Source organism: Amphiura filiformis, chromosome 1, assembly GCF_039555335.1.
Source record: "Amphiura filiformis chromosome 1, Afil_fr2py, whole genome shotgun sequence".
Lineage (NCBI taxonomy): Eukaryota > Metazoa > Echinodermata > Ophiuroidea > Amphilepidida > Amphiuridae > Amphiura > Amphiura filiformis.
In genome coordinates this window covers 6,128,956-6,201,044 of record NC_092628.1, presented here as the reverse complement: position 1 = coordinate 6,201,044, position 72,089 = coordinate 6,128,956, and the positions used below count along the sequence as shown (strand labels likewise).

Below are 72,089 nucleotides of genomic sequence, written 5' to 3'. Positions count from 1 at the left end.
TCCTAGACTTTAAGCAACTCAAACGAAATAAAGCAACAATCCCAAGGGAGCATATAATCGGCAGCATGGCTGGGCGCTGTTCTGTCAAACCATCACTTGCCAGGACAAGATACGGAAATCAAACACCGTCCCGTTATCTCTATGTTAATGCATCTTACGATGGGGCATCTTTAATTCATTACTCACTTTACTCGGCCACACTACTTTTTTATCCCGTATAGAAGATATCCGATAACCAACATAGAGATAACATTATTTGAACCTACATTCTGAATGTAGCTTTCTGAATAGCAAACATACATAAGTCAGATAGGCGACTTAACCTAACCAATTCATTTTACCCTTACGTAGCCTTTTAACAACATTAGGTACTACTTAGAGGCATCTCTCACACTGATTTTACGCACATTTTCAAAATGTCCAATATGTATGCACTAAATTAACGTAAGGTTGAACATTCCTCTTCGCACAAATACCATGATGTTTCTTATTTAAAACATATTGTATCCTGTCGAGTCAATCTAATTTTAAAGGCAGCGGAAACGGGCAAGAAACATATCGCTGTGACTGTTGACTACTTTTTACACTATTTTCAATTTGTGAATGGTCGATAACATTATAAAATAAATACAAAATCTGTTCATCTGGACTTACTATATAATTTGATATATAAGGTGTCACGTCTCATCCGAGACGTATTATCAGCCTGACAGATCAAGGCACTGAATTTACATGTGACACGGTTGTGACGTTTTTCAATAAATAGGAAAACGAGCAGACTTGTCATATCTTCTTGATTTTCGCGGGAGAAACTGTAAAAGAAGAAAGCACAACGCTCCATGATTGGAAAGCTTTTCTCATTGTATTTTACGAAGGATGTGGTAAGGACAGTCGTTACATTAAAACTGTAATGTAAACAGTAAATGACAACAATTATAAACATCATGTATCTCAAAGTTAATTTTGTTGGAAAAGGAACCATTGCTGACCGGGATCACAGGAATGCATACGATTCCTTTAAGTAAAAAAAAGTTTTATAACTGATAAGAAAGATTCCACATAGGAACACGCTTAATTCCATACGACTTTATTACCTGATAATTGAAAGATTCTTGTAAACAAATCCAATATTTTGGGTTGATGTTACGTACCTCAATGACAGTTTTGTGCTAAGACTTAGCACTTTCTCAAATTGACTGACCAATTTCTGCACCTTGACGGCTGCTTCCGGTTGGAGCTGACGTTGGTGACGCTGTTAGGAGTTGGTCGTAGATGTGCGGTAGAAAGTAGTTCCCCTCGTCTCTGTTGAGTGTTATGGCCCCTCTTTCTTATCCAGATGGCTTCCTTTATATGTCTTCTCTTTCTGTTCTGTTCCGAACAACTCCTAACAGCGCCACCAACGTCAGCCCCAACCGGAAGCAGCCGCCAAGGTGCAGGAATTGGTCAGTCAATTTGAGAAAGTGCTAAGTCTTAGCACGAAACTGTTATTGAGGTACGTAACATCAACCCTAATATTGGATTTGTTTACAAGAATTATCTGTTTTATTGACAATCCTGATGAACGTATTTGCGGGACTTTATTACCTGATCACCCAAAAAAGTAATTTTCATATAAGCAACAGGTGTGTATCAGTAGAGTCGATTATTCTTCTTAATTCTTCGTTACAATTTATCTCATTCAATTTGAAAATTGTACTACAAATAAATCTGATCCTTAATTAAGTATTTTGGTTTATACACCCGTACGATAAAGATAATTTTAGCTGAGTGTAAGTTTGTAATTTGATCAGCGTGTGTAATGACCGGAAGTCCAGATATATTATCCTGGTCCTACAGTGTGTAATCGAGTGTTAAAAGTAGCAAAGAGGACTAAATTGAAGGGAAGCCCTGCATACAAAGCAAACAGACAAATGGAATGGAAGCAAACAAAGACACTTATTGGAACGCTTTGACTGCAGCCTTGAAAGCAGACAAGTTTGAACAAGACAACATTTTAGGTAGCTTATTCAAAAATAATAATTGAATTCACAAATCAAGTCCATGCGGCATCGACCGCCGATCAAAAGACCTAAATAACTGCATGACCTGTATAACTGCGGTGCTTAGGCAAAATGCAAAGACTACAAATTTCAAATTAAGATGAGCAGAATTAGTTGTAATTATATTAGGGTTCAGTTTTAATTTGGATAGCATTATACTTGTAAACAACATTTTTCTGCACATACGAATTGGCAAAGAACACCAATCTTCATCAATTAGGGGGTTTGCAACCCCCGTCCCCCTTCGTAGTCCGTGTTACAAAATATACCTCAGTAGTTCTAGGGTTAAGTATTAATTTACAACAGCTTGTGGGAAGCAATTTATAAAAAAAAACAAGCCCACCATATAAGTACCATTTTGTAAGAGATATATCTAATCTACAGGAGCGAAGCTCATTCTATAGATAACAATGCCAGAATTAGAAGTTGTATTACTAGAATTATGGTTGCCCGGCTATAAAAGCCTGCAGGCCAAGGTGCGTGTAATGTGATCAACGTGGGTAATGACCGGAAGTCGAGATATATTACACTTGGTCCAATACCACTTAATCGTGTGCGGAATTATTGAATGTAGGTGTTTATCCCTGATCGTCGATTTTCAGTAACGTGACGAGCAAGATATATGATAATGAGTTTACCTGGATTAATCTGTAACCCAGTAAAGACTGATTTAATGACCATATAATAAGACCACGTATCATGCTGATATTACTTTTATAATGGCTATAGCTAAAAACTCATGAATCTTTTAATGGCGTTAAAAGATTCCTAATAGTGGTACAAGGATTTAGTATTGCTATTAGTCCATGATGGCCATCTTGATATCAATAATGCACAAAAATAACAATCATTCTTTTCTCATCAAATCAAGACAGTTAAGAAATGGAAATGTGTCTGCTATTAATTTATCCACAGGCACATTTGTATCCACAAAATAATATCGTTATTTTCTGCAACAATGATTTCAATTTAATTCAATAGATTGTAACCTTTTCCGTTAGAACATTTGACAGATTTTGACTATGATTAGGCAGAAGTGTCAGCTCAGATGCATTTTATAGCATGATAATAAAATAAGATGATATGACTCAAAAGACGAGTGGGTTCAACCAAGTGTACACAGGCTTGCCTAAAGCATAATATTATTTATTTTCAGAGCAATTTACATTTACCTGTTACTCTTCGATTCTCCATGAACGATCCATGGGTCTATGGCCAACAATTTCATCGTAAGTGTGAATATAAGCACAATTAAAGAAATACCAAGTTGGAACCTAAACTGAAACGTAAGTTGCACGGTGGTTCTGAGTGCTACAATTTCGGCCAAAATTACTTTTTAGTAATTTTTCTTCTATTGCTTCCCGATATTCTTTGAATAACGCATTACGACTAACACAAAACATGTCATCAATGCGGGCTAAAAAGCAGAAACGGGCGATCTATGGTAATTCAAAGCTCGTGAATAATTAGGTTGACTTATAACAGGTTTGTGTAAAGGAGCTAGTCCTATTGGTTTAAGATATTTATTTTCTTCAAACTTACGTCAAATGCCAAATATTGTCCTTTTTACTCATCTATGTGAGAAAACGATAACATTTTTAACAGCTTAAATGTGAAAAATTAGCAAGCCAATAAGATGTTATTATATACGTGAATTGCATTCTGGTTCGGTATTGCGAAACAACACTGTCATGACTGTGTGACAGATTCCCGTTCGAGTGCATGGTACAACACTGCCCGCAATACGATCAACAGTGTACTTCGGGTATTAAATGATCTTTTATAAATACGCGCAGACAACCACCTCCGCGCTGCCATAACAGCTAGTAGACAGAGAGTCTCGAAGTGACCTACATAGAGGTTGGTCTTTTTTATGCAAAGGTGGACAACATGAGACTACTGTGCAGCAAAATTGTCTATTTTGTTCAACTTTACCAATAAAGACGTCAACAATTAGAAAAGTGGGGGATGCGGCTGTCGATCGGGTTATGGACCTGTAATGTAACGGCCATGCTTGTTACATGGAATATATCTTAGAACTTCGTTTCCATTATGTTTACCACCTGCTTAGATACATGCACCTTTTTCACCTCATTACTTGAGACATTTTTTGTGTGTGAGGGAGAGATTTACCAAATCTGGCACGAATTGATTTGCTTTGATCAGAAGCATTTATTCTATTAATACTTGTCGCTGTTGGATAATTTTTTTATGTTGCTGTTATATACAGTCTGCAGTTTTTGTTTTATCCCTGAATATCCTACAAATGGCAGATATGTCATAATTAGAGCCAGAAGCCAATAGCTGCATCTTTCAGCTCAGATTTCAGACCCCCCCCCCTCCCCATTTGTTAAAATCGGTCAAGAAATAAAGCCACAATAATTCAAAACCCAAGGAAGATGCAAATTTAGGCTTTCAACACAAATGTAAGCCAAGCAACAACAATCAGCTGGTTGTAGGATTTACAGTAATGTGTGTATGGCGACGTGTTATGTGGGTGTGTGGGTCTCCTGTTACTCCAATAGACGCTTTTAGATGAGCAACGCAAAGAAGATAAAGCATCCATCCCAAGGGAGCATTCCATTGTGTGCCCTGTCAACCCTTCATTACAAGAAGATGGAAATCAAACACCGCCCAGGTACCTTCATGTTTATGCAGCTTGTGATGGGTCATATTTAATTAATACCCTCTCACTTATAGACGGACACAATTGGCCACGACCTTTCATCCCATATGGAAGAAGATGTCCAAAATCCAGCATAGAGCTGACTTTTGAACCTACATTGAGCTTCCTGAATAGCAAACACACATAAGTCAGACTGTAAACGTATTTACTGACTTAACATAAACCAATTCGCTTTGTCCTTAAGTAGCCCTTTAACAACATAAGTACTACTGGAACGCCTGCAACGCCTGCAACGCTTCCCTTACAATAATTTTCACCCACTTTCAGAATGTCCATTATATATATATGCACTGATGTAACGTAAAGTTGCAAATCCCTCCTTGCCAATTACAAACACGCGTGATTAGATGGTGACATCAAATAGTAAGCACACATACAACCTTCTCGTTCCCATCCAATATTCTATAATGAAGGCCGAAGCACTCTTTCAAGTCATCTTTGCATCGTTCGGTGAAATTGAATAAGAGGCAAATGCCTTCAAAATCTCTTCACTTCACTCACGGTATTTATCGAGCGCAATCTTGTATGAACGAAAACAACTTTAATGTGTTTGAGATTGAATTGAAAGTGCATACTTCCATCTGTGTCTGCTATAAAGGTGTATCTACTGTTTACGCAGTTACGAATTTCTGCTTTTTGTCATTTTGTTATTACATCTCTTTACATAACGTGAAGCATCTTTTGTGCGTTGTTTGCTACAAAATAAATTTAACTTTAGCTTCTATCAATATTTTGATAAACAGACATCGCTGATCAGAAAATGCTCATATCGCAGTCGGCAACGGATGGCTGGTTCTTTTCGCATTGAAACACTGGTCATACACCTAACGCAGCTTCGACGTATTTTTAGATTATTAAATATAGTGTAGAACCAATGGCCCAGAAAGCAAATTTGGAAAGAAAATAATAACTAAATATTGTTAACCATATAAGAACCTCCTTCAGAAACCACACTATATGGTTCTACTTTGAACTTTGAACTTTAGTTTCTGTGATTAAGCTTCTTTTAAAATCTGCGCATTAATAAAGGTTTCTTGATAGTATGTTTTATATTGGTATATTTCAATTGTTTTGCTTGTTCCATCTTCTACAAAAGTATTCACCACCAAAAAACAATGTTGAAATGTTACATTAACGGATTCAAATATTCATGGTTGTCATTTCAAACATAATGCGTCCTGTCGAGTCAAATCACTCCTTTTGACATATCGTAAAATAATTATTTTCATACCTACATGTATGTGACTTTGTGTATTTGCTATAAATATGAATTCCTGATGCCTTCCGATATTAATGCGACGAACATCATTGGAACATAATAGCAATAGATTTATGTCCTCCGCTCTTATCCAGCAAGCCTCTATGGCTTAGTTGGCTAGAGCATCGTGCTAGTATTACGAAGATCGCCGGTTCGAGTCCGGCCAGATGCACTGTGTTTTTAACGTTTATGTGCTGGCTGCTCTTGATAAAGATTGAAATTTGTTCAATGATGGAAATTGACACCATGTTTCTCTAGGTAAATGTACTTGGAAATGGAACAATTACTAACCGAGATCACAGTAGTTAACATCCACTTGACAAGTGATTCATTTCGGATTGCGATCATGAATTTTGAAGGAAAAAAGTATCCACAGGCTTCAATGGGATTTTTAGAGCTTTCAGTTTGTCACTCATTTTTAGAGTCATTTAGCCTCTTCTAGAAAAAAAAGGCATACAAATAATGTATTTCGTTGATGATAAATATAGAACCAACATTTAGCAACAATTGTTTTTAAAATGATATTGCCAGAATTTGGATTATTACTAGACCATTGGTTGACTCTAGGAAATAGCATGTGATACATGTCAACCTTTTTGACTCCCTTTTGTTTTTTGAATAAAAAAAGAAGGAAGGAAGAAAGAAGTGAGGAGAGAAGTTAGTTTTCCTCCTCGATTTTGAACCACCTCGGAGGACGCAACCAAGCGTCCTGAGTATGACATTTTCCAGGACAACGATCTCGAAATTGGATCACTTGGGATGCTCGGCCTTCTAGTCGCCTTGTAGAGTAGTATATATTTTGTAGTACATGGTACATTGGTGGCTAAGTGACCAAAGCCTTACAGGCCAAGGTGTTTTAATTTGATCAACGTGGATAATGACCGGAAGTCAATATATTATACATGGTCCAATAATTTGTAATCGCTCCAGTAATGCGGTTGTCATTTTGTGATGATACTAATGTTATAGGATGACCAATTACATTATAATCAGTTTACCTTAAAGCATCTGTAATCGAGTAAAAGACCATGTATGGCAATTTGCATTACCATTTAGCCTACAGGCCAAGGCGTTTTTAATTTGATCAACGTGGTTGGTGACCAGAAGTTCAGATATATCACACTTTGTCCAATAATAAATCGTTCTAGTAACACGGGTGTCATTGTGATGATAATAATGCCAATTTTGAAGATTCAGGATGACCAATTACATCTATAAAGACGTTAGCGTAAACCATCTGCAATCGGGTGAATGACATCTCATGGCGCTTTGCATTGCTATTTATCGCAAAGTAGAAGAGCATATGAGGCTATGTCCCTGTACGCTCTGCAAATTCTGCCCGTGGAATTTGTCCATGTTTCAAAGTACAAACTATCCTCATTCTAAATGTGGCCGTAGACTACGAATGAGCCGTAAAGTCGGCAAATCATATTCTGAGTTACAGTGTAAAATATGCGTGATGGTCGTATTCATAGATACCTCAATTCGGTGCGACATGCTTCTTATTTGATAGCTTGAGTCAAACACCGTTTAAACCAATCAATAATCATATTGCTGAAGAGTATAATAGTATTCTACATATTTCAATAGAATTTTTAAATATCTCTATTCTTTGTTTGCTTTGGCTGACTCCTGTTCAAGTGGTGAGTTACAAAGCATTGTATTTTGGCTAGGTATGTATAACCAACAATTAACAATGAGAGGACATTCCTGAACCTCGTTGGCTTGGGGATGATTTGAAATGACCGCCAATTATGACTGTTTGATATTTATTACCAGCAATGTGGAAAAAGAGACACATGTAGAACCGAAAAAGGTACCATTTTGTTGAAGGAGCGAAAGTTCAACAAACCATAACCCCGCTTCTGGATATTTTTTGAAGTCAAATGATATACCATTTTAAAGCTTGATATATATTTTCTAAACACGAAATAAAACAAAAATTGACCGGGCCGACTCATGCTAGGGACGACAATGCCCGAATTGGAAATTATACTAGAATAGTACGGTTGTTGTCCGTTAAAAGCGTGCAGGCCAAGGTGACTGTAATTTGATCATGGTAGTTAATGACCGGATGTCCTGATATATTACACTTGGTCCAATACTACCTAATCACGTGCAAATTGAGTACAGGTGTTTATTCGTAAATGTCGATTTTTCAGTAACATGACCATCAAAAACTATAATAATGAGTCTAAGGGTAGACGTGGTATTGTTGGTCGTAGCAGCCAAAATATCGATTTTCATAATCAATATATTATTGAAAATTAACACTTGGATGTGTTGCAAAAGTTCATTCTACAAATCATATACTTTGAAAACTTGTTTGATTTATTGTTGTTAATGAGTTATGTACGTTTAACAAAAGTGTTGTTGTTTCAGCCCTCTTTACAACATAACTAAAGAGCCACGTGACCTACAAAAGTATATCTGTGGTTATTGAACAGATTCATCAGGATCGGTATAGTAAACTGGAAACAGGGATCTAAAAATCCCTTGGAGGAAAATCAACTGGCAACCTGAGATCAAAGCTGGAACTACTTCTAGCGTCGGTTGTCAGTAGCAGTCACTACCCATCAAGTGTTGATAAAGACAACGGGTGTTGTTGAAATGTACACAAGTAAGTGAACATTCTGGATCAGATACAAAGAACTTTGTTAACCATGTTAACCAGCCTATATCTGTGGTATTTGAATTCTTCTACACACTCGCTATGAAATGATCAATGTAATTTTTGCCAAATCTCACTACCATTCGCAAGATGCTGTGAACTACCAAATCGCAACAGTTTACAATAGATGCTAACCTTAACAATATATAACTGGGTGATTTGGTGACCATGTACTGCACATGGCTTTGCTTCTGTGAAGCTTATCTGTGGTTTACACCACATTATTCTTCTCAGCTTTCTTTATAATGCATTTACTTGTTGAAAACTAGTAACGCAATAGCTTTTTGGTTGAAATTCAAACCATTGGGATGGACAATAAACGTGAATCCAGCTGCAAAATTCCATTATCATTATTCAGGAGTAGGTAACATCATTAAAGTTTTCCTAATAGTAGTACACATGTTTAGTTTCGCTATTGTTTCATGATGGTCACCATGATAACAATAATATAATGGGCAAAAACAACAGCCATTCTTTTCTCAGCAAATTAAATAGAAAGGTGCGCCTGCTTTAAATTGATCTACAAGCGCATTTGTGTCCATAGTGTAACAAGAATTTCATTTTTATTCCATAGATTGTGACCATTTCTTGTTCACCGTTTCTTGACTACGATTAGGCAGGAGTGTCAGCTCAAATGCATTTCATACCACCATAATAAGATAAGGGTATTTGTAAATATTGTAACGTATAAAATCGTATGGAAACGAGTGGAAATGGATGGAAAAGGATGAAAATGAGTAGGAACGGATGGAAATGGGTAAGAATGACAATGAAAATTTGTCAAATTATTCCAACATGGATCCAAATTGATGCAAATGTACTCGAAAAAACGTACAAAATAAATGAAGAAATGTGCAGTTGACAAACCACCGGAGAGTACGTCACCCAAGATATTACATGTATAATAATATTGATATCATAATGGAGTTGGAAACCAGATGCTTCATTCAGAGACACCAAAAGTGTAAACGGTTTTGAGCAAATCATCGATACGCATAGTGATATACGAACAAGTAAACCTGCAAATGTGTGTCTCAATCCCATTAGCTCAGCTGGTAAAGCGCCGGACTTTGGTACAATTTTATGTTTTCAAAAGCGCTCTATAGTAAGCACATACATCGAGTTTTAAGGTATATGGTCTGTAGAATGAGAAACATATAATATATATGATACGCTGATGAGAAGAGTTGTGAGACTCCGTTATGAATATTAAATATAAAAGTAGTTTGTAGTTAACTTGTGATAGTGGAGCTCAACTCTTCAAGCTTGGTTACTTCTTGGATGTAGATGTAGAGTGTGTACGCAAATGGAACCATAGTTGTTCCATGCATTTAAAGAAAAATACCCGACGCGTGTTTCGATCCTCTTCATCATGCTGATACCTAGGCGGGATAACATCAGGAAATGTTCGAGTCATATTCCGATTCATTTCGACCAATTTTCATCCTTTCTGATCCATTTGTATGCCGTTTACATCTATTCCTATCCTTTTCCGTCCATTTCCACCCGTTTTCATACGTTTCGATAATATGACACGAAAGACGTACACATACATGTGTATAGCATACTTTATTTAGTCTGTTTCTCTTCCATTCTGTATGCTCGATCCATGGAACTTATTTAAACGTGAGTTAAAGCCTTAATGTACGATCTTTTTAAATTTTTAGATTTTTCTTTTTTTCTTCCAAAATGATAATATGCAATCATTAAGAAAGTTCCCAATACATTTGGACGCGAAAAACATTAGAAATTTGCAAAGAAACAACATCATAAACTTTACCTCTATCACTCGAAATACCTCGCACTATTTGGATTAGGACGGCGAGTGCGGCCTCAGAGTTAGTCTCATACGCAGCCAGTTTGGTATGTGGAGGGAGCGTAACCAAACTGGCTGCGTAGGAGACTACGATTTGCGAGTCGTTCCTACATAATATCATAATCTAAAAATTATGATAATATGTCGAACCAACAGAAAATCATCCCGTTTTACTACACATAGAGCGAATGTGACAGTTTGCTCATAGATTTAAGTTGAAACGTGTGTAAGTATTACAAATATGCCAAACAATCGGTTTTGAAAAAAATAAAGGTATATTCTGAAAAATGATCGTGAATGTTGATTCATCGTCCCGTTTTATTTTTTCCTTGGCATGTGCTTATCTCACTTCATATACATCGGTCAATGCTATTATCAGATGCTCTCCATTAAAATGACCTCTTGGTATTTACAACTGTTTGAATTGTGTGTTTTATTGGAGACATGATTGATGGGCTTTCTATTCTTACATACCAGACCATTAAACTCGTATCAATCACATTCAGTTGCAAATTTCAGTAACTATCAGTTTTATTTCCTATTCAACACGATGTCGTAGGTAAATGCATGCCTAAATATTCGTTGATGTTGATATCCTTGCAATTTCACTTTTGCGATTATGAAAAAAATGTTTAAGACATATCTTGACCGTAAAGCAAATAATACTTCTACGCTTAACGCTACTCAAATTTGGTACACTCACCGGAGCGCTTTCACTGGGTCAACCGGCGTCTTCAGCGGATATTATTGCTCCTAAGATTGTTGTTGCTAGTGATGACAGGATATGACAGATGAAATGATAGAATTAATAATGACCCCAAACAACCTCTGCATTAACGTGTAAACTGCAAGATACTGCAATTTGACTCTAATCACTTCTAATACACAATATTGGGGTGATTAGACCCCTCCAGCATCCTTGGGTTACTGTGGCTACCCTGACTGGGCCTTCGCCAATGCAAAGAAGACCAAAGAGCGCACACAAAATCCAAATCCGGAAACTGGCACGGTTACGCAGGTAACAATACCAGTGGCGTAGCCAGTGGTGGTGGTGGTGGTGGGGGGAGGGGGGGCAGGGGCCGGTGCCCCCCTGTCATGGCCGTCGGTTCATGTAAGGCCGGAAGGCGTTGGTGAAAAAAACATTGGGTTAACAATAGACTATTTTTACCCAGCGTGACAGAAAAAGGGAGAATTGTAAAAAATGATGAAAAATTGTGAATGAAATTGAATTTTACATAAACAATTTTTTTGCTCTTCACTTTTTCAAACCATGCAAACAAATTTTTAGGTCAACAAATCACACCTTCCGTCGGCAAAAAATATTTCCGTCGGTACATTTAGTTGTGCCCCCTCGGTTCTAAAATCCTGGCTACGCCACTGAACAATACCTTACATAAAGGACCAACAATAGGCTAATAGAGACATTGCGATTTCCAAACGTAGACATCGGACGTACGTTGATCTATTCAAAACCACTCTCCTGTATCGAAGCGAGGTCACGTATTTAGCTATTTTTGAAGATATTCCACGTGCACAATCGACGTAGGTACATCGTTGAAAATTCACAAAAGTTGTCCATTTCCCAATATATTAAAGACAGTCAAAGATAATGAACATATGAAGGAAAGCCTTTTGTTATTATGATCCTTTTGTTTGTAACAAATCATTATAATAAAGGTACAGCGATGTGTTAAAAATGGACTAAATTTAAACGCAATATTCACACGCAGAGATTGCCCATTGAAATGTGTGTGATACTTTGCGTTAAAAAAGATTACATTGCGATTTCCATTTTGGATTCCACCGTAGAATAAAAACGCAGATGCTACGTTGAAATATGCTGATTTTACCTCATGTCTAAGTCCATGCAACGCGCCCAATTTTCAGGACGAAAACGTCTCATTTTGAAAGTAAAGTCATGATGTATGTATGTAGTGATCTGTAATCTACCAAAATATATGTTTTGGGGCAACTATAATATTTGGGGAGCACAAAAAAACAATTAGGTTTAATCAGCATGTAGGTCAAAATTTTAATCAAAATCAAAAGCGGTCTGTTTGAATTTAGGCAGAGTCTCAGCTCACTGTTATTTTTTCAATCACTATGCCCTCTATCGACCTAGGTTAGAAGCTGTTAGATATTGAGCAAATATTATAGTCTTTATTCTGACTTTCTTGTTCTCCATCGTGACGAATGAGCACAATCCAGTCTGGAACAGAGACTAGTCATATTCAACACCGTATTAACGTACGCGAAAACGTACGCGAAAACGTACGTGCCACGTGCTGCGTTTGAAAAATCGCAATGTCTCTAATATGTGTGTAAGTCCTTTATTGTTATGCAACATTGGATCCTCTTGAAATACCCGGACATTATACAGTATGTTTCGGCTATATTTATAAATACGTATTATATAAATACGAACGTGACCGCTTCCGCGCTGCCATAACAGCTTGTAGACAGTAAGTCTCGAATTGACTTTCTATACAGCGGGTGGTCTTCCTCTACATTTGAATGCATAGGCGCGAGGCGGTAAATAACACGAGACTGCTATTTGACCCCGCAAGAAAACATCATTTAAACCGTTCAGTCAGTGTTGCTGATGCCTTATAAGCAGTGAAAGAAGCAAATGTGATTGATAACCCACCACATACCTACCGATGTACGTTGCTCCATCAACTCGTAAAGATTTTAATCTCTGTTAAAGGAGTATTTTGTGATCCTAGCATCCTCTTTTTATGACATTTTTCAGTACATATTTACGAAAAAAGCCTATTCCCAAAATGTCAGTTGATTCCGATTTTGCGTTTGCGAGTTATGCATGATTATGTGTATTACACTGCTCCATAGACAATGCGTTGTAATTTCGTTCTGGTATACCAGAACGAAATTCAAATTTCACGATATCTTTGCAAAACGAATTAATCTGCAAGATATATTTTGTACATAAACATTATGTAGCCAAAGGTTTCCAGTAATATAAAAATCTCACATTTTTTTGAGAAAAGTGGAGGGATGAGGCTGTGGATCACGAAATGCCCTTTTAATTCATACGTGTTAATTTATCGGCTTGTATGAGCATAGATTGTCAGCAGGATGTTGGGAGTTCATAGGGGCATGGGAAACATTATACAACACCAACAGCCATTTGTTTATTGTAACGAATGGTTCCTGTTCTAATTACTTCCGGTCGGATGGTCTGTGGCTAGTAAGGAATCCTGTTTGACCATGCGCAGATAAAACTCCACTCATGCCATTCTGGCTCGTCAAGAAGATATATAATACACCGAATTATACTATGCCTACCAGTTTCACGGTATTACTGATTTGATATAGAATAGTTAATGCACCATGTTTACCATATTCGTATTTATCGTATAATAAAATGTGACCGAAAATATTATGTGTACAAAGTGTGTGAATCACAAGAATAATATCATCTGCGGACTTGATCCCGATTTTGGATATTGTTTGAAAGTATGTTTTCTTTATGAGTTGATGGAGCACCATACATCAGTAAGTATTGGGTGGGTTATCAATGAAATGTTTCTCCGTTGGCTAAATGTGCTTCTTTCACTGCTTATAAGGCATCGGCAACAATGACTGAGCGAGATGAGGTATTCTTGCGGGGCAAATAGATGTGAGCAACGCAATAGGGTGAGGGGGCACGCTATTAAACTCAACAATGTTTTAATGCGCTTTATTGCATTTGTTCCCGGTATTCAGTGCAATCTCACCTATAGTATTGTCTTGATGACTAATCTACATAATGCTATATATCCTTGTGGCACATTACCTTTTACTTTCTTTTTTATTCCTTCGGACCAGAGAAACAACTTTGCTTTTTTTAACTGATCACATTGTCTGACCTTTTAACCTCAATAACTCAATTCAAAATAATTCTGGTAATATTCAATCCGTTTTAATGAGCAATGCCGGACACAAATTATGTGTTATCAATTTTACCAAAAAAACCAACAACAACAACAACAAAAACAAACCCGCAGACTCGTGCCTTGAGGACGTGTCTTCAAGAATCATGTCTTTAAGACGTTAAAAAGTCTTTAGTATTTATACTTTATAATTTACATATTATAATTTATATTTAAAGTAGGGGCATATGTATTCATATTTCTAATGACATAATTGTGTAAAGGGATTGAAACATGCAGGCGAATTATATTCATGGTGAATTGATGGAAAATGAGTTGTGTACTACACCCCCTGTGAATAAATAACTACACACTGGCACTGGTAACACAACTTACGTATATTAATCCAATTACTACATTGAAATTTCAGTGATTCAAGACAAGTGGTTCATTATATATGTTAAGAAATGTGGTACATTCTAGCAGTACATCTTTTCTTATCATAAATAACGTACAGGTTGTATTGAGTCACTGAAATTCCAGTGTAGCATTTGGATTCCTTGCCTCTATAATATACATAACTTTTGTTACCAGTATAATATTATTTTTTGAGAAAACTGCAAAAATAGTCACAAATTTATCAAGGGGTGTAGTACCACTTTAAACAGTTTTTTGTTTTGTTTTGTTATTTTTTTAAAAATCAATTCAACAATCCTCTTTTCGTGCAGCAAAGTAAACAGTACAGTTAATGCCGGCAACGACGATTTCAACTATGTCAGTCCAGTTTAAAATTATATCAAAAAATTACAGAAAGCAACAGATAATGAGGTATGGTTAGAATACGAAAAAGTACACAGAAGATAGTATTTTTCCACTCAACAGTAAAGACAAATGAAGCGGAAGATATGTGTGTAAAATAACACACAGTCATCATGGTCATTTCGGTGGAAAATCCCCTGCATAGCAATAGGACGTAATTTATGTGATAGGTATTTTTCTTAGTAAAGGGTTGTTTTCCATTTCCGTTAAGAATTGTTCAATTTTTAAGCATTCTTGTATAGTCGCATTTCCCTTTAATAACCCGCTACTATAATGATTACCATATTGTACACATGCCTTGTCTTAATGACGTATATATTTGGGGTTACGTCCTTCAATAAGAATTGTATGCCAGTGGCGTACCGTGGCCGCTCCTACCCCGGGGGCTGAAGAAAATTCAATATTGCCGCCCCTCTCCCAACAGCCCGAAAAGGTTGACCAATTTTTTTTCGGTGGTTTGAAAAAGTGAAGAGAGAGTAAAAAAAAAAGGATTTTAGATACATTTTGATGTATAGTACCATTTTTTCAATTTTTTTTTATACTTTTTCAAATTTGTTCGCCCCTGATTTTGCCGCCCTTCTTCTTCCGCCGCCCCATCGTTTTGGCTGCCCCCTGCTTCTACCCCCCAAATACGCGCATGTAACCCCCATAATATTATTCTATTTCAAGTCAAACGATAGCCCTGTGTATCTGCATCCAGTGATACCAGCTACTTACAAAACAGTTAGGCTAAAAATTATTTCGGGAACCAACAAAATTAATACAAATTTAAATGTGTTTGGTAGAGCAAAATAAAAATCACGTGGACTCAACAACACCTCCCCCACCCCTCCCCCTTACATTTGACCGACCACCCTGCCTCATGTTTAATGGGCTAGTCTTATTTCGCTTGGTCGCTAACGATAAACTGATAGGTCGAGTCATTAATTTGAGCGCTTGTTTGATCATTTTAGCTCACAGGGGAAAAAGTGTTCTAATGCAGTAGTTCTAATAATGGGAACTTAATTTTAGTTCATGAGCATTATTTACCCCATGTTTCACCAGTGCTGGGATCATCTCGGTAATATTACGTTGATACTGTTTACATTGTGTAAAGGGCATTCACCGATTTGCAAAACCTTAAATACCATTAAAAACCTCAAAATAATTCGGTTTTTTTTACACTTTTGAAACAACCATAATTGTTCCAATAAATATGTCAAGGACAAAATGCGTTCTACTCAAAGGCTGAGATCCCGGGGTGGGGTACACCCAACATTTTGGCAGGGGTGATCCATACAATCCCCCATGTACCAGGGTTAGATAAATTTAGTATTTTTGCAGATATTGTTTCTTCGTTGTCACAGGCATGAAGCTGTCTGTCCAACCATAGCAAATCGTCACCGCGTTATATATAGAAAAATTACGGAAACGCTTTCTACATGAGTAGTTTTCCCAGTATGCATACCATTATGATCAGCAATAATTATGATCTCAGGTAATTATTTGGTAAAACGAAACACGGTAAAACTTCACATGTAAACATAAGACAAATGTGTACATTAATGTCTACCACTGGAATTACCAATTGGTCTATCTACTCAAACATGGCATGGATGACGTGGAGGGGATATTTTGCAATGATATGGTTAACCATGTCACTGAGAACTCATGCCATATCGTCAACCCCAATTTCTGCAACCATGGAAAATTTGTCAACGCACACTTTATCACCTAGGGGCAACACAAGTAACGACGGCCGCGCTGGAGTATATTTTAGTGGGAGCACAAGTAGTGATTTTCTGGTATCTCAAGAAAGTACCAGTGGTATCCCTGATGCCAATCGTCAGAAGATCCCACTTTATATTGGTGGATTCTTCAGCTTAGGTGGATTATGGGATGGTAGCGGCGTACTTCCTGCAGTGGAAATGGGGTTAGATCATGTCAATAATAGAACAGATATCTTAGAAGAATATGAACTGAAAATGATATGGAATGATACACAGGTGAGATATTTATCATTCTGATTTGAGAGGGTGATTATTACAAGCTTTTATATGTCGCTCTACACGTGACATTATTTCAAATCAAATTTTCAGATCCCTCCCTCAAAGCAGCATCCTTTCAACGCATGTCGTGTCTGTACTTAAATTGTGTGTCGACATCGGAACGGATTAGGATAGTCAAGTAGTGTGGTTTTTGCAGCAGGAGGTCCCTTGTTTGTCTTTTGTTTTTTGTTTTGCTGTTGTTGTTGTAGTTGTTGTTGTTGTTGTTGTTGTTGTTGTTGCAGTTTTTGTTGTTTGTCTATCTATATTAAAGTCTATACACCAGCAAGCTACCACTGGCGGGAAATGGACCCGGGACCCCATGCGCCCAAGGCGAGTACCCTTACTGTCAGGCCACATTCTCCCACTTGACTGATAAAACGATGTGTAATGTTCACCCACGTTGGTTCAACTATCACAGCGCAAATATTAATTGAATATTTCATGGAATATCATAATAAAATGAACAAGCGTACCATTAAAAGTGAAACCTTTACATATATTGTGTCATATGTAAAGAATGTTGGTAGCTACTTCTGCATCACTGGACAGAAGAGATCCATTATAGCTATAACCCGCTTAGTCAAAAATACGTCAGTAAGACAAGGATTTGGGCGAGTCGAAGCCTTTAGATCATATCTTTCCCATTTTAGGTAATTTTGCTTAAATAATACTGTTAATCTTATAGGAAATGAGTGAAGGAAACCACTGGTCACATAATATATTTAACCCAAAACAAAGCTTTCACTATTTCTCCCCTACCTAGAAAAAATCACTCACATGTAAAAAAAACCCAACATTACAATGCGCTTGTTATATATTTTACTTTAATGTAGGTTTTATTTGTCTCAATATTTGATCACAAACACCGGTAGCTCGGACAATCATTTTAAACAGAAGGAATTACACCCTGGCTTGACCCCGCAGTCGGAAGTCAGCCCCAGACCGAATGTATTTAACAACCCAGCCATATGAATCATACCGATACTGTGCTTCTATGCTTATTAGTATTAGTTGTTATATGTGGTGCGATCAAGCAAAATCAGTCGGAACTCGGAAATATTAAATTTTCAGTTTCTTATAGGCTACTAAATAGCATTTACAAAGCTTATTTTGCAGAATAACCCATTGAAATTGGAGAACCAGTTCCAAAGATATTAGCAATTTTAAAAAGTGTTTCCAAAACAACAGGAAACAAAAGGAAATATTCGCTTTGTTTGGCTATATCTCAAAATCAATATTGCCGAGTTCCGACTGATTTTGCTTGATCGCGTCACATATGTTGTATTTATTATCCTTGTTTTCCCAATGTTTTGTCCAAGCTATCACAAGAACGTGACATATATAGGCGTTGCGCAGCCAGAAAGCCCTGAGCACAATTAAAATCCAATTTCAAATCCAAACAACAGGAAACAAAAGGAAATATTTGTTTGGCTATATCTCAAAATCAATATTGCCGAGTTCCAACTGATTTTGCTTGATCGCGTCACATATGTTGTATTTATTATCCTTGTTTTCCCAATGTTTTGTCCAAGCTATCACAAGAACGTGACATATAAAGGCGGCGCGCAGCCAGAAAGCCCTGAGCACAATTAAAATCCAATTTTGGTCAGTTTTGGGACGCTTATAAATATACTTAACACAGTTAGGACGCTGGACAACCGATTGTTATTGTTCTGCAAGGCTCACCCAGTCATTTAATAAGGCAATACAAACGATCGAATTTGGTATTCAAATGAACAAAATTTTGAGTTACACCTTTTCAGTGTAAAATTTTTTCTCGGCCAAATAAAAGCAATAATTTTCATTTTTTCAGTAAATGTCAGGAAAAACTGTAATGCTTGATACTGTATTTTTTTTTCAAATTTTAGTGTTAAACTTAGTCGTGAAATTCAGTCATTTAGTGTAAGATTTTCGATTTTGATAGGCTTCAACTCTGCCCGCGAGCCTTTTTTGGATCAACCTTTTAGCTTTTCAAAGTAATATAGTTCGCTAAAGAAGGAGTTTCCCCACTTTCTAACGCACATCACCGTGAGCGATATATCATAGTTTTGTCAGAATTTCCGTTTTGATTCCATAATTTTTGACTACCAGCTGAAAATTTTTCAAATCCACGCGTGAAATCTTAGGCTAATCATACTGCAGTTACTGTCCGTTTTCCTATACACAATACACAGTGCTCTCACCATTGACGCGTGACCTCTACAAATGATGTATGTTGGGAGAATGGACACTTGCCTAGTTAACATCACTGTGTGAAAATAACCAGCCAATATTTTACTTATTCTCCAAAACTTCTAGCAAATATATTTCTCTAACATGACCTACAGCTAGGTTAGATGTTCAGAAATGGTCGCACTTTTGTAAAATATGAGTGAGGGCAAGGCATAGCTAGCCAACTCCCCGTGTTAATTGAATGGAGATTTGACCGAAAATATTGGTATCGGACCGCTCACTTCTGAAGGATGCCACAAAAACCGGTAAAAGCTACATTTAAATTATTCTAAATAGGTTCTAGAAAATAAAGTTTTGTAACAAGTCCTAAATTTTTAGCTAATTTAGATGTTTGGAGAGGGTCGCACTTTTGTGTTTTAGGAAGGATTTGTAAACGACAGATAACACCAAAAATATAAAGAAATTATTTCCAAACCGTGTTAAGTCAACAATCATTATGTTGCTCATTTTGAAGAATGCTGGTTAACAAAAAGCAGGTCTTTGTCTCATTTCGTGAACAAAAGTACACATACCATTGTTTCCTTTCGTTTCCTTTATAATCGGTTACCCAACTGAAGCTATAAATACCAGCTTTATTGCGATGTCGCACATTGAAAACAGACACTTGTTCACAATCAGAGAAGATCTGATTTAATCAGTTGAGCTGCTTCAATGAGTGTTATCTTGGTTTAATAGCTTTTAATGGGGTTTAATCCTGCAAAGGTCGAGATGAGTTCTACTGTAGACATGACTGCATCATGTACTAGCATTGTGGATCGATATCTCTGGGTGCCCGGCCTGGATACAGTGTTGTCAGAACTTCAATATAGCAAAGAAATTACCTAGTGTTTCAATTGTCATGAAGGTGACTGGGTATAGTGCCTTTTGTTTGTGTTTGTTTGAAATTGCTTAAACCCACCGAAAGTCATAATGAAGCAGCCAAAACAATACAAGGTTAAACATGGAAGTTTATAACAACCTATTATAATGACCTAAAGGAAAAGTCATTTATGGCAACAATGAGCCTTGCATTGTAAGTCCTGGTTAAAATGTGTTAAGTACCCACCCCACCCCCATAGGCCTACATAATATTACATACCGGTACCTTATAATATTTATATAGCACGGCTATAGCTATACATTTAGAAAGTAGGTCCTATAGCGCTAAATTATGACAAATAGGCCTACACAAACCCGAACGCAAGTCTGAAGGGTGTAATGAAAATGCCAACCTGCGATGGGGGGGGGGGTCATTCAAAATTTACCTGGAGATAGGAGGGACAGAAAATTAAAATCCCCTCTAATAACACGCGAATTTTTCTAGGTTTGGACCGTAGATTTTCCCATGGACCTCATCCTAGGTAAATAAACAAACAAACAAACAAACAAACAAACAAACAGACAAAATGGTTTTCATAATCATGGAATCCATAGCCCCTATAAATTGAAATTGCAGGCTATCACGGGAGCAAATTTCCAAAATTCACCTCATTTACCAGAATTGGGGATTTGGGCTACCAAATCGCTGGTCAGGCAATCCTGGTTTTCATTGGAAAAGGGACCTGCTTGACAACAATTGAAATATCGATTATTTCTGCTGGTTGCTCTCCAGATAAAGTACTGAGTTTGACATTTTCGGAGCATGAATGGAAAAATGGTAAAATAAAAACGGAAATTCTGACAAAACTATAATATATAGACCCACACGATGTGCTTTACAGAGGTGGGAAATATCTTTCTTTAGCAAACTATATTAGTTTGAGACGCTAAAAATGAATTCCGTAAAAAGCTCGCGGGCGAACTAAAGGACTATAAAAATCAAAAATATCACACTAAAAGACAAAATATGATGCTTGAATTTTAACACCAGGATTTTTAAAACAAATGTATATCCAAGCACTATGTCTTTAACTGGCATTACTGAAGAAAAAAAAAATATTGCTTTATATTTGACCGAGAAAATAAATTTCATAGCAAAAAAGGTGTATCTCTGAATTGTGCTGATTTTAACATGTATCGATCGACTTTTAGCGCGACTATGCATTTCTAAAGAATTGGTTGTCCTGCGTCCTAACTGAACAGGCAACGGCAAAGGTGGAAACAATCTAAATTATAATGAAAGACAAAGATAAAAAGATTTTATCGCGTCTGATGTCACTGTCAATCAGTTTACACAGGTTAATAGCGGGTAAACGGAAGGCCGGTTTATCTGGTGCCGGTCGGAGAAAAGGAATAGCAGAAAATGGCGAAACAGTACGTACTTTTACAAGACAAAAATCAATTTTTCTAGGCATTGTTGACATGGTGCCTTCGCGAAAGAAAGTTTCCTACTATAAAGACCTATTTTTGAGATGGTTTGTATGTTTAAAGGTGTAATAAAATTAACAACGAGGCGTCCGGATATATCGCCGCGTTCAAGGCATCATTACGACACTTGTAAACAAACCGTGCTCGAGTTTGATTGACAGATGACGTCAGATGCGATAAAATCTTTTTATCTCTGTCTTTCATTATATTAAAGATTAATACAGACATGGCGAGCAGAAAAACGCACTTCTATTAATGTTCATTAATAGTTTGTCGAATTTGGAAACCTTAGTTAACTAACGAACACAAGAAGTCGAGAATGATATAGCTGTTAACTTTTTCAGAACGAGTTATTTTCAATATGATGTAAGAAATGTTATGTTGTAAAATCACATAAGTGAAATTTTGTATATAAAATCGCGAATTGTCCCAGTATTATTTATAATTATATATCTTTGTTTCTACAGTGTCAGTCTAGTATTGCCAACCGTATGTTCATCGATCAACTCTTACACGAGCCTACACAGATTATACTACTAGGACCTCCATGTTCAACCAGTGCGCAGGTCATTGCCAAGAGTGCTCACTTCTTGAACCTCATTACGGTAAGCATGTCCCCCTCTCAAGTAAACAAACTGTATTTGTAAATTAATTACACATACAAGATACTGAATTTCAACTTGCCACATGAAGTCAAAATTATCAAAATGCATTATCAAAACTTGGTGATTTCCCCAAGGTATTTCAGGTATGGGTGTCCCTGATGTATATTTATCTGGTTCGTATTTCATTGTTAACTTATTTTGTTATTCTTTCTTCTACTTTGTAATACTCTATATTAGTTGTCCTATGCTGCCGAATCACTTGCACTTTCAAATAAGGACATATACCCACACTTCTATCGGACCGTTGCTTTGGGTTCATCTTCCAATTTTGCAATTATCCGCTTCATGCAACACATTGGTTGGAGCAGACTGGCTACAATTCAGCAAACAGAAGCGTTTGCTCTAGTAAGTCTATATTCCTTAATGAGATATTGAACAATAAGAACACTGCTAGACAGGTATTCAATAAAATACCGTAAAACCTCGTCTACAAGCATATAGAGTGCTTTTGATGAAAGCTTAATTATCCAGGCCCCATTATGAAATTACATATCCAAGCATATACAAACAAGTATTATTGTAAGACAAATCTATTGTATTGGCATATTTACGCATGTTTCGTATTAATTTAGCTTTCATAAAAATACTGTGTATGCTTGTAGACGAGGTTTTACGGTAATCATCATTAGCAAATTAAGTTGAAAGAAGTGTTTATTAAACTTGATAATCACTGCTGTGCATACACGATATTATAACCCAGCAAACACAAAAACGTTTTAAAAACATTTTAAATAAGTTATATTTTGGCTTTTGGTTTAGGTAAAAACGTTTTAATAACATTAAAATTTCGGGTTATATAAAGGTCACGATAACGTTTTAAAACGTTTTTTATGAAAACACACTACAATAATATTTTTAAATGTTTTCAAAAAATGTTATTGTAAACTAAATTTATTTTTGCAAACATTTTAGCCAAATATTGTGTCAATACTTATATAACATTATGTTAAAATAGTTGAACCCAGCAAACACAGAAATGTTCTTAAAATGTTTTTTTTTAAACCTTTTAATAACATTTAAATGTCGGGTTATATAAAGGTCATGAAAACGTTTTTAAAACGTTATTGAAAATATTTTGGGCAAACATTTTTCGCAAAATATTTTTCAACCCCAAAATAACATTCTGTTTAGAATGTTTTGTATTAAGTTTTCAAGAATGTTTTTGGAATGTTATTAAAACATTTTATACCCTTTATATAACCCGACATTTAAACGTTTTCTTTAAAACATTTTTGTTTGCTAAGCAGTAGATTATCAGAAAATGTTTTTTAAGGTTATGAAAACGTTTTATACTCTTAATATACTCTTTATATAACCCGACATTTAAACGTTTTCTGACAACCTTTTATAACCTTTTGCGAATGATGTCGAAAACGTTTTGTGTTTGCTGGGAAGTTCCCCCTAATGCTTTTTTGAAAGAAATCGACAATTACTTAACGAAATGTAAAATTGTAAAACGTTATGAGTAACCTCATTTGTTTTACAAATCTGGTCATTGCGTTCGGTCACAATGGTTCATTATGTAAAAAAGAGGCAGTTTTAAAAGTTGCACCTGAGTCCATAGGAGTCAAATTTCAAACAATACAGCACATAGCTGTTCTTGTGTTTGTGGTGGAAATAAAACTTAACGTGTAAGATGTTCAGCAGCATACGCAATGTGTCCTCCAACACTGTTAACAAGTGCATTACAAAGTCGGCGTATGCTGCTTATGAAATTCCTGATCCGTTGCTGGTTTCAGCCAGATTTACTATTGACATCTCCAGAAAAACAGACGTGACACGTCGTTGAGGTGCTCTCGGCTGATTTGTCACTTCTCCTGTGACATGAAATTTCGTTTTCAATTTTCGAATCGCATTTTAATAGGCGCAACTTCCATACGACGAGCAATTTCATTCACTGATATATTTTCATCCAGCAAACATATTGCTCGACCGCGAAGGAAATCGGACAAACGTGGCATTAAAATGTGACTTTTCACATGTGATGAATTACTCTCGATATATGGTTTATTCTCACTGGAGGATATACTCTGCCCAATTCAGCCATTTATCACTAAAAAAGAAAAGATTTAAACACCTGCTTTGCTTTAGAAAGTGAAGATAACCAAAGATTAATTTTTTTAAACAAACACATGAATATTCCTGGCCTGCTGTATTGTCTAAAAAACGGTCTCTTTTTTACATAATAACCCATTGTGACTTAACGCAATGACATGTGACCCTATAATTTTGACCATATGTGTAAAGCCAATAAGGCTACCCATACCTTTTTACACATTTGCATTTCGATTTATTTAAAAAAGTATTTAGGGGGAACTTAAGTTGTGGACCCTATATTTTAACTCTGAGAAAAATTCGAACGAAAATGACGTTTCATATTTTGTAATCAAATTGCTCTCTTCTTACCTTTGTAAAATACATTTGTTTTAAATAAACAAAAGTAAAGTAAATAAATAACCTCTGCATGCATCTTTAATTTTGTTTTATGATCCACTTTATCAAATCCAATCAGTCAGTAGAAGACTTGGGATCCAAATTGAAAGGTTCGAACTTAACACTGGTTACATCTGAGACGATATCCACTAATCCATATATACCTGTAGCAAACATCAAGGTAAGAAACATGTGGCACTGTGGTAACTTTCATAAATAAAATTACAAATCACAATCAGCAAAACTACATTATTTTAAAGTGGGCAATTCAGTAAAATATTTTCCAACAAAAATATTAAAAGGAAAAACAATAAACGTTTGAATTACAGAAGCGTGATGCCAAGATCATTTATATGTTCATTTATGAAGACAAAGCTAGGAAGATATTATGCGAGGTAAGTATTGTTTATTATTCAACCCCCAAAGTGTATCGAACAACACTTTTTATTATTTGAATAATAGTCCTATGGTCATAATTTTGTCGTTTAAACGTACTGCTTAGATAGTTTGAATGATAATTGCATCATGCAGTTATTGTTAACTACACGTATGCACACAACACAGGGGCACTCACAATAGGCAATTGAACCCTACTGGTAGCGCTGTATCGTAGCTATTGGGGATGAACTAGTTAGTATCATATATCAAAAAGTATAAAGCTATGATTTTAGTACTTTCTCTCTGTTTCAATTACGTATTAATTCTTTTCCAAATATCTGAATCTTCAACCCGGTACAAGCTTTAATAACGGGGGAACATACATTTTTATTAAAAAGAAATCCTACCATCTATCCAAACTCGCCGTGTTATTCCATTGCACATTTTACTTCACCGGGCAGCCATTTTTTGATCGTATTTTAAAGATTGGCGTCATAAAACCGTCATAGGTACAAATTTAGTACTTTCTGTCAATCAATTATGGCTTATTCTCTACGTGTCAATCTTTAAATAATTGGCATAGTCCTTATAATAACGGTACTCCGCCTTGATGAGTAAATGACAGCAAACAGCTGCAAACCAGTGAAAAATATCCCAAAACTCGGTCAGTGGGGCTCCGTTCGTACATGTCAATAGAGTCATTATCGATTGGATTAGTCGTCCGTAGCGGACAATTCGGTCGCTCATTGGGTCAATATTATCAGGTGGTAATAAATTTGCATTGGACAATAGATTACTACATAATGGTTTAATACTGCATATATCGGTTTAATCTTCAATAAGCGGGTTTATGGCTGGAAAGGTCACGGTGAATTCGGCCTGGACGTAAGTGCACTATGGAATACCTGAGCGCAAGAAGACCGTAAGTCCACTTTGCCCCCCAACATGTATACACTAAAGTTGCGTATAGTTTCTTATAGTTTGATAATAATAATACATGTTCAGGGGCCAAAACCGGATTTTTCACCACCTTTCATGAGGATTTTACCCTGGAACACGTATTACACATTATCAAACCCTAAGAAACTATACATAACTTTAGTGTATACATGTTGAGGGGCAAGTGGACTTACGGTCTTTTTGCTCTCAGGTCTTAATTAGAGCACTGTGTGGTTTCGATCCATGTGAAGTCCTAAATGTGAACTGTGACCAATATGCTATGACCACATGGATACGCTGAGGACGTATAAGTTTTTATCAGTATCACTAATACATTGCATTGATATATGTGATGCGATCAAGCAAATATTAAATTTTCAGTTTCTTAGGATAATCAAAAGCCTTTACAAAGCTGCTTTTTGCGCAAAACCCCATTGAAATTGAACAACCAGTTCCAAAGATATGAGCAATTCATGAGTTTCCAAAACAGCAGGAAACAAAAAGAAATATTGCCTTTGTCTGGCTATATCTCAAAATTAATATTCCTGAGTTCCGACTGATTTTACTTGATCGCATATACAGGGTGTCCCAAAAATAAGAGGCCCCACATGGCGCCCTCTTTTTTTCCTATTTCTGAAAAGTTGATCAAATATATTTTGGTATGTAAAAAAACCTTCAATCGTTAGCTTTAATAAACCAAAACAATTATTTGAATCGGTTCATAACTTTTGAAGATATGTCCTGTTAAAGAAATATACCCGTTTTCACTCTGTCCACGGAGGAGGTTTGGCTACTTCAAAGATTGAAAAGTGCATATATACCATGCATGAATATAAAACATTTCTCGATGATAACTTTATAAAATAACAACTTTATTTAAGGGAATGGGCTTTACCGGTGGGCTTATGGGTTATGGATTTTGTTAAGTGTCATTAATTTGGGCGAAATTGATGTGGGAAGGGACTTCTTTTGCTATACTTGCAATTACTTATGTTTTTCTCGTTTCTTGCTTTCTTTTTATTGACAACATAAGTCATTTCTCTTTTTGGAATAAAAGGTAGCGCTGAAAAGGGCTGTTTAGTTTGTCTTTGGTTCTTTTGAAGTGAGTTTACTGTGCTGCTCTGCCCTCTACCTGGTTGCCTCCGTGACGAATACAGGTTTCAGCTCTAGTTCTCATTGCATTAATTGCGTTGCGTACCATCCTTAAGGCCTTGTGCGAAGATGTTTGAAGCTAGCTGGTGATCCTCGCTTACAGTGAATGCTTTCTCAAGACTAATGCTATTATCTTTCCATGTCATTAACCGTGTGCTTCGTTTAAATCTTTGATGTAGCCAAACCTCATCCGTGGACAGAGTGAAAAACGGGTACATTTCTTAAAGAGGGCATATCTTCAAAAATTGTGAGCCGATTGAAAGAATTGTTTTGGTTTATTAAAGCTAACGATTAAGGGTTTCTTTACATACCAAAATATATTTGATCAACGTTTCAGAAATAGGAGAAAAAGAGGGCGCAATGTGGGGCCTCTTTTTTTTGGGACACCCTGAACATCCTAATCAACTCCAAAGATATTGTGATATAGTTGACTTCATTTAAAGACATGTGTCTTAAATTCAGTGACATCTAAACTTATTGAACATTATCATTTGCGACCAAATTATGTGTCACCTTGAACATCACAGCACCATTTCGAAATTGCAACATGGTTTCAGTTCCGTGCGTTATTGGGAATCTCAACTTATTGCAATAGAAGTTCTCGCACACAACCTAGACAATCATTGGCAGACTGATGTTCAAATATTGGGCTTTCAGAAAGCCTTTCGTGTTATTCGTCATCGGCGATTGCTAATGAGGGGTATTTTTACGGAATACGATGCCCTCTCTTACTGTGGATTGGAAAATGTTTAACACCAAGAACGCACTGCCAGAGAAAAGTCTCAGACAGTGTAATTTCAGACGTAAATTAGGAGTCCTCAAAAGAACTTTTCTAGATCCTCTCATGTTTCTCATTTGTATTAATGACAATACAGATCATATTGAAAGGTTTACAAGAATAAGATTATTTGCAGACGATTGCCTCCCATACAGAGTCATCCAATCACCACGAAAATACATAAATATTACAGAATGATCTCTCTTTGTAATTGGGCCAAAAGATGGCAAATGAAATTATTTAATACCGTCGAATGCAAAACTGTCAGGATTTCAACCAAGAAATCGTGATTTAATGATCAGCTCAGCAAGTCTGTAGGTGTAGAGATCTTTCATAATCTCAAATGGACCTTCCACATCAACAATCTGGGTGCTAACTAGTAGTGGTGGGCGAGCCGATCTAACTCGCCATAATTTTGTTTAAACATGACAATTTTAAAAACAAGTAATGTTGCGCTAAAATTTCGTTTTGATCAGTCTTAACTTTTTAAACCGAACTTCGATTTCAGTCAAACCAAAATTATTATTATGCCATTGTATTCCACAAGTACATTCCTAGACGTGTGGTACAACTTGGTTATTCTATCAATCTATTTACTTTCATATACATATTGTAAGAAATAATTTGTTTACTATGCCCGTATTTGTATATTTCATACAAAAGGCACGCAGGCAGGGCATGGCTACAGCAGAATACGTGTGGATAATGCCTGGCTGGTACACACAACAATGGTGGACAGAAGACAATAACGCAATCAATTGCACCGTGGACGAAATGAACGATGCTGTTAATTCAACAACAATTTTAACAACGCATCAGCTACATCCAGGCCCCAAAGATGGACGAACAATTTCAGAATTTGTAAGTTGATTCAGCACTATCCATTATAATACTTATTGTTGATTTGCCTTATTTGTCGTCACTGGTGTTTCAATGTAAACATTCGTATAAATCAAGAATATACTTAAGAAATATTGTATTCTTCAAAAAATCATTATGTCAAACTGCAGTAAAATAACTTTTTATTAATAGACGCCCAAGCAACTGGAATCCGAACTTCGAGATCGATTTACATGGCCGCAAAATCAGAATTACACAATGACCGATTATGGCCCCAATGGATACGATGCTATATGGGCTATTGCTTTAATGTTGAACAAAAGTGCCCAAGTACTGGCGGAGAAAGTGTTTGAAGATGGTAAAAAACGTCGATTGGAAGATTTCCATTATGAGGATAGTGAACTGTTTTTGGAAACATTTGTTTATAATTTGGACCAAACTGACTTTGACGGAATGACGGTAAGAAACGGGTTAATGTAAATGTTTGCTAAAAAATAAAGAAACAAACAAACAAGCACGATTTGTTATTAAGAACAGTTATTTTTATGTCTGTCCAAGTTAGGTTTCTAAAGCTACTCTATATTTAACAAATTTAAACTAAACAGTTTATTTCCATATTATTCTTTTCTAAAAGAATCAGTTAAATTCTACTAAACTAACCCGTTTATATAAATGTATAACTTCTTTTCTTTTAGGGTCACGTTACTTTCAGAGATGGCGATCGATTGGCGGATACATCAATCGGACAAATGCAAGGTACTCGTTTTATGGTATTATGGATCGCAACGACCCTTGACCGAAAACACCTTTTACCCATAATTACTTCATAACATTTTTTGTGAAAGTTAACTTATACCAACGTTGTTTATGCATTCTGAAGTATATTGCAATCAATAAGACTATGAATCTGTAATTGAAAGTATACTTTGATTGGACAATAATCTTGCATATTAACATGAATACATACAATAATAAGAATGAATACAGCAATTTGCGTCTTACAATGTGCACTTCTCAAAATGACACAATATGGCACTCAAAATGGCAGTCATATTCTTCTTGTTGATTATAAAGTTGTATTTCATTCAATGTTCTTGTGACTTGTGTAATATTATATCCTCTGCATACAAAATCCCTGCACAGATGACAATTTCCAAAACGGCGCTGCTTTCACAAATCACTCACTTTCTCCGAGAATTTGGTTTTGTTCCGCACTGTCCCACTTACATTGACAGAATGTGTTGTTTCGTAAACCAGACTTCAGCATGTCACATCCGAACATGATCCCTTTTATAGGAAAAATGCGCTATTTGGCGTACCCCAGATCTTCTTTCGTTATAGCTGGATTGGTGGCACATTGAACTAACATAAAAACAAATATGCCTGGCTCGCAAGTGCCTTTACTTGGAGGCACATAGAATATGATTATATACATTAACAGATAGCCCACAGCAACACATTCATAAATTCTGCTATGAAATACTTTTTACCTTTAATTAAATTGTCACAACAATCTGGAAAGTCTTCATTCTTATTTCTATTAATAGCTCACTCCTTCATAATCAACATAATGATACAAAATGGGACGTCCTATATTTCCTTTTTGCGTTATTGAAACTGTCTGTGGGATTTTTCTAAGATTTCCCAAATTGTGCAATTTCCAATCTACATTCTGGGGAATTCCCAATCTATAATTGACCTGATGGCGTTGTTATCATGATTACATGAGAGGGAACTCCCACCCTTTGTTAAATAGCTTCAAGTTCAGTAAAAGTTAAATGATCAAATTAAAATACCCACGCCATATCACAATAGTATTGCCTTATTAGGTAATCAACCCTGCTCAACCCTACCTAACCCCGTGACTGGGATGCGAAACTTCTCCTCGAAACCTCTTCTTCTTCTTAGACATAGGAACATCTACGTCGTATCATCCCTACAACCGTCTAGCTATAGCTCCACGTGATTTCCAGCTCCGTGGGTCTAGGTTTTGGATCAGTTCAATACTTCAACTTTTTTTCACATTTGTATTTGCTTTAGAATATGCACAGGTTACCGTAGCTACGTACTTCATTAAACAAGACAGTTTGTTGTTGGAAAATAATATCATATGGAAAGGTAAAGGTTTATTTCTGTCTATATTATAATCTCTTAGAACGTAAGGGGTATCTATTTTTACACGCCTCATCTTTGGGGATGAAGGTCGGGCAATCATTCTAAATTTGGTCCATACGTCAGATACGATGAACCATCTTTCACCAAAGTTATGATTCTTAGATCACATGTCCCAGTGCTTCTAGGTGAAATTTGCCTAAATTTGCCGAATATGGCATTGTATGGCGGGCAGAATTAACCGTCCATTTGTTACCGAAATGAGTTATATGTAATTGAGAAAACAAATGGACATAGGTGGTTCTGGCTCTAAGCCCTCGATTTATATCTCAAATTACTAAATTTTTACCCTGATGAAACTTGAATTTTTCATGAAATGCAGCTAAATTTATGTATCTATTTAAAATTTAAAAGATTTCTCTGAAACATAATTATAAAATAATTATGATTATTTCGGTGTAATATCGGAATGGTCGTTTTTAATACGCTCTTCTACTTTGTATTTAATATCAGGTGGGTATGTTCCATTAGACCATACAAGGATTTTACGTTTAGAGCATTATCATGGAATCAGTTATCCATCCTATATAGCAATGTGCCTATTTGCTGGGATAGGTATACTTCTGGCAGGGATCTTCTTGGTATTCAACATCAGATACAGAGAGAAAAGGTAAGGAACCGTGTAAAGAATCTGAAAAGATATTAACGGATAGTATAATTTTCATAAATTTAATGAGTGTAATCATCAATAATAGATATGATATAGAATACAGTGAGAATAAGAATTAAGATACCAGTTATGCTCACCCCTGTATATCCTTAACAAAGACAGATATGTCATAATTGGAACCAACAACTAATAGCTGCATCTTTTAGCTCGAATTTAAGTCCTCATTTGTTGAAATCGTCCAAGTAAGATGTAAATTAAAAAATTGCGGTTTGCTCTATTGTATTGCTCCTATTGATTTGTACACAACTTGAAAAAGAGAACTAGCGCCGTGCTTCCATTGACAAGTACGTTAAAACTAGCATCGTGCTTTCAATGATTAGAGCACTCTGATTAGATGCAATCTTTGACAAAAATATAGATGTATTAGGTGAAAATATTTAAATAAAACAACAGAAATATAGTTTCAATGATTCGATGAAAGACCGTCAGGACGTGTCACGTGGGACATTTTCTGAGAATTAGAAACACCACGTCAACTAGCGAGTAGTACAATTGCCAATCAGAGGATAACCAGAGACATCCCGCACGCCCATGCGCTTCCGTTGTATTTACATTTTATTCCTTTTCGTTATCTTTATGAATATACATATTGGTATGCTTTTAATTTTGTATAGTTAACGATGATATTTTTGTAGAGAAACCCACTGCACCACATGACGCTATTATTTGTACAATGATAATATAATTTACTTTTCATGCTTTGCAGACTTCTGAAACGTTCCAGTCCAAACATAAATAATCTTGTCATCATTGGAAATATCTTGATTTACATAAGCGTTCCTATCGCAGGACTTGATCATGTCTCACTGGACACTCTTCAGGCAGCTTGTCAGGTTTGTTTGTTAAAATTTGTTAATTATTTATTACGTGGACAGTGCATTACACATCTTTACAGGAAGAAACTTTACTTTGAAGAAACCAAAATCACAGGTCATATATTCATCATCCTATATTTTACCTAAATTTCAATTTGACCAGACAATAGCACAACAGCACCACGCCCTATTATGTTATACTGGAAGACAGCGTCTGACATCATCTGTCAATCAAACTCGAGCACGGTTTGTTTACAAGTGTCGTGATGATATGAGTTGCTGTACGCGGCGGTAAAACCGGGCGCCTTGTTGTTAATTTTGCACCTTCAAACATACAAACCATCTCAAAAGTTAGGTCTTTATAGTAGGAAACTTTCTTTATTATGCCTAGAAAAGTTACTTTTCGCCTTGTAAAGGTACGTAATATTTCGCCATTTTCTGTTATATCACTCATACATAAATTCTAGACAGTTCATTGGTTGATACCATTTGTCATTTTTACCATCACCCTCTACGTGTGATAGTCTTTACCATCATAGTGCTCTGCCAAAGTGCGCCTGCGCCAAGCCGTGCGCTGACTCTTGGACTCGCCGATTAAGTTATGGGGTGGACCCCAAAATGTGAAGCATATCACGGCAAAACATGGTGTTATGTTGATGAAAAAATGTATTTCCTACCTACATAGTATTTTAGTAATAGAATTTATGCATGAGTGATATAAAACAAATATTAACTGTCTTAAATTCGTGTAATTCCGGCTCGTGGAATGGAACAATCCATCTTTCACCTCGTGATTATATTTCGACCATCACACTCATAGACAGTTAATATTTGTATACTATTCCTTTTCTCCAATCGACCTTCCTTTTACGCGCTATTAACCAATCATGGTCGTAGGGACTTTGATTGACAGTGACGTCAGACGCAAACTAGTCTTTTTTATATCTGTCTTCAATTATATTTCTTTCAGGCGCGTATATGGTTTCTTTCCATTGGTTTTGTATTAGCTTTTGGTTCCATGTTCAGTAAAATTTGGCGTGTGTATCGAGTGGCTGCTTTGAAAACACCTGTAAGAAGGGTAAGAATACCTTTTTTCTTTAATAAATATTTCTTTTCTGTCAAGCTTTTTGTTCTGCAGCAACCTGCTTTTAACCCAGCAAAGGGCGTGTGCCCCATAGCCCCCCTATACGCGAATGGAAGTAATACACATGCTGAAAACCTAGTGGCACTTTGGCAATTCCCTGGTAAATCCGAGCTGTGGGTGTTAGGCGCTCAAAACATAATTAAAGTCGAGAATAATTTTAAAAAAACGATCAGAGCATTGACTGTGCGAATGTCCTTGTTTAATGACTGTGTTATATGGTTGTTGCTTTTATCGTCAATGCATATTGTCATGTTAAATAGTTGCCCTTATAGTGTCTGATATTGAAATAATGTTACGTGAATATCTGGATAACGCCTTCAAGTACACTCTGTTATTTTCCATTTCAGGTTATCACGGATGGGTATCTGTTCATCATGATATTCGTATTTCTGTGCATTGATGTGTTTTTGCTAACTTTGTGGCAAGCTATAGAACCAATGCACTTGGAGCCAAAAAACCTAACTGTTAAGGTAACTGATGTAGTTAGTAGAACATCACCATAGTCATTATAAATGCAGCTGTTTTACCATTGTACCAGTCCAAACAAACATTTTGTAATAAACTTTTTATCCACAGGAGTCCGACTTGATCAATCAACATGTTGTCAACATCCATTACATTCAGCAATGTACATCGGATAACTTGATCTATTGGTTGTTGCCGCTTTATACCTACAAAGGTCTTCTCCTTATATTCGGCACGTTTTTGGTTTGGGAGACAAGAAAGGTAGGTACAATTATAATCCGGTGGTGTATGCGCTAGTAGTAGCTGTAAGGTAGACATCTATTCATGCATTGATGCAGAAAAGCAGTATCTGGTTTTGATAACTTCAAATATATAATGTGATTTACTTTGGGATTTAGCTATTTACTTGTATGAAATATTTCTTACTTTCGATGAAGACTAATTCAAGACACCTACATCACAAATACAAACGCATGGTATGTTTTGTTTATACAATAATCATAGATTTGCACCATCTGTTTTTGAAGGGTTTGTTTTGGACCGAGGTAATTTCCGTGGACAAATACAGAAGCCCAACACAAACCACCGACGATTTCACGAAATGACCGTAAAACATATAAGCCTAGAGCAAAGTTAATTATATTTAGAGGCTAATGACTAAAGATATTCCGAGGTCCAAAGCCCCATTAAATCCATCAATTGCAAGGCAGAGCCCGTGCCGTTGCGCCACCGTGACCCGATTTGTTACCACTATTTACCTTTTTTCATGAAAGTAAAAATGTGTATTTTCTGCTTGTTAAGCGTTAAGAAACAATACGCAAAGTCGGGTTGTTTTTATGTGCGGAAGAATTATGTACTCTGCTGTCAATTGTGAGATACATTATTAATGACCTGTATACATTTACGTTCGCGTGTTTACAAATAATATGATTGGTTACCACAAGATCATGAATATTTGTTAACATATTCCGCGTTTGCAATTTGTCATTGGGTCTATAGACAGTAATTAACTATATTATTTTGCTTCTCATTTTAAAGGTTACAATTCCAGCACTCAACGACAGCAAACTAATAGGTATATGTGTGTACAATACAATTGTGCTTTGCATTGTGGGAGTTTCCGTTAGTTTCCTGATATCCGATAATACGTCATGGCTCTTCATCTTCACTTCAGGCATAATCATCTTTTGTGCTACATTCTCCCAATTGGTTCTTTTCATTCCGAAGGTATATACAATTATCGTCAATTAAACAGTACGGTCAGACTTCCATTTTCTGTGCAAGGAACTCTGCTGAATTTTGAAGCATAAACCTAAATTATTCGTGCCAAATTCATTTAATACTATTGGGTGATGTGTTCGTTTCACAATTCAATCGTGTAATCAGGACACATCTGACCCTTAATGATACCCCTTCCCCACCACAACCTCGCCCCTCCACCTTGGCTATGCCACTAGCTGCCACATTTCCAAAAATATTCACCTTGAAAAAGGAAACTTAATAACTGTTTTCGATTATTGTGGTTGAAGTATGCAAAGTACTAATGTTTTGACATTTATCTCTGAGCGTATATTTATAAATAATTGGTAACATTTTGCCTCATTGAAGTTCGACAGGATATAATGCTTATTGGAATCAGAGCAATGCACTGTTAATAAATTATTTTGCCCAACACTGTAAACGAGCTGACATTTTTATTCCCCAAAGATCAAGACCAATAATCTAAATTTAGATCATAAACTCTCAAACTTACCAATCTGTAGTTCTATAACTCCTTAATTAATAGACTAAACCTTTAATATACGAGCGTAAATTGTATCATATATACTATTCACAAACCAATTTTTCAAAATTTAAAATAATTTTTTGAATGGTCATGGTTACATGTAGGTTTATAATTATGATTGGTATGAGACAAGCCCTTCATATAGCGCGCAATTACCAAATCTGAATAGATGCTGAAACATTCTGTTAACATTTCTGTTTGTAGGTAATGCTACTTCGTAAATATCCTGATGGATTAACTAGCACAAGCATATCCACTCTAGTAACACAAGGAAATGGAAGAAGAAAAAGTTCCTTAGGGGATACTTGGAACGGTCAAATTTACGGAAAGAATCCCCCTGCAGAGGTAGAGAATAAATATGGACACGACCGTGAGAACGGTAACGACACACTCAATGACTGTGTGAAAAACGGCCATGACAATAGGAAAAACATCTTAGCAGGTGTTGAGAACAGTTCTGTGAACGGAAAAGATATAATTGCTGTCTTCGTTGGTGAAAGCAACAACAAGGGAAATCTTGAGGACGGACAGAATTTGGAAAACATCGTAGACGAGGTAATATAATACGTCGAGCGTTTTCAGTCATAAAATCGCACGTAATTACCTAATATAACAAAATCTTACTTCAGTATAAATTAGTTGCCTGTCACTATTGTTTTGACCCACGTGACAATATGCATTTTCAAGCAGAAAGTTTCAGTTACAGAAACAAATTATAAAGATATTATTTGATAACCAATACCAGAAAACGAGGTCATGGTGGATACCAAAGCATTGACAATAAATATAGAATATTTCTTCACTAAGTGACAAAACTAATCTGAAAGGGGTTAAATATTTATTGGGGTATGGTGTCGGGAGATGGTGTTCACAAGTTTCTGAAAGAATGCGTGCTTTCCATGAATTTACATTTATATGCTACTCATAATGCAGTGAATTAACATAAACTGGCGGATTTAAGGAGACTGAATTTGAGTTTTGAGGGGGTAAATTTTCTGAACTCCTGAACATTGTTCTGATATTATCCAATTTATTGAAGTTTGAGAAATAAAAGAAAACAAAACAAAAGAAGATTTTATATTATATTAGATAATATTGTATTAATGATACTCTTTGAAAGATAGTTATACATCCAAAAGACAAAATCAAGACCCGTAACACTATTGATTGCGTCTACAAAAGTCCGTACACCACCTGTAACCATTCCTATGTAGATAAAACTGGTCTCAAATTCTTAATTTAGTAGCGTGTCTGTCAAGTGAACAGTTGAAATCGGAAATAGAAGATCATGCTCTTCAACAAAATCATGTCATTAACTGGGACAATGCAAACATCCTTTGTTCATACAAACTCTAGACACATCACAGATTCCATTTGGATCAGGAGTATATAACCCAACGGCATGAAGGGGTCCACTCTTTAAGTCACGTATATGATCCCCTCCTGATAAATTACCCATGTCATTCTGAAGATGTCTATCAACCATGATAGATGAAATCGTCAATCGTGAGTAAAATTCTGGTTTTGTGCAAAAGAAATTTATTTAACCTATACCCTATACCTCTTATTATATTGTTTGTTGTTGTTGTTTTTTTCAGATGGAAAATAAAGACAGTATAAAAGATGATACAGCAACTACTGCTACCGTTGTTGTTTATAACGTCGATGATGATGTATTCGATGAATATGATACGAAATTTTGAAAATGAAAATGTAGCCTATCTTTATGACGTAGTGGTGCAGTGGGTCATTAATTCAATGACACGTGACTTACAACTCTCTCGGATACTACAGTTATATCAATGCAATAATATAACAAACTATAATATAATAGTATAGTATAAATATTGGTTATAACCCTAGTACCACGAAGGGCCAATCCCAAGGTTTTTCATCCGTCATGAAAAACGCTAGTATTTACGCCCAAACATTTGAGATAATCGTAGATCTATTTTAGTTACAAAAATATTAACCCAGTGCCTTAAACGGGGATAGTACCAATCATAACATATAACCATATAACTGAAGTCAACTCACAGAGGTCTACTATAAACAAGATACGATCTATACTGTACATGTTCACGTAACCGCCTTCAACTCTTAGTAGTAGTAAGAGTATGAGCGGCGTGAGCCGCGAATATTCTTACAAACTAGTAGCACCCACCAAAATGCTCTTACAAGTAGGAGGTGTACTCTTACAGCCATCTGTCTTGGTCTCAAACTTGTCATCAACTCCAATTTGTTTATCTATAAACCTGTCAGCAACTCCAATTCCTTTACCTTTGACAAGAGTTGATTCACATGTAGGCATATAATTGGGTAATTAATTGAATGGGTCTGAGGGAGCAAGGTAGATGGTCATTGTATGTGCCTGGATTTATAGACTAGGTTTAACTATAGACCATCTAATACCATTGATTTCTTCCTATACATTCATTTTCCATTTTTGCCTTGCTTTCTTTCCTTCTTCCTTTTGTTCTTTTTTTTTCCTTATTTTCTTTCCTATCTTTCTTTCTTACTTTCATTCTTTCTATCCTTCTTCCTATGCATTTCTTTCTTTCTTTCCTTTCATCAATCCTTTCTGTTTTCTTTCCTTTTTCTTTCTTTCCTGACTTCTTTTTTCCTTCCTTTCAATTTTCAAGGGTATTGGTTTTACCATAGACCATCTAATAACAGGGTACATCAATCTGTCTCCAAAATCTGTTATCGGTCAAGTATGTCGCATATCTGTTGTCACTTACTGCTATAATTATAAGCGTTCTCTTATAGAAAGTTCTCTTCTGAAAAGACACAATGCACAGTTCATATTGCATTGTACAATTTGTGTATGGGAAATTATAGCACTGCTGGAAAGGGGTACGGTGTGCTACTATGCATAATATTGCATACCAGGATAGTATTCTGAACTTTCTAATTAGCATACTTTTGGATACCTCCATATTTGGTATAACCTAATTAATTATTAGTACCTCTAAGTTGTATACATAGTGACGTCATTAGAGCTGGTCACTTCGTCAAACATCCGACGAACGAACATTTGCACTGTTATACTGTGTATATACCGTAAAATTCCGTCTAGTAGCATATATATATGCCTCTAAACGAGGTTTTTGTTGCCACAAGAGACAAGAGGGACTCTCAACAAAAACGTTATTTGGAGTTTGAACAACTATATTACTGATAAAGGCGGCTGTACAAACATGTATATTTGTAAGACCAATCTATTGCAATGTTTTTGAAAAGGGTATTGGCCTTTCATATCTTTCGTTAAAAAAACCTTCATTTAGAGGCATATATGCTTCTAGACGGAATTCTACGGTATTTCTGCCGATGGAAAGGGGTCGGTTCTTGTCCGCCATTTTTTCGCAAAAGGTACGTTCTTCCTCCTACGTCAAAGTATTAAGCCGGAAGTGACAGCGCCAGAACCAATGGCGTCATTTCTGGACGGTTACGTTTACGGCCATGCATCAGTATACGCATCACCAACATCTTTGAGTCACCAACAGAAATAAGTATGGAATATTTCTTCACAAAGTACCAAGACTAGTCTGGAAGGGGTCTGCATAAACCGCACGGGCTAGATATTAATTGATGTTTTGTCGGGAGATGGTGTAAAATAACTGTTTGATAGAAAATGCGCTTTGCATGAGCTTTTATTATGCATGGTGCTCAAAATGTAGTGATTTTGCCAAAAATGGCGGATTTAAGAAGGCTAACTTTGAGCTTTATGGGGGACAAAATGTTGGACTTTATGCAACATTGTTCTTATATCATCAAATTTATTGGGGTTTCAGGTGATATTTCCTAAACTTCGTCAGAAATTTGCATTCGTCACAGCTGAAATGCACTTGCAATGTACCAATAATAAAGATGCCAAAACATGTGTTTTAATGATTTTTAATATGTGTAGTGCTAATGATAGCCATTTTCAAGGTCAAGTGATGAGATATTAACTGAAATTAAAAATAGGAAAAGTAGGAATTGCATTAGTTTGTCTGAGATGTAGCTGCCTATAGCTACCACTCGGTGAAAGTCTCCGCGCTCTAGAACAGTACAAAGACCTTGTTTGTAATTGACTTGCACTATTCTTTTGTAAAGTCTACTGTATGTATGTATTGCATATTTGTGATGCGATCAAGCAAAATCAGTCGGAACTCGGAAATATTGATTTTAAGATATAGCCAGACAAAGGAAATATTTCCTTTTGTTTCCTCTTGTTTTGGAAACTCTTTAATTGCTCATGTAGTTGGTACTGGTTGTTCAATTTCAATGGGGTTTTCTGCAAAATGCAGCTTTGTAAATGCTTTTTACTATCCTATAAGAAACTGAAAATTTAATATTTCCGAGTTCCGACTGATTTTGCTTGATCCCATCACATTATTGAAATCGGGAATTTATGGGAATTGACAAGAAGCAATTTTTATTGCAAAACCCATTAACTACGATTTACCAAGAGGAGCAATGCTCGAATACATTAACACGATTATTCAGGTTATCAGTGTCGCCCTGCTAGTTCAAATCACACTACACAATTCTTTTGCAAGGTGCTCTGGGACGGTCTGCAACCCCGCCTGGGAAATGGCCTCGAGTAAATTGGTTATAGGAAAGTGCAAGTGCCAGGTACAAGGAGCATCAGTGTCGTTTGAATGATTGATAACACGTACCATTATAATGTTTAGCATCGTTTTTGGTATAATTTCCTGGTATCATTATCATACGCGTGCAGCTGTTTTAAGGAAAGTGTACAAAAATTAGTACTTCCTACGTTGTCTTCTTATTCTGCAAAAGATTCAATATAGCAACCTAAAGTGAAGCTAATGCACAGAAGGAAATTTATCACTTTCAATTCCACCAGTTATAATGCTACTGATAGTATGAATTTCGAATTGTTACTATTACACGATGCCTTTCGTACAGGTACCTTTTGTCCCGGGGGGCACTCCAACTTTGAAGCTGACGCGTATGTAGGGCTGTTAAGACCCCCTTTTTCAGCATCGCTGTCACCCAAAGACCCCATATTTATTTACGAACACATGCTCTGTCACCCAAAGACCCCCTATTTTTCCATTTGATCTGTCACCCAAAGACCCTTACAAGTTCAATTTGACCAGCAACTTTCATTTATCACTGATTTTGTTACTTATTTTGAAAAAACAATGAAATTTGAAGCCATTTAGAACTAGAAATATTATTTTCGAGGTTTCTGAGGCGTTGTTTCGGTTCTCACCCAAAGATTCCATTTAAAAAAAAGGTCGTGTTCTCACCCAATGACCCATTATTTTTTACATTTTGCTCTCACCGAATGCCAAAAATCATGCTCTCACCCAATGACCCCATATTTTTTACATTTTGCTCTCACCGAATGCCCCTTAGTGCGAAAGTGCCAGCCCTACACCTATATCCATTCCAAATTGAAGTGCCCCCCGGGCCTTTTGTACAGATTGCTTTGAGGTAGACCAAATTAAAGATGCAACAAACTCAACGACCAGCCGGTATTCCGCCCTTGTATAATATGTAAGGTCAACCTCTACTCTGCTGTTATCAAGGGTATTACTAATATTGTCATACTTTGTATTTACTTAATTAAGTATTATATTGAGCCATGTGAACACATCCTAAAAAGTAAATACCCCCGTCATTATGAGGCAATGGCTCAAAATATATGCATCCATTTTTAAAACTGAAATAACAAAAAGAAGCACAGTTATGTTTTGCACATTTTGTGCGTCATTAATTCTGAACACCCCAAAAGTTATTGCGATGGTGGCCCTTTGAACTTTTGATTCTACATCTTTTTTTCATGACTATAAATTCTAATAAGCTATCCAGACAATTGAGGTGTCAACATTTGGATTATTTCAGACTTTAGTTCCCCATTTTTCAATGAGACATTTGAACCCAATGTACAATCTACTTTCTCTTAAAACAGTGTGGTAGAAATGTGTTTTCATTCATCCATATCTACTCGGAACACACCTTGAACACCGTGGCTGGATAAATATTCTGCATAAGGAAACGTATTTTCATTGTAGTGAATAAATATTTGAGGTACGCGGCACTAAAAATATAAAAAACACGATATTGGTATGTTATAAATCGAAATGAGGTATGGGGCTGGCTGGGGTACTCAGAAACAATGTTGCTCCAAAAACAATAGCAAACAAGCTTAAACTATAAATTAGCACCGGTAGAGGGCAATGCCTGAAGAATGAGGGAAATTATGGGGTAAAAAGTAAAAAAGTGAGAAGTATGAAATTGGTGACGGGCTGTCTAAGTATAAGTATGGGTGACCCTCAGGCTTTTACTTTTAGTTGCTTAAAATTCTAAGTTAGAACTTTAGTATATAAATATAATATTATAATCAATATACACAGTGCGATATTCATCACCATATTGTAAACGTAAATTATTTACATAAAAGAATAGATTAAAGTGGTGATATATCTTGCCATTTTGGAATAGAATCAGGGTTTGTTTTTTTCATACGTCTTGAGATACACGTGGAATATTGCCAAGATATACTGTACTCAGGTGGTAATCCATGTCTGGTATTTATCAGAGAAAACTGTAGATCGTTGAATACCTATAACGACTTATTTCGCTCCATATTCTTTTTCACACATATCTAGGAGCGACGATTACCCTAGAAAGAGTTCATATTGATATTATCAAATTCCATTCCTTCCATATAAAGTTATCAAAATAGTCAAACTAACCCATTTCTTTTGAAGTGTAAAGCTAGCAGCAGCATAGTGGTTTGTAAAAGCTTTTGTATTTATATGGTCACTCTATATAGAACATTATTTGTGTCACGCCAAAATATTGATATACTAGTAATCCAACTTCACAAACGTAGCATATCACATGACATAACATGTAATGGGTTCAGTACCGTTGCTTCAGAATTTAACACTATCATTCATTTACAGTGTATCGAATTTCCACTTGTACAGTGTTCCAAAGTGGTGAGGAGAGCTAAAAACTGCGTGAATAAGCATCGAATGTCATTGCATCAACATGATATAGTGACGATATACACATAAGGACTATACTAAGTTGAATTTGTATTTCAAAATTCACACTTATGAAAATGTCAATGAATTCGTAACAAAGAATTTATATTCTCTGCGTTTGTTCAATGACACATTTCCCTACAGGCGGCCTTATTACTTACCTTTGAGGGGGAGAACTAGTGAAGAATTTGTACTTTTTGTTAACCGAGGGATAATGCTAGTATGTGAAGCAAGTTTCGTGTTTATGATTAGTCTACCAGTGTGAGAATACCAAACTACTGTCTGTTCAATTAGCTTAGATTCTTGAATTTTTAAGATATTTGAAAAAATAAAAAATTGCGGCCAAAGACATCAAAGAAAAGTGTTCGCACAGCCTTAGACCTAACATGATTTATACTTTTCAAATTCCCAAGTTCAATTTAAAACCCCATTTCTTTTCAATTTTGCCTCATTTTAGGCAGTTACTTGGGTCCACCAAAAGGGTTCGCGACCTTTTTACAAATCGAGTGGGACGGTCCATTCTCAACTTAGGGCATAGACCCTATCCACTTTAGCAAAACAATCTGTCCACCAATCTGTCCTGCCATTTCAATTGTTATACCGTTCCGGTTATTGGATAGGTTCTATAGCAGATGATGGTCCACCGGTTTTTGTTACACGAAATTATATGGCGCGATTACGTTTTATGCATAACATTATTCTGAGCATTATTTTTTCCTAAACAGTGACATTAAAATTATTGATTTCGTTCTTATTTCAACTGGTTTACAATGTAAATTGAGTTTTGTTTAATACCACCATTCCTTCCTAAGAATATCAGCATTCGCTTGACATTTTCAGATACAGTGACTTTACAAGAATTGTTTTCTGTAACCTGATTGTTTTAAATAATATTTTCTTGTACAAAAGTTCTTTTGTTTCCAAATGTCCTTCTCATAGTTTGCATATATTCAACAAACAAAACGAAATAACAAATTGAAAATAAGTGTGTATTTTTAGGCCTATAGGCCTACACCTTCTCATACCCATTCGCAAAATAAATAAATAAAAAAACAAATAAATAAATAAATAAATAAATAAATAAATAAATATGCAAGGAATGTATTTATATAAGCTGGGCCTATTTTAGAAAACTTAGTCCATAAATAATAACGTAATGTATAGGCCTACTGGCAAATATAGCTATTTTGCTGGACAATACTTCTTGATACGGATGGTCGAATAAATACCATCTCAGCGCATTATGACATTCGTCCCCATTGCTCTAAATGGATTGATTCAAAAAAGTTTATGGTACCCGACGTTCAACGGCTTGTTATAAAAATATCGCGGGAAAAGACCAACATTGAAAAGAAATGGGGTTTTAAATTGAACTTTAGAATTTGAAAAGTATAAATCACGTTAGGTCTAAGGCTGTGCTAACACTTTTCTTTCATGACTTTCACCACAATTTTGTATTTTTTCAAATATCTTAAAAATTCAAGAATCTAAGCTAATTGAACAGACAGTAACACTCTCGTGTTATCTCTCTATAATACAGGATGTCCCATAAAAAATACCAGGTAAATGAATTTGGACAAGAAATTGACATCAGAATCTAAAAATAATTTAAATTGTAGCGCATAGCTAATTTTATCGTGCATCGTTTTACCTAAATTATATTTGATTCGATTGACTGCTTGCGAAAATATTAACGATTACATAATGCGCGCATCAATGCAGTTCATTCCGAGTTTGATCAACAGGCGCTTTATTCGTACTCACTCACCCCTTCATAAAGTTTGGTGTATCTCATTAAATTAAATTCCTCATCATCTATCTTATAATCCGACGGTGTAATGTTTTTCATGCTTTCAGTAAAGATGAACGACAGTCTGTCCGAGAAAACTTTGATTTCAGCAATTGGAAGCTTTGATTCTCTATGATATGCAAATATCTTTTAACTTTCCAAAGAACATTATGAGCCAAGAATGGCAATGATCAAGTGCCTACAGCTTTACGTGTGACTTTTTATATCATGCAACATTATGTTGAGGGTTTAAAAAAATGAGAATACATGAGAAACTTTTTAGCCAGCTGGAATAGTTTATGCAATAAGTCTTTGTGCCGTAATTATATCAACATTAACGAAAAAAGATATTTACAAGTACCGAGCATCTTCTTACATGCAGACTTTCATTTTCAATATCGTGCAGGTTTTCTAATTCGAACAAAACCTTATTAAATGTTTGCAAGAAATGTTTTACAAGAAACGGATTGTTTAAAAAGAACGAGCAGGATTCACCAAACAAACTATAACGCCCGTTGACCGTTAACCAGTAGTGCGCATTGTGTTGTACTTGAATTATTATTCTTTCAAACTTGAAATGAAATGAGTTTATGTATGCGTTATGTAATCACTCATTTCTTCGCAATCAGACTACTGATTCAAGTATTATTAGAATATATTGAGCATAATAAGATGGACAACACGCCGTTGTTTAAAAACTTTTTGGATTCTAATGCACATTTCTCGACATATAAACAAATTCATTCACCCGGTATCATTTTCTGTGACACCCTGTATGCATGTCTCTCTCTCACTATCTTTCTATTTCTTTCCTTTGCTCTATATCAGTTATTCTGATTGTTCTATTTACAATGGTTTTCGCATTTTTTGGTTCATTAACATAGGAGGTTGTGATGAAATTAGAACATGCATATCTGGGTTAAGCGTCAATAGCCTCTACGTGTCAATGTAGGTAAATAATCTACCCAATTCTAATATGTGATGCGATCAAGCAAAATCAGTCGGAACTCGGAAATATTGATTTTGAGATATAGCCAAACAAAGGCAATATTTCCTTTTGTTTCCTATTGTTTTGGAAGCGCTTTAATTGCTCATATCTTTGGAACTGGTTGTTCAATTTCAATGGGGGTTTCTGCAAAATCCAGCTTTGTAAATCTTTTTTACTATCCTATAAGAAACTGAAAATTTATTATTGCCGAGTTCCGACTGATTTTGCTTGATCGCATCACATATGTCGCTTTCACGCAATCAATAATATTCCCTACAGTTATGTCCCCACCGTATCGGGTGATATAGCCATTCAAGCTTATCCAAACGCTACAAAGAATCTATCATAACAACCAGCTTTTACAGTAAACCACCTCCAAACCAAACACACGTTTTATTTTGTTGTAGTTTGCTCAAGGGTTAACAAAACATAATCCTCATAAGATATCTTCCTGGGTTTATTTTACTTTCTCATCTTTAAAATAATTACTGATCCTGAGTTGCCCTGTATAATGTGCCTTCAGTAATTGAATTCAATCATTTAACTTTGTTTATTGGGGAAATCCTATTTTGATCAGACTAATAAATTGTTTCATATCTATTAATATCATGTTATGGACATAAATATGGAAGGTGACTGAATGAGCTATTAATAGAATACGGGTTTTTGTTACTATATAAAGAATGTAAACAAGTTTTCCGGGCTAACCTTATATATTAATTATGAAGTGAGTTGTGATCTATGAATTTAGTACAGCAATGCATGTTCAAGGTTAAACACTTGGAATCAGTCAACTTGAAGGTGCGATTATATACTCAAGGAAGGTTATATTTTGAAGTCATTTAAAAAAATAATTCATGTGTACCTTTATCTTCACGCTGATAACTGATTCAATAAGTTTCTAAAATCTGGAACAGGATAGAGAGCTAGCTGTTCCTGAAGAGCAACGAGTGAATTAGTGAAAGTAACATCATTTTGAGTGTCGTCATTGCCAAAGGACTGATTGTTACCAAGTTGGATCAGGACATAATATCAGCGATTGTTCGGAACATTGACTCCAACAGAATATATTGGATAAGTAAAATTTATACATCGGTTGATTTTATTTATTGTAATTGAATATTGTAATTGAATATTTAAATTTCGGGAACTTATACAAACAGTGCGTTGTTGTTGTGCATTCATGTGAGAACTGGGGAAATATGCTTTCCGACTTGAACACTTGTATGGATTCATACACCCGAGTAGAGAGGACGTAATATTGTTTAAACAGTGACAGTTGCTTTACGGTTAACACTTAATAAAACGGTTGAATAAATAATTTTAAGAGTGTGGTAAGTAAAATATGATTTTTACATCTATATTTAAATCAGATAAGCAGATAAGTAGGTACTAAGACAATGCGAGACAGGTCAGTATTATATGCACGAAGATCGCAATATTGCAAAATAAGTGCTTCATTAAGATCATTATAGACTGCTGGAAAAGTTTCAATTTTGACATGAACAAGTTAGCCATAACAACCCACATTGCAATCCAAAACCATTTATAGGCATACTAAACAGCCTAAGAAAATGTTGGAAAAATGTTGGAAGCTATCAGCCAATGTGCCGTGAATCTATGACATTTGTGAGTATTTGGATTTTAAACTCAAATCAAAAATACGATATAAGGACCGTTCACAAACACTTGTAACAGGAGGCATAGCTGATGCAAAAAAAAATCACATTTTTTTCAGGGCCCCTCTTACGGACCTAAAATTATTTTTAGGACGCCTTTTTGGCCATGAAAAAATGAACGTCAATACCATAGAGAATTATATCAACTCATGTTCTACGAGGAAAATGAAGGTGACATTTTATTCAGAGGGATAACAATTTTCAGGGCCCCCTTTTCACACCAGGCCTGTCCATTGGAAACGTTTGATACAGTCATAACCCATCTTGTTATGTGTGTAATTGGTATAAAGATATAAAGACTGATATAAAGTTAACTTTCTGTTTTCCACAACACCTTGCAGAATGATTATGTTTCACCGCTTGAGGCTCTTAATGCACCGCGATCTAAATCCAAATTTCGACGGCTTAGAGCCAGAACCACATTTGTCCATTTGTTTTCTCAATTACATGTTACTCATTTCGGCAACAAATGGACGGTTAATTATGCCCTCCATAATAATTGCAAGTGCCTTTGGGTATATGCATGGTCACCTGAACGGTTAGTTAGACGCAAGTGACCATGCATATACCCCAAAGTCACTTACATTTTCTTATGGAGGGCAGAATTTGTTACCGAAATAACGCTAAAAGGTTAACACCAAGAAAAGCTCACAGGCGAAGTTAAAACCTAAAAACTAAATATTCTTACAACCAAAAGACGCAATTGCATGCATACACTCTTAAAAATATTTTTTTAAAGTCACAACCCAACAAAATGAGTATAAAATAACTCAACTTGAGGAAAATAGTACCTACATTTGAGAGTATTATTTCATAATACAGGGTGAGTAAAAAAGGTTTGAAAACATTTTACATATGGTATATCCATCAGTGACATTGTGTTAAAAAATTAAGGAATTAGCATTTATCGTTTTGTTTTTATGACACATTTTATAGCGCTACCTAATTTTAATGTTTGTCCAAGAGACATCTAAAATTTGAATGTGAGCCCACTCTGTGTAAGGTAGATTTGGAACAACTGTCATTTTCTTAACCTCATTGGCATTGAAATAAAATGGAGCATCCAAAGTGATATTGCCCTTGGTCTTGTTTAAGGAGAAGAAACATTATTTGTTGTTATTTTCATTTTACCTTTACTAAATATGTTTATTCTCTATCAAAAACATACAAATGTGCAGGCGGGTTTTACAAATGTCAAAATGAAATGCGCGCAAATTGAAATGGAGTGAATTACAAAATATCCAGTAAGTTGGACATATTGGGATTAAAAAACTGGAGTTGGAGTCGAGTGAGATATGAAGGACTTAAAGTAATGTTAGAAAGTGTGTTTGAACAGAAAAAAAGAAATTAAATGAACCTTATTTAGTTAAAGTCAGTTTCAGATATGGTGCCTTTACCGCGCAATGTGTGCTTTCATTCAAAATACATGGTACCTCGTGGACAAATAACGAAATTGGGTATCGCAACAAAAGGACTCATCAAAATTAAACGGTAGTTGCGATTCACTTATTATATTTTCACAGAAAGTGGCCATTGAGTGTAGCATTTATAGAATTTTTCAATATTGGGAAAGTTCGATTTGGTTCTTACATAAATATCGATTCTTTGCTCTATTGCAGTTTTTTTGACTCACCCTGTATGAGCTCAATGTTGTACATTATTTTCTCAATTTGAGTAATTTTTTTACTCAATTTGTTGAAGTGTGACCTTTTTACTCAAGTTGAGTAAAATAGTTTCAAAAGTGTAACTTTATCACCAGGATAGTTAATAAGTAAGTATATTTAACTAGCGTCAAATTTGCTTATTGATTGATTTAATGTATACTTAATTTTGATCATTATTTTACGGTATCACTGTCATACGAGTACAGCTGTTAAAGGAAAAGTTTCCTTTTGGGAAATGGTAGCGTGTGAAGTGGTTTAATATAAGAAAGTAAAAGAATAAGTTCCGTTCGAATGATTGATTTAATGTACCATTATTAAATGCGCCATGTGGTTTACATTTTGCTCTATTGCAATCACGTCTTATATCCTGAAGTTTAATCAAATTAACGTGCTATCCTTTGCTATGTTTAACTTTAATTCCACGGACTCTGCTGAAGTAGATCAGTCCCTCGTTTCAAATTATAAGTTTTGGTTTCTCCTTTGTTCAGAAACGAACAATCAAGGGATTAAAAAGTAGAGCAAATCTGGTCTGCAATCTTAACACTATTATACTGGGAGGACACAGTGTAGGGTACATAGCCATAAGTATACAATAGCCTATTGTGCTAACACAATTATTATCAGGATTATCGGAAATGTATCCCCGCGGCCGACAGTTGATGCTCTCTGTCGAAGCGGGCATACTTTCAAATCACCGTATAATTACACCAAGTGTTCTAGGCCCAGAAATCATATACATGCGCGTATATTGAGAGGTGGGGTGGGGTAGGGATTTTGTTTGTTTGTACGAAACATAAACGATGCATGGAGATGGTTTGATTATGAGTTTACTATCCCCAGTAAGCACAACCCATACCTCTTACCTAGGCTCCCCTCTCCCCCACCTATATTATATATAACCTCGTCTTCCCTAAAGTGTCTCCTTTTCCCCCTCCTCACTTCCAATGCTCTCTCCCATCTCTTTCTCTTTCTCAATGCCCTTACCTCCCCCACACACACTCTCTTTCCCCCTCTGTAAGTAATTACAAACCAATTATGCTGCTTTAATTTCGGTGATCCTCTCTATGTTAAGGGCGCCAGAGTCAAATTCATATTAATTTGCTCTGGTAATATACATTTTAGTAAATACATTTAAAAAAAGGTTACATGAACCTGCTGGAATCTACATTACATTTTCAATTTCACAAATAAAACCTATATACAAACAAAGGACATATATTTGTCCGTGGCATTTGATGATTGACGTATTTTAATCGTTAGCTTCATTAGAAATTGATTGAAACAGTTAAAGCAAGTCAAGACATAATAAGGTATCCACCTTTGCGGCGTCTGTTTGCCCATCGTTGCGTTAAAGAGGTTGAAAAAAACATCCTCTGCTTTTATGTAGAACGGGTTTAGCAGGTCACACCGGGGCTACAGTTTAATGTTTTCATGATATGTAGTTGCACAGATATTAAAACACAAGTTTGGCATGATTACAAATCAAATCACGCGGGCTGCATGTTTTTGTAGTCGCTTTGTGTCGTATAGTTCTGTATATAAATGGTCTAGTAGAGTTGATTTCAATTGTTTCACTAAACAGGAAATTCACCATTAAATTATGTATTATTTTAGCTGGCTTCCGATCCGGAACAAAGAAATTCAAAATTCCTTCATTTCAATTTTTCCTCTATATTGGTCATAATGTAAACAAAAATCCAGATTCTTAAGTACGTCAAGAAGAACAAGAATAGTCTGATAATTGTGAAAATGTAATTCTCTATGTTTTTCTTTCTTCCTTTATATTTTATTTAATAATTTATTATTTTTAATTTATCATTATTATTGTAATTCAAATATAATCTGGTTTGTTACCCGATTACTCTCAACATTACCGCCATCAAAATACCGATTTTGGAATCAGGTCAAAGCTCGATACCCAGCCAGTAATGTAGTATTCTAAAAGGAAACCGCGATACATATTTCATTTCAACAACAACAAAGAAAGAATAAATAACATCGGAAGAGCGATAAAATACCATAAAGGAGCATCGAGTTTCATTTTATCAGCATGAAGTGATGGCGTTCTAAAGTGTGAAGTAGTTGAAATTCATTTTCAATTGCACTGTAAGTGGCAGTAAGAGCTAAGCGGCGGTTGCCGCGAGTACTCATGCTACTAGGTCAATAAATGAATTTTTAACTTTACTTGTTTCTTACTTTTAACTGTGCTGTATTAAAGTTAAACTACGCACCAAAAACGAATATGTAATATTAAGAAGTCTTGCATACTACAGAATGTTTATATAAATATTTAGGTTATCCATTTCGGTTCAGCGATATAACAAGTTTTAATCTGGTGACACTTAAAAATGCTCACTTTTCATATAACCGTAAACAGATCACCTATGACCGAAAGCGTGAATAGCGGGTTTCATTTGCCTCCTCTTAATCATATTCAAAACCCCGATAAATGAAGATGTATAATAATTACTTTGTTTTCTTGTATTTTGGTGAAGATGGGTGAATCACATGACCAGGAATACATGTCTGGTGCTTATTAATAAAACAACTCGTGGAATATATATAACAACTGTGTAATTGAATGGCGTTACATCTCTGCTTTTCAAACATACTCGTACCTAGCACCCGAGACCTAGCAGCAAAAATTACACTAGAAAGAGTTCACATCGATAGTACATAAATAAATCAAATACTAGAACTTACGTTTCGTTAACACAACTTTTCGTGGGTTGAAACCATCGGACATCATCAGGTGACTGAATAAGGGCGATTGGTCACGTGAGAGACGGCGATCAATTCCTTTCAGTGACTGGTTCCAAGCGTGTGAGAGTTGAAAGCGTCCTCCTGGTTTTTTTTTCAGCTGCGGGCTTTTGACTCTCGCCCGGACGGCTTCGCGCACACCACTTTTGAAACCAGCGCTGCAGCGTTCCTCCTTGTCCAGAATGATGACATCTTCCGGATTAAAGGTATGTCCCGTGACTTTGTTGTGGGTGAAACAGCCGAGTTCTGAGCTTCGTTAGAGCTAGGCCTGCGATGTTGGCCAATCCTAGCTCTAAGGGATTGTTTTGCTTCTCCTCCGATATAAGAGTCCTTACAGTCCTTTTCTGCACTTGAGATACCATAAACGACGATGCTACGTTTATCCTTTGAGGTTCGTCTTTGACCTTGACTAGTTTGCCGCAGAGGGTGTTAGTGTGCTTAAAAGACGTGTTGATGCCAAATATATTTAAGCTCTTCTTTAACCTCTCTGAAAGGCCAGCGACGTAAGGTATGGTAACGTGCGTTGAATTGGTGATTTGATTCGTGTTCTGCGCGCTTGCCAAGGTCTGATCTTTCTTTTTCTTGTCTTAGCTTTCTGGAAAGCCCAGTTTGGGTAACCGCAGGTGCTAAGAGATTTTTGGATGTGATTGAGTTCCTTACTTTGGACTCCTCTTCACTAATGAGAGTGTCTGCGCGGTACTGCAAGGTTCTTATAACCCCAAGTTTGTGAATGAGGGGGTGGTTGGAGCCAAATTGAAGGTAATGGTCCGTGTGAGTAGGCTTTCTGTATACTGTGGAGGTTAGGCTGCCATCAGTGTTGCGGTGAACTAAACAGTCCAGAAAAGGCAACTGAATATTCTCACACTCTTCCTGCGTGAACTTGTTGAAGATCTGTATCGTCCACGTATCTCAACCACAGCTGGGGGGGGGTGCCGGGGTACTTTTTCAGAACCCCTTGTTCAAATGCTTCCATATACAAGTTCACAACAATTGGATTGACACTTGAACCTATTGCACAACCAAATTGCTGAGTGTAAAACTTGCCATTGTGTGAGATGTACGTGGTTTTAAGACAAAGCGTGACTAATTCCACAATCTGTTCAACAGTAAGGTCAGTGCGATCGCTAAGATTGGAATCCTTTTCTAAATTGTCCCTTACAACTTGTATAGCGGCGTCCGGTGGTATAGATGTAAATAAAGCACACACGTCGTAGGAAGTTATTATTTCGCTATCATCCAGAGTAAGGTCCTTGATTTTATTCATAAAATCCTGGGTCTTTGTCAGGTGGTGAGACGATTGTCCCACGAGTGGCCCAATGGTCTTAGCTCCGTGTTTTCCAAGTTCATACGTCACCGAAGCAATACTGATATAAATAAAATGGGATCGATTGAGCCCATATTTACAATTTGTCTAGCTATCAGTTTTAAAATATTGGACAAGACGTAGTCGAGTCCAATATTTTAAAACTCGTAACGGTTGGGGGAGCAGATACGTGCACTGAAAACTCTCCATCGCACCCTCCATGCATGATCAGATAAGAAGTTCGGGCGCAGGAGCGATTGATCATTCTTATTGGGATGACCTCACGTCATTTAAAACTAAGCAATTAGTAAAAAAAACTTTTTTACAAGAGCGAAATGAAAAATCATGAATTTTGCTGTAGCTGAAGTCGATTTATTTTGGGCGTAATTTTTTAAGACGGATAAAAAACCCATATGTATGACGTACGTCCCTCTTATATCGTTATGAATTTGGCAGAGTGACGAATCGAGAATTTTGAGCAAATTGAGTTTTTGTATGCTTATGATTATGTTTCAGGTTATCTTTTATTTCCACCAAAAATTAATGATAAATCTTACTCCACGACGTAGTTATTGAATTTGGATTTGGACGAATCGCGCCTAAGTGCGATAAATGAATTCGGCAGCGAGACGAATCGTATACTTAGCTGTACAAATCAGGTTGATCAATAGTATTGCATAGCGGGAAACCCCGAATTTTCTATATTACATATCCTATACTAATATATTTGGTACCAACGTATAGCTGTTGGAATATTCTATCCAGTGATACCAAAATAAGTACAAACATTCCCCACATGATATTGCTGTGGTTTAATAATGTGAGTACGCCCCAGTGAAATTGGAAAATCCAGGAAAATCATACGCAAAATATAGGCCAATATTGTTATTTCTGCTTTATAATCCTCGAGTTTTGGCTAAATATTACAGGGATGACTATTTCTAACTTATATAGCAAGTTAAGTCTACATAGCCTTAGGACAACCAGTAATTTATACACAAAAGCTCCAAATTAAGAATGCGTGCTATGGTTTATACGTTTACACCTCTCTCTGGGCAGTAGTACAGACATTTTGGATACAGCATAAAGCCGAATAGCTGTTAAAACGCGTTTTGAGGGATATATCGATTGTTTCAGAACATGCAAGTGTTGTAAATAATTCGTGTACATTCACTTCTATAATATACATTTCAAATGAGTGCTCACGAATGTTCTAAATTTTTAGAAGGATCAATGGAATGGTACCAAGATTTTCAAACGATAGATCGAATTTAGATAATTGGCGTCCTATCTCATTGCTCAATTATGACTATAAAATATGTATTTATTTATTTATTACATCATATTTACCCAGGGTAACCCGATCAGCAAAAATGCTGTTCTTACACGGGGCCCTGCATCATATAACAATTGCACAACAGAAATTTAAAATTACATATAATACAACAAAAATTATTAACACATATCAAATCAAACCAGCATGACAAAATAATATAGCACCAACTAGAGGAACAATTATTTGACCAAAAAAAAACCCAAACAATTGAACATCTCTATTATATAAATACACTGTTAAATACATATGAAACCACTAATAACATCATATTATAGCTTAAACCCCCGGCTTAAACCATGGAAGTACTTCATTGCTTAAACTTATACATATTCTTAAAACATTGTACATTTGAGGCGTTCCTAACATCATAATCAATTTTGTTCCATACCTCAACACCACTGTACGAGAAAGAAAATTTAAAATATTCGGTATCATTACCATTAGAGCAAGGTGGTAACGCTAGCAGACCAGCTGCAGCTTGTCTTGTATGAATGCCATGATTATCAGATACATATTTACATTTGGAAGAAAGATATGATGGCGCCAGGCCATTTAAAGATTTAAACATCAGCAGTGCTTTAAAATATTTACAACGATCATACAGTGAATTCCATCCTAATACTGGAAACATAACATTAGACGAGGTTTGGGAATTAACGCTCAAAATAATTCTAGCACATCGTTTTTGTAAGACATTGAGTTTGTGTACATCATTTTCATATCGACCAAACCATACAACACAGCAATAGTCAAAACAGGGTTGAATCAATGACTTGTACAAGATATTAAGGGTGTTACTATCAAGAAATGTGCTCAGACGTCTTAAAAGAGATATTTTACAGAACAATTTCTGAATAACACAATTTACTTGCTTATGCCACAGTAATTCATCATCAATTAAAACACCTAAACATTTAGCCTTGTTAACTCTCTCTAGTTTACAACCATTAACAATTACTGAAAAAGAATCTTCATCCACTTTACGTAATCTTGCACTACTGCCTAATAACATTACTTTAGTCTTATTTGTATTGAGGAAAAGCTTGTTTTTTTGCAGCCATTTAGTTATCGCCTCAAGATCCTCCGTAAGCTTATTTGACATAATGTTAACATCATTTTCATTGACATACAATGTAGTGTCATCAGCATACATAGAAATCTTACCATGTTTTATTACTTTAGGCATATCATTGATAAAAATTATAAACAAAAGTGGGCCAAGGATACTGCCTTGTGGAACACCTGTATTAATGGGTAATGTATCTGAAACAACTCCGTTAAACGACACTCTTTGCATTCTGCCACTCAGATAGGATTTAAACCAATTGAGGGTGTTGTTTGATGCTCCAATATCGTGAAGTTTATTAATCAGGATATCATGATTCACGGTATCGAACGCCTTCCTTAAATCAATAAGGGCCATGCCCGTCATTTTACCAGAATTGATATTAGAGAGCCAGTCGTCCACCATATCAACAAGGGCTGATTCTGTTGAATGCCCAGGACGAAAACCAGACTGGTGCTCATTAAGAATTTCATGTTGCGATACATAAGAATACACATGATTGTGAACGGCCCTCTCAATAATTTTACTGACAACAGGCAAGATAGATATAGGCCTGTAGTTGTTTGTGTCATCAAGATCACCACCTTTGTGCAACGGAATAACTTTAGCCTCTTTCCATGCAGATGGGAACACGCCTGTTGATAAAGAAAGGTTTAGAATGTATGTTAAACTCTCAATTATTGCAGGACGAGCTAACTTTAGAATTCTGCAGCTTAAGTCATCAAGACCAGTTGCCTTGGTTGCACTCATTTTACGAATTTCCTTATCAACAAAATCAGGTGATATGAGAGGTAAGTCAAGGATGGACCTGAACATAAAATTATCATTCTTTTTTTGATCATTATCATTACTCGTATTTGTACTATCGAGACCATTAATCAAGCACTGAGATTACACAAAGTTCTTGATAAAGTGATAAATCCGGAGCAAACAGGGTATGTGAAGGGTCGTTTTAGTGGCCAAAATATTCGTCTGATAGAAGATGCGATAGAATTGTGTACGAATAATAAACAGGAGGGTGCAGTATTATTTGTTGACTTTCGAAAAGCTTTCGATACGCTAGAAATACCGTTTATTGATAAATGCTTAATCAAAATGGGTTTTGGTGAACAGTTCCGAAAATGGGTATCTACTCTATATTGTAACATTAATAGTTGTGTTTCTGTAAATGGATGGTTATCCGAATCTTTTACAATCAGCAGAGGTATTAGGCAAGGATGTCCTCTCTCGGCCCTTTTATTCATAATAGCGGTAGAATTTTTATCTGGGGATATTAAACAAAACCAGCAAATACAGGGTATCGAAATTGGAAATGAGTCTGATTTAGAGATTAAGTTAGTCCAATTGGCTGACGATACTACTTTACTTGTCAGAAATGAAACATCAGTTGTGAAAGCATTGGAAGCAATTGACAAATTTAGTGATTCTGCGGGAATTAGGCTTAACAAAAACAAGACAGAAGGTATTTGGTTGGGAGACAGTCCCCCTAACATTCCCCAAACAACTATCTCGTGGTCAACACAACCTATTAAAAGTCTAGGTATGTATTTTGGAAAAGATATTGAGAAATGTCATAAATTGATATGGTCTGAAAATTTAAAGAAAATGGAACTTGCTTTGAACGGATGGAAAGCCAGAAAACTATCATATTATGGTAAAATATCAGTTGTCAAGACTTTTGGTGTTTCACAACTTCTATATTGTGCATATTCTATACATGTACCAGATTATGTGATAAAAGAAGCAAACAAAATGCTCTTTCAATTTATTTGGGGTTTAAAGAGGGAAAAAGTCAAAAGAACAACGATAACGGGATACATGGAATATGGTGGCTTGAAAATGATAGACCTGCAAAGCCAAATAAGAGCTCTAAAAATTAAATGGATTTCAAGATTACTTTGCAAAAATGATCATGGTATTTGGATAAAAATAGCAAAATTTTGGTTTAATCAAATAGGAGGCCTAGATTTTGTACTTAATTTAGAATGTAAGTCCTCTAATGTATCGGAAGTAACAAAAGAAAAAATTCCCAAGTTCTACACAGAGGTACTAAAATCTTGGTTTATGTTGAAAAAAAAAGAATGCTGATGCCTCTTTACACGAAGCAAGAGTACTTCATGATCAAATAATCTGGTACAATAATGACATAAAATTTAGAAATAAGTTGCTTATGTTTAAGAAGTGGAAAGATGCTGGTATAATGTACTTAAGTGATATTGTAATCAATAATCGTTTTATAACTCTTTTTGAGCTAAGACAAATAGTTCGGTGTCCAAATGAAGTAGAAAGATTGAATGAAATAACAACAAATGCAGAAAATGTGCCAACAATTATAAAAGAAAATCAAAATGTCTGGGATGAACTTAAGGTTCATTTGAATATACTGTAATAAGTTATACATAATGTTTTGATAATGTTAATTTACATGTCGTGGCTTTTGAGCCGCAATATTGTGGAATAGCAAGTTTTTGAGCTTGATATATAAACTAAACAAAATAAAGGCGTTTCGCCAACCTCACTGAGGTGTAAAGAGAAAAAAAAGATTTTCAAACGCCGTTTACTCAGAACAGCAATTTTGCGTATTCGGCACTCTGCCGTGTTCATAACGATATTATCTCTCTATTTCTCTCGTCTTAGGTTACCCAGCAAACAGAAAACGTTTTACAGAAAACGTTTAAATACCGTTTAAATAAAGGGTATAAAATGTTTTAATAACATTCATTAACATTTTTGGAAACACGATGCAAAACATTCTGAATAGAATGTTATTCAAGTGTTGACATAATATTTTGCAAAAATGTTCCCCCAAAATATAACGTTTTAAAAACGTTTTCATGACCTTTGTATAGCATTACATATGAATGTTATTAAAAGCCTTTTGAATAAATGTTTTAAGAACATGTTTTTGTGTTCGCTGGATTACTCTATTACTCTTATTGTCTTAAAAGTTCGTGATGCCGCCGATTCACGATGACTTTCCCCAGTTCTTGTCCATTACCATGCAAAAGATTGTGATGGAATTGGAACATGTACTTAAAATTCAAATTGGAACAGTCGACCAATATTGGAAATTCCAGATTATCTCGGCAAAGCGTCAATAGCCTCTATATGTACGTATCACCGTTGGTAGGTAAATAATCTACCCAATTCTAATATGTCGCTTTGAGGCAATCGATAATAGTTTCTATGAAATATCGTCAGCCAAGCTTATCCACACTCTACTAGGAATCTGTCATAACAAGTAGGTCTTTAAATACTTCCAAACCAAACGTACATTTTATTTTGGTTTTCAATTATTCACTAGCCTTTGTTGCGGTTTGATCAAGGGTTAACAAATCATAATTCTCACAATATATCTCCTAAGTTCATTTACTCATCATGAATTACCTTAAATATTCAAAATTGTTGTACGATTAATATTCCATAAAACTGTTAAACTTTAAAAAAAAGCTTATTTCAAGGAGTTGTAATGTAACGATTTTAAGACTGTGATCATGTTGTAAAGGATTATGAAGGAAACCGCTGTGTACACCTACATTATATGTGCGAAGATCGTAATATTGCATGATAAGTGATATTTTTTAGGGTTACGTTTTGGCTGATTGGAAAGTTTAGGTCAGACATAACAAACCACATTGTAATCAAAGGCAACGTATATATAATAGAACTAAACAACCTAGGGACAAGTCGGAAAATACCCGCGGGAAAAGCCGTCGATTCCATGGTCATTCTAAAGAGGCCATCATCCAAGATGCCGATAATTTGACCCACACATGAGGACATCAAGCAACGCAATACCCATGCAACGATGCCTTTAAAGACAGAAACATCATACTGGAATACTTGTTTCAATTACTGGCATAAAAGTGCAAACAGATGTGAAAAAATCTGCAGAGAAAATAATACAAGATCAAAAAGACTTGATCCCCCATATCATGAATATCGATCAACACAAATCGTTGTAAATTGCAACGACAACTCTACAAACATTGAATACATTGAAATGACGCAGTCAGAAGGGCATTCAATTACTAATAAAATGTGTATCGCATAACAGCCCAGTCAAATTAAGAAAAATGAAGGAATTAACCCTTCACTTATTGGAACAAAAAACATTTAATCACCATTCATTTCAGAAAAGCAAATTATACAACACATCAAAAGTCCCCAAAAATCCAAGTAGTGGAACAGTGCCTAATTTGCATAAATCCAAAATTTTCCCCTTATGCAGGGGAAGAAATAACAACGTTAATCAAATCTTGTTTTTCAAAAAGCCATACCAATGTATTGCTTTTATCATAAGGGTTCAGAAAAGGTATAGTTTAGCTGTCTGACAGTTCATGAGTTATAGGCAAAAAGATCAAAGTCAAATTTTCGGGTCCACATGCTTTTACAATTGACAAATGCCCTAATTTTAATCTACCTGGTCTCAGGTCTCATTGATCCTTTGGAAAAATAATTAAAACGGGAAAAATCTTGTTCAAAATGTTTTGCTATACATATGTAACATCGCAAAATAGGTCACGGTCAACAGGGCTCAATGTAATTTGATCTTATTGTCCATGTTACTTAAATAACAACCCACCTGAGATTTGGCAAACTATTATTGTTGTTTAAACGTTTTTGCAAACGGAGAAATGTGAGACCATTTGTAGCAAAATCAGAGAATACCAATTTTGACATTTGACCCGTCACTGAAATTCCATTGTAGTATCTGGATTCCTTGCCCCTATAATATAAATGACTTTTGTTACCAGTATGTTATTATTCTTTTGAGAAAAATGCAAAAATATTCACAAATTTATCAAGGGGTGTAGTGCCACCTTATCATTATCGTGATATATCTACTTAAGGTTAAAGACCACTAATAGGAAAAGACTGCATTAAAATCATTGATCAAGTTATATAGCCAACAAAGTACTTTTTAGAGTTTGATGCTTCAAAATGGTACATTTTCTCTCATTATATGACATTTTTGTTGTAATAGTACCAAAATTCATATTCATATTGTATCTTTCAGCTTCGAGGGCGCACTGTCATTTTAAGGTGTTTACGGTTCAGTGCGTTAAAATAAGAAAAGTCTCAAGTCAACCTATGTTGAATTTTTGATCATTTGGCATCTAAATCATATAGTTTCACCTGATATTAGTGGCATTGAACTGTGAGAGTTCTGAATATGAGAAAATTCCACCCGAAATTAGACATTTTCCCATTGAAACCCGTGTAATACATAATTATTGGTATTTAACCTTAAGGTAATTGACAATGCCTCATTTCAAATATATAGTTTTAGTTTTGGTTTTGGTTTTGGTCACGTGGTTTCCTATTGTCCTGCCTAACCATATCGAACTCATTGTTTCTACCTTTTGTTTAAAACCGAACATTTGTGTCAGTCAGTTTCGGTTTTGGTTTCAGTTTCTTATAAGTGGTGTGGATCGTAATGTTGAAAGCATTGACTTGAGACTACGAATTAGCCTAAGCTGATTTCACTATGAAAATATATAGACCATCGAAATATTTCCACAGACATTACAATAGGCACTTGACAGATTATGATTTCAGTGTTATAAACACTATTATACACAACTCTATTTATGTGCATGTCGCATGACGGAAGATCAATATCATAGAAAGCTGGTTTAAACTAACTTTTATTCAATTTATTTATTGGAGAATAGAGAGAGAGATATAAGAGATCGCCAGGGAAAGAGGGTATGTGTGTGTGAGGGGGAGGGGGTAAGGGTAAGGGAGAAAGAGAAACAGAGGGGAGAGAGCATTGGAAGTGGGAAGGGAAGGAGGGGGAGAGGGGGGCTCAAAACCAACTAATAGATGACAATCATTTTGATACAGAACGTCTGCGTTGTTATTATACTGTTCTTAATCCATTAATAACCCGTCGCACTACAGATCGTGGATTCGTGGGATTGTTAAGTGAATTTGGAAGACATCCTCCCTCTCCACTGAGTTCTCAGTATTACTACACATGGTCACTCTTTTACTACCTGAGATGCACTTTTGATTACTATCTTCTCAAACAAAAATACAAAAGCTCGAAAAAAATATATTAATAATAACATGAATAATATACTTTGCTTTCAGCCCTCCTATTTTTTTAAATATGTCATGATGTTAAAGGCGCCAGTGTCAAATTCGATTAATTTGTTCTTATATAGATTTCGTAACATGCATAGTCCTAAAGAAGGTTACATGAACCTGCTGGAATATACATTCAATTATCAATTCTTCAATTAATGCCCATATAACAACAAAGTATACAGGGTGTCCCATAAAAAATTACCGGGCAAACTAATTTGGCTGTAAGTTGAAAATTAAGCATCCAAATCAAAAAATTTAAAAAGCAGCGTGTAGCCCATCTTATTTTGCAACTTACTTGTCAATTTTACTTGAATCGATTGACCAATTGCGAAGAAAAGAGCGATTACATAATGCATGCGTCAATGCAGTTCATTCCAAGTTTGATCAAAAGGCCCTTTTTCATATTCGCTCACCTCTTCCTAAGTTCTGTGTATCTCATTAAATCTAGTCCTCGTATCTATTTTATAATCGATAATGTTTTGTTATTCATGCTTTCACCTTTGAACGTGGACGACCTGAATTCAGTCAATGAATGAGGGTAAAGCTGATGAATGAAGACATTACATCTCAAAAACTAACAACAAGCCCAACAACTCATCCCGTCTTCCAACAATGGTTTTTGATATTCCGACAGGTTGGTTGGAGTGGACATTATTTTATAAATGATGGTTTAACAATGGGTTTTTAATTAACATGATAATAACTGGACAACCAGCATATAGACCTAGCTGTCAAACTCAGATTGTACTTCACTTATAGAAGTGCAGTCTATGCCCCTTGCTTCAATGTTTCTTGTTAAACATGGTTGGCGAACAGTTTACTGCCCGTCAAAGGGCCTTCGTTGTCTTAAGATATGCAGAAACACGCAGTGCTGTGCAGGCCCAGCAAGATATCAGACGGCGATATCGCAGAAGGCCTCCTTGTGAACAAACAATCAGGAACAATTTCAAAAAGTATCAGGAGAAATGTACGAGCCTCAACCTGAATAAGGGCAGGTCATTGAAAAAGGGCAGGTCAGGGAGACCAAGAACTGTACGTACTTAGCACAACATAGCCGCTATCAGACAAGCCTTCCAACGCAATCCCAGAATGAGTGCAAGGCGGAACAACATAATGTCCAATCCTCATTTAACAGGGTTACTCGTTTGGACATTTCCTTCCATCCCTACAAGATTTAAGAAGATTGTATTACCATTTCTTGGAAAAATTCCAAAAATAAAAAAGAAAACCGATATTTTTAACCAGCTCGAATTCATTCTTTATGTTGTCCAATATGTTAACATTTTCTAAACGAAGAAAGATATTAACAAGTACTGAGTATCATGCAAGATTTCATTTTAATATTGTAAAGTTTGTTTGTAAGAAACAGATTGTTTAAGAAGAACAAGAAGGATTTCACCAAACAAAATATAAAGCATGTTAACCACTAGTGCATTGTGTTGAGTGAACTTTCTTGCAAACTTGGAATGAAGTGAATTTGTGCATGTGTTATGTAATCGCTCATTTCTTCGCAACTGGTCAACTGATTCAAATAAAATTGACATATAAGATGCAAAATAAAATGGACTACACGCTGCTTTTTAAATTTTACAATTTGGTTGCTTAATTCTCAAGTTATGGCCAAATTAGTTTGCCCGGTAATTTTTTCTGGGACACCCTGTATATACATATCTGTCCGTGGTATTTGATTCTTAGTATAACGTATTTTGATAGTGAGCTTCAGTTGAGATTTATTAAGCAAATCAATTAGCGTACCCACTATCCTGACGTATGACGTCATAAAGATCAAACTTAACGCAATAGGTCATCTTTGCAGTTTTTGCCACTTGTTTAATTGTACAGGAAATTAACTGGTAAATAATATTATTATCTTATATGACTTCCGATCAGGAACAAATAAACAGATAACACAAAACTATGTTCTGCATAATTTCTTTATTATATTTAGTTTTTCTCCCAATAGGTGAAATGTTAAGCTTGGTCATAACAATTAATTTTTGTACGTCAAAAAGCACAAGAATATTTTGAAACTGTTGTGAATAAAACTTACGAGTCCCGTTAAACAGTTACTACCCAGTGGCCAGTAGTATTACTTCAACATTATCATTGCTGAATAAGAAAACACGCCTATGAGTGACTGAATTTGGTTGTATATTGAACACCATCCAGTGGCCAAAACACTCAAAAGTGAAAACAATATTGTTCTGTTTCGGGTTTTTTTGTGTGTGAGGGGGTGGGTGTGTGTGTGTGGGGGGTGGAGGGGGTGTTTGTACTGCAGATTTTTATTACAATTAATTATCATTATTATTATCATTATTATTATTACTTCAACATTATCATTGCTGAAAAAGAAAACACGCCTATGTAAATATTTGGTCAAAACATGCATGAAAGTGTTTTTTGTAGTTTGGGGTTTTTTTGTGGGAGTGTGGGGGTGTTTGTACTGCAGATTTACCTACTCAGCATGATTAAAGTCGACCATTCTACGTTTACTATAATGTGCTTTAAATCAATGTGTTCGTTATAATAATCCAATATCTCTTCGCATTCCTCTTATAGCTATATATCTCACATTCTCTCTCTCTCTAAATCAGAGCTGAAGGCCTTATTTGTTGAAATTGGTTTAGAATTAAAAAAACGGTGATCTAAAATCTAATGAAGAAACGAAATCAAAAGTTGCACTTTTGTGTTCTAATCAATGAAAGCACGACGCTAGTTTTAACGTGCTAATCAATGGAAGCGCAACACTAGTTGTCTTGTTCACGAACGCTTTGTGTACAAATTAATAGGGTATTTAATGCAGCAAACTGCAACTTTTAAATTGGTTTTTTTCTTGGGTTTTGGGATCGCCGTGTCGTTATTTCTTGAAAAATTCGAGCTAAAAGAAGAATTATGACATATCTGTCTTTGTTTAAGATATACAGGAAGTAAACATAACTGGTAACTTAATTTTTTGGCTTACTGTATATAACACAGCCTGGAGGGCCGCCAAATCTAGAATTGTACTAACTTTCCATTTATGCACATATCAAATGCAACCCCGGCCCCTGGGGACCCGGGGATGGCCGGGTCGTGGGCCGTGGATTTTGGGTTTAAAAGTTCTAGTCCCGGGTAAACACCTGGCCAGTCCCGGACCCACCCGGGCAAAACTCTCAGCCACTCCCCGGCCCCCCGGGGCGAATATCCTATGCAAACCGATGCAAACCCCGGGTATTCCTCGGTCCAAGTTCCCGGCCCTGAGCATTGGATATAGGCCTGGATCTTAATATGGTTTTAATATCGCGGCAATCTTGTCATGCGGGCTCAAATTCGGCAGGTATGTCTTCAATATGCATGCTTGTTTTAAATATTACGAGGCATGAATGGCGGGTCGGAAAATGCTGTGAATATACTAGGAATATCATATTGATATAGGGCCTACATGTACAAATGTAGGTCTATATGTTTAAAAACATCAAAGATATGAACGAAACAAGCCCAGGATACGGGAGTGGCGAATGTTCGATCTTTGCATAAACATTTTAAGAACATAATATTATTGGCCTATATATGATTTTTTTTGATGTCAATCCAAAATGCAACTTCAATTATAATGAGGCTATTCTGTAAAGGCCCATACCCCATCCAAATAGGCCTACCTTGTATCTTGTTTAAAATCAAATGACCATCTATCAAACTTTTGGCGCACAAGTTGTTAATATTTTGTTTCACAAGGTTGCCATGGGCGGATATTATTTAAAACATTCTTTTCAACTATTTGGGAATAATGATATTGTTAAACCCTCCAACATATATAATACCCTCCAAAATATAATACAGTTTTGAAAATCTGCATATTTAACACAAGACATTGAATTCAATGTTTATATCATACACCTATAATTATTTTTTTAAAGAAGAAAAATACAGCTCGAGAATTTATAAAGAACATGTACACTACCTGTAGTATATAGCCTTCTATTAAGTATTATGGCCATGTAGCAATCGATTGCAGATGTCACAAAAGTATCATGGATTCTTTTATTTTCACGGTCAATTTTGTTTTTGAGTGTAGGCCTAATAATTTAAAACTTTACTCTCGGCTGGTGGTTAAAAACTAACGTAAAAAAATAAAAACCAATACATTTGGCATAAATAAGCGTATAGCAATTAGCAGTTTTCACGTGCATGTCAAGAAGCCGGTGTGGTCTGGTTAAACATGGTAAACTTTATAGCAGATACATAGCCTACTGCAAAATATAGAAACAACAGCCAAGATTTTGCTTTTGGAATGGATTTATATGAGTAACATTAATGTGACGACTCAGTGGATTATTAATATACATCCACGGCTCAAGTACGACCAAGTGATATGATTCTCCGGCCCATAAATGCGGGCATCCTTTATTGCAAACCACGGCCATGTTCACGGCCCATTTTACTGGTTGGAAAACCCCGGGTAAGTTACGACATAATCCCGGCCCTCCCCCGGGTAAATCCCACCCCAATTTCCCGGGGGTTTGGCCGACGTCAAGTCTTATACCAGTCCCGGCAAACACCCGGCTCCCCCGGGTCACATTTCGAGTCAAATCCCGGGTCACATGATGTCAAGTCCCGGACCATCCCCGGGTCCCCAGGGGCCGGGGTTGCATTTGATATGTGCATTAGTGTTTTGTCAAAACCGACATCACGTGTTTCAAAAACAAATATGAAGTTTGCTGTTGGGAGACGCGTCTATGGTTAGCATGCAAGTTATAATTCTAAAAAGATCAATATAAGCGTCGGAATATTCATCACTATAATATAAACGTACAATATTTACATTGTAAAGGAATTTAGACCGCTATTAAATTTTAAAGTGGAGAGATATCCTGACATTTTAACATAGAATCGGGGTTTTTTTCGGCCTGGAGCAGACGGCTTGCGAAACGCATGAAATTATTTGTCTACATCCGGTGTGTTGTGGTGACGATGACGAGTAAACCGGGCCAGTAAATCACGTGACCAGAAATCCAAAACGTGGAGAAAAGCAGTGACTGGTATTATTGTAAAGATTCATTACCTCGGCGTGCATAGGATACAAAAGAATCCAAATGATGTTGTATATACAAAATCGCCCGTCGAGTAATCCTTGCTTTCAATGCAGAAGAGACCTGGATTAGAACAATGGAATTATCGACTATTTATGCTGCTTGCTTTCAAGATAAAGTACTGAGTTTGAGATTTTAGGGAGCACCAGGATTTTAAAAAAAATGTAGATTCAAGCACTATATTTTTAACTGACATTACTGAAGAAAAAATAAATATTGCTTGATATTTGACCGAGAAAATCAATTTCATAGCAAAAAGGTGTATATCTGAATTGTGCTGATTTTAACATGTATCGATCGACTTTTAGCGCTACTATGCATTTCTAAAGAACCGGCTGTCCAGCGTTCTAGCTGAATGCTGTATCTTAAGTTATCTTTGATCATTGTTAGATAATCCTTCGCCACTGTCTGACACGCAGCTACCAATATATTATGTACACTCACCATAGTAACATAGCTATGTGGGCTTTGGGTGTATACTGCCTTGAATCAAGAATAGCTGTAGGGTAGACTATAGCCCCTGTCTATAACAATCTTGGTTATGGGAAAGTACAATTGTTATTTGTTTCGTTCTAATACCATTATAAATACACAAATGGTTTGGCCAATTTCAATCCTCTCCCATATTACCATATCCCGGTTTATACTTAGACATTTAACTTAATTCTAAGCACCATTGCTCAATTGAATCAATGTCTGCTGAAAGTTTAGATTGACAATGATCGCATCTATTGTAAAAAAGTTCCTGAGCGAAATAGAGGAACCGTTGCATATTATTATGAACACGTCATATTGCCGAATACGCAAAATGGCTGTTTTGAGTAAAAGGCGCTTGAAAATCTTGGTACAACGCAATTGGTCCTTCTGAAAATTAAGAATATTCAGGGGTAATAATTTGAAATGTTTATTATTGACTCACGGTTGTTTGATGTGATCATTTATTAATATTTCTAACAAAACATTATTATAATGATCAATTCTAGACCTGAATAATACCAACAGTTATTGCACTAATAAACTGTATACACATATATTTTGTAGCAATTTTTTACATAGATTTTCGTTCCTATATCAAGTTATTCATCTTTTCCTGCTTTTTTCTATAAAATGTGCATTTCTGTGCAAATTAAGGCCGCTATTCACCTTACATTTTATGAAAAAAAGTTTTTAAAAAATTCCCCTGTAATTTGTTAGTCTGTTTGCTAATGTTATAATACCATTTTACAAGTGTCTACCACTTGTAAAGATGCAAACAAGATTTTAGATAAATAGCGCCATCATTGTTCAACTTTTCTTTAAAATGACGCAGTTTTACATGCCAGCAAACAACCGTGCACTCAGCTAATGTCGGTAAATAAGAAAATGAGATATAGTTAGAAATTGGTTAGAGTTATAACATGAACATGTAAAAATGCTGTAACTTCGCAATCGAATCAGGTATACAGTGTGTCCCGGACATTGGTACTGATTTTTTTCATAAGCCAAACGTAATTAAATAACTGATGATGTTGCCGAACATATCAGCTTTTGATAACATTTCAACGTGACGCGACGTGACGTGACGCGACGTGATAGATGTCCAATCACTGCATTACCAAAAACTTTTTTTCATAAAATGTAAGGTGAATAGCGGCCTTAATTTGCACAGAAATGCACATTTTATTGTCATATATAGCAACGTTTTGGTTGGAAATTGCATTTTTGGTGTATTTTAATTGTTGTGTATAATTTTCTGGGCGCACACACATTAGTGCGTCATAGCCAGAGGGTCGGATGCGATATTCCATTGTTGACGATAACACCTTAGCATGAAACGATGGGTTCTTCCTAAACAATGTGTGTTATGTGTTGCTGAAGCAAAATTATGTTATGCTAAAACTGTTGGGATTCGACAAAGTATACCCAACTGTATTATATAGACTAAACACGTGGTGGAATTGTGGACTATAATATATTTTTGTACATAGCCAGAATTTTACAACTTAGTGAGGACGCGCTTACATTTTGACGTCATAGTGATGAATATCTCTAATTTGTTCTAGTGTGTAGTCATGAATTGCTGGAATAATTAGATTATCAATTGCTCAAAGTAATTTACTTTATACATGTCATAAAGACATATAATGAAAACGAAGGACACAAGTTTGTGGCATATACGCAGTTTAATAGTAAGCTTAATCTTATTTTATTTGAGAGCAAATCACTTAATAATAATTACGTGTTCACTATTTTGCCGTCCTTAGGTTCAAGTTCAACCAACATCTTCTCAATGGGTACCACCATTGCATTATTGCAAAGCAGATGCATATCTCAATATCTAGCTTTCTATCCGTTAACCGAAGGGTACAATATCTTATATCACGTTAGAGGTGATTTGGAACTAATGGGCATTATCGCATTTCAAGCGCAATGGTGATACATGCATCAATGTGAAAAAGTATTTTATTTGATTTTACTATTCAACCAATTTCATCAAAATCGCAAAGGAATTGGGGTCTTATTACCCATATTTTTGTAACCAATTTATGCATACAACAATTTGTTAGGTTGCCTTGTGCAACGTTTTCCCTGAATGTTTTGCCACATATCAGGTAACCTCGGAGGAATAAGCTTACCCACAATACATCGGTGCTAGATACGTTTCTTTGTTTTGTTTTGTTTTGTTTGTTTTTGTATTGCATAGCATTATTGTCAGTTTCTGCTCTAATTTCATATTGTAAATAACATTATTTGTCTTGTTTGTTTGGAAAGTTTCTTTAATTAGCTCGGAAAAATCATAAACTCTATTAAGTTAAAGTCAGAAACATTTCATATTAAACTGCTAGATTTATACGTTTATTGGAAGCCAATTCTCTCTTATGTTTATATTGATGCAACATAATACTTGAGCTGGACAAAATGTTGAATCACAAAAGGCGACACATATAATATATACAACACATGTTGTGAATGTCTAAGCATTTTTGATGAATTCAAATCTTTTTCAAAATTTCGTCGAGTGCATTACATGTGACGGATGTTGATTTTTGTCATTTTTATGAAAATCCGATAATGTCTTTTATATTGTGAGAACTTTAATATTACCAAGATTTTCAGCTGAAGTTTGCATAATCGTTAATTAATTATTTAATCAATTGGTTCTTTTCTATTTCTTTCTCTCCTTAATCTGTTGATGACGTTTGAAGTAGGTAGAAGCGTGTATTTTGTTGAGCATTATGGGTAGGCTTGAAATTAAACTCCGATATCGCCAGTCTTTTTAATATTATAAGTTTTATCTTTATTTGTATCTTACCATGTTACGTTCGAGCGTAACGGAATTCAAAGTAACAAATAAAGTCAAATATAAACCAGCTGGAAGCAATACAATCAAATGTGTGAACTATATAAATAGCCGACTACGTTATGACATATAGGTAACACAGCCTTTCCAATTCGTGTTTTGTCAAAGCAGAAACTAAATGTTCAAAAACAGATGTAACATTTGCTATCGGGAGAAACGTCCATGCTTAGGGAACAAACCAAAAGATCGATGACGTCCTATAAACGAAACTAGTTTCGTTTCGTTTATGGGGAGGGGTAAAATACTCGATTACATTTGTAAAAAAAATATCGATCCGAGGAATGTTTCATTATTATTATTAATGTCAAAATTTTCAACATTTCATTATTACGTTTCTGGCAGGGAGGAAGGGGGTTGGCTGAGAAACGAACCTAGTTACGGTTATAGGACGTCATCGATCTTTTAGTTAGCTCCCTTAGCATATATTAAAGTTAAAATTCTAAAACGGATCAGTGTAAACGGTGGCATATTCACCATTGTATATTAGACTATAACCTTCACATACTAAGGAATATAATTAGACCGCTTTGTAAAAAGACGTCATAACACGTTAGTAGTTGGTTGTGCAATCTGTTTTTCGACCCAGAGCAGGTGCCTAAAGAAATATATGAAATATTGTCTAGATCGGGTGTATGTTGGTGACGATGAGTGTACGACGCAGTACCAAAAACATTAAAAAGACAACATTTATAATATAGCAAGGGAAGTCTGTGCCGGTGCTTATAGAGTGAAATATGTCTCAATCATGGAGCACCTACAGCAACGTTTGAGTTTGAATGCCACATCAAAGTTCCTCCGCGAACATATTTAAGCGAAAATTAGCTATAAAAGAGTAAAATATTTCAGTATTTTTTGCATGGCACTCTGACCAAATGATTAAATTTAATATTATCATTGGATGGAATAAAAATTGAAGACCTGAAACCTGAGACCTGTTCATCAAACCGACCACTTGGCTGTATAGTATATAGTGGTCATTAGCACACTATGGGTCGATAACGATCAAACAAAATTATAAAGAAGGCATAAATTCCCATAAGTGCTATTTTAAATCATTTATATAAGCTCACATATTAATGAGTCTCTGCCTTTAATATCGTAGAATTGCAAGCGGAAACTGATAAATAGACTGCGCCATTTTTTACGTGTATCACATTACCACTAGCACTTACATAATTTCCACTTCTAAATTGATGAGAAGAGGAAGGACGAAAAGTTTACGTGAAGGAGTATCGAGTTTAGTCGCATCAGCATGATATCGAGAAGTTATATATGTTTGAAGAAGTTTTGAATTGCATACAAAATCAAATGAATCCATGGTTAACATACTTTTTTTTGCCATGTAAATGGGTGCATTATTTATTTCCTTTCATATTCATATTTACCATCTTCCACTATCAATTCCTTAGTGCCTTTTTGTCAATTGCAAAATGTTCCCATTGGCGGTCTCATCTCTACTTTCATTCTTTCTATTGGTGAATTTTAAACTAGTCATTGTAGTAAATAGCTTGCATTATATGTTACCCGAAGGATAACGCTATGTCTAAAGCATGTTTTTTGCAGACTAATCTACTTGTGGCTCTCAATGTTAGGTAAAATACCAAACTAACTCTCTTACATCATCCCTCTATATATCTCGCCATATTTCTCTCATTCAAGTACTCTGATATTTCTACGTTTCATAAAAAGTAAATGGTGCCATCGTTTTACAATGGCGTCCCATAGTTTTTTTGGCCGTTACCATGCGGAAGGGTGTCATAAAATGGAACACGTGTGTTAAATAGCTCGGAGTGATTTCTTTAAACATATTAACTATATAAAATTGGAACACGCAGCAAATATGGCATATTCCAGATAATCTCAGCAAAGCGTCAATGGCCTCTACTTTTCAATGGGTGTGTTTAGCCACTATTACTAGGTAAATGATTGTTCGAATTCTAACATGTTACTTTGAAGCAATCGATAGAAGTTTTTACAGCCTGTCCTCTATGCATCGGGTAATATATATACGCCATCCAAGTCATTCAAACGCTAGTAGCAGAA

At 35.7% G+C, this 72,089-nt stretch overlaps 1 protein-coding gene across 1 annotated transcript; it reads left to right on the top strand.

Annotated features, from left to right (window-relative positions):
• Window positions 1-16,615: 16,615 nt before the first annotated feature.
• Window positions 16,616-38,040, top strand: LOC140163823 (gamma-aminobutyric acid type B receptor subunit 1-like). Its single transcript, XM_072187426.1, has 17 exons — window positions 16,616-17,146; window positions 22,174-22,311; window positions 22,549-22,716; window positions 24,884-24,985; window positions 25,134-25,199; window positions 28,715-28,912; window positions 29,084-29,350; window positions 29,587-29,647; window positions 30,932-31,009; window positions 31,517-31,673; window positions 32,440-32,566; window positions 33,519-33,626; window positions 34,040-34,162; window positions 34,269-34,418; window positions 35,196-35,384; window positions 36,148-36,498; window positions 37,542-38,040. Exons 1-17 carry the CDS (start codon window positions 16,694-16,696, stop codon window positions 37,644-37,646), a joined length of 2,841 nt encoding a protein of 946 aa, XP_072043527.1. The 5' UTR covers window positions 16,616-16,693; the 3' UTR covers window positions 37,647-38,040.
• Window positions 38,041-72,089: the final 34,049 nt, after the last annotated feature.

What these genes read in the sequence shown, in the direction of transcription:
- LOC140163823 (XM_072187426.1), top strand. Translation starts at nt 16,694, where the DNA reads ATGTGTACATTAATGTCTACCACTGGAATTACCAATTGGTCTATCTAC. An exon ending in CTGACTTTGACGGAATGACG is followed by an intron (nt 29,351 to 29,586) that starts GTAAGAAACGGG and finishes CTTTTCTTTTAG; the next exon opens with GGTCACGTTACTTTCAGAGA. An exon ending in TGGTTCTTTTCATTCCGAAG is followed by an intron (nt 35,385 to 36,147) that starts GTATATACAATT and finishes TTCTGTTTGTAG; the next exon opens with GTAATGCTACTTCGTAAATA.